A 72089-nucleotide genomic window follows, 5' to 3' on the forward strand; every position below is an offset into this window, starting at 1 on the left:
TTTCTTTCAGTAAACGTGTTCTGAAAATATGGACGCGTCGTTCTTTAAACAAAATTTTTAGGTTCCGACGTCTGGTGGAGGAATGCTTACGTTTGCAAGACAAACTGTCATTTCGATTTTTATTACAGTTAACGACTCGCTCACGGGAGGAGTAGAGTTCGAACCAACGTGGCTACCACAGCGTACGAATGCGCTCAGCCGAAAAATTCCATTCCTGTTTCAATATGTCTGCAGCCTCCATAACATCAGGTAAAAGTACGCACGGCAGATGTGGGACAGTAGAACAGCACAACACGACGGCAACCAGAACTGCCCCGCAGCCGGGTGTCGCTAATGGAAAAGCTGCAGGAGCGTATAATTTACTGCGGCCAGTGCTGGTTTTCCAGCTGGAAGCGAGTCGAGCAATTACGCAGGCCTCGGCGCCCCACAGTACGATTGCCCGTAATTACAGGTGTGGTGTTGTCTGCCGTGCGCTGCGTCATTCCCTCCCAATCGTCACACCGGCAACGTAAGTTGCTTCCACCGCATTGATTATGAACCTGGGGGACTGATGACCACGGCAGTTGAGTCCCATTGTGCTCAGAGCCATTATGAACCTGCATCATATTACACGTCAGATATTCTTGAGACTGAGATGTCTGTGATGGTCCTGGGGTACTACAAACTTTTTATTGCCGTTATTAAAATGTTTAGGGCAGTTAGCTCGCGATAGCTTAATAGATCTTCTGGCGTGAAATTTCGCGTTTTCCAACGTGTTTATCTCAAGCTACATATGCTGTCCCTGACCGTATTACAACACGCACACGATTTTATTTGGCGGTTCATTTATTTGGGGAGTCTGATTTTGTAAACTGCCTCACCTATCAATGTTCAATAGGTTGAATATTGTTAAAGAGCTATTGCAGAATGACATGAGTTCCTTTGCTGTGCTGCGTCGATCTTTTGAGAGCTGACAGTTCACAAAAAAATTAATTGTCAGTTACAGTTTTGAAAACATCAGGGGATGACACGTTTTAAATGTGAGTGCTCATTAATATTTAATAGTACTGGTTCTTGGTGTACTTACTTCATATGGCTCCTAACGACAAAATATGCTGATTTTTGAGTAATTTTAGAGTTTTAGATACAATAAGGTTCGAAATTAATGGGTAACATAAATGATCTGGCGCCTCGAGGGATTGCGGAGGTAAAAGCACTGATTGGCACCAACATACAGGGTAGTCCTTTGATAGTGACCGGGCCAAATATCTCACGAAATACCCATCAAACGGAAAAACTACAAAGAACAAAACTAGTCTAGCTTGAAGGGGGAAACCAGATGGCGCTATGGTTGGCCCGCTAGATGGCGCTGCCATAGGTCAAACGGATATCAATTGCGTTTTTTTCCAATAGGAACCCCCCCTCTTTATTACATTTTCGTGTAGTACGTAAAGAAATATGAATGTTTTAGTTGGACTACTTTTTTCGCTTTGTGATAGATGGCTCTGTAATAGTCACAAACATATGGCTCACAACTGGTTTTGGTGAGTAATTAGTACCTCAAAGGACGAACAGGTGTGGCAGAACACCAATATTTTCACCAAGGTCTGAGTAATCGTTGAAGAAATTATGCCGTGATAACCGTTTGGCCTGCACAAAAGAAATCAGATTATGCTGGAACAGAGTGGCGTTATTTCATCTGATATCTCTGTAACACACACACTTTCACGAATGAACTTCAAGCCTCGTACGTGTGCTCGAAACCAAAATTAAATGATGCTATGATGTCCAAACATCTTGCAGGAGCAAAGAAGTACAGGTGCCGCGATCTTAACTTCTTCAAATAGGCGAGTATCGTTAAATTAGACAGTATTTGCGTTCATACAGTGGTAATAAATAAATCTTCTGAGTTCAAGGCCGAACCTGAAACTATTCGTATGGCATTTTCATTTAGTTTCAGACTGCTTTTGTGATGAGTCTATATTTGATGTTACGGTGAATAAGTGTCAGTTTCTACGGAGCCACCCTGGTGAAAAATACCATCCTGATGGTATTGTACAGGCTGTAAACCATACCATCAAAGCTATGATATTTTCTGTCATCTGTGGCAAAGGCACTGGGCATGTGTATCTGGTCGACCAGTACAAAGAGGTATTAAAGGAGGAGGTTACTACCTCTCGTAAAAGAACCGTTCTTGGATGGAGAATCATTTGTGTTTATGCAGCACGGAGGTCCATGCAACACAACACGATCAGTAAAATCCTTTTTGCAGCACTAAAACGTTCCTTTGTTACTATGGCAAGGAAATTCGCCAGACGTGTACCGAACTGAAATGTCTTTGCGCTGGTGAACAGGGAAGTGGCGAAGGAAGCAATCACCACAAAATTTCGTCTCACTGAAAAGATTATTAAATTGATGCAGGTCATTGTAGAATCCTGTATTAACAGTATGCCAAGGTGAACTGAAGCATTAGTAACTACTAAGGTCGGCGTGACAAAAAGTATTAAGAAGTTAGACCTAGTTCCACTTATTGGAGATTTTTAGAAAGAAAACAATTAATATTAAAACTGTGTGTTTCATAGCTTATTAGTAGTCTGTAATGACTGAAGAAATTAAATCACTTTGTTTAGTCGTCAAAATAGTCGTTGCAGCTTTCTGTAAGCCCTAAATCCGTATTACGTAAAAAACTCAAGGTGCGTCTAATAATGTAGCCACGGACTGTACATCTATATGCTCTTCATAAATTTGAATACTCTACAAGTCATCATTCCACTCCTGAATAGCACGGGGAAAACTGAACGTCTATCTTTTTGTGCAAGTTCAGATATCTCTTACTTTATCGTGATGATCGTTTCACCAACATATTTTGCAATCTGGGAGAGGATGTTGGAGACTGAAATTTCTAGATCTCCCCGCGAGGAAATACGTCATTGTTTCAGTTACTGCCAAACAAACTCTCTGTCATATCAGTGGCACTTTTTCCACCGTTTCGGGAACGTTTCAAAACGATCTGCCCTTGTTTGAACTTCGCTCCCTCCGCTAACCCTGCACAGGAGGACCACACACCCGCAACGATGATGTAGAAGAGGACCGACCAGCAGACAATTTACTGGGAATCTTGAACCTTTTATGTGTTCCGTCAGTCTTCTCCTTGATTGGGTTTTTGTAAAACAGTTTCTATGTGATAGTTCCAATGTAAATAGTTCGTAATTGTAAACCCAAGGCATTTCATTGGACTGATAGCCTTGAAATTTGTTTGATTTTTCACGTAATTGAAATTCAACGCAAGTCTTCTAATATAAATACGACTATATGATTTAAATAAGCTGTTATCGGTTCTTATATTCTGATGACTTTGTAGATAGTAAAGACAGGCATGGCCTGAAAGCAATTTAGAAGATCCGATACATGTATAAGGATGGCTGAGTTGCGCATCAACTGTGTGTTATGTAGACATTCAGTGTCGCTCGGCGAATCCCAGTTGTCTGTCATACTGGAAGTTCAACTAGACAAATGATCTCACAGTAAAAGGCTCGCATATTCAAACAGGACTAAATTACCGCAATGATATTATTTTCAGTGTTTGTGGAAATTCTATTAAAACCGTTCAGTGTCTGTGCAAAACATATTTCCATCTAGTCTCCACAATAATAAGCACATACAGGGTGAAAAGTTTTTAAACCGACAAACTCTGGAAGGTTGTAGAGGACATCAAAACAAATATTTTTCCCTGATGTCATTTTTTCCTCTGAGGATTATTTAAGCCGGTGGAGGCCGTATTACGCTCTTCAGTTGTTAGAGGCCGTATTACGATCGTCAATTGTTAGAGGGCGTATTACGCTCTTCAGTTGTAAGCAACTGCTGTTCACAAGTGTAGTAGTGCATTGTCTCTGTTTACTAATCGAGCGATACACCTGGAGTGAGTACACTGATGTGGTTGGTGCGTACTACGTAGCGCACCGCAACGGACGAGCTGCACAGCGGGTCTATCAAAAACAATATCCTAATCGCCGTATCCCGCATCATACGACCTTTGCTGCAGTGTACCAACATCTGCGCGAGACCGGGCCATTTAGCAGATTATCTGGACAGGGACTCCGTCGCACGGTAAGAACGCTGCAGTTCGAGGAAGCTGTCTTGCAGCATGTGGAGCGGGATCCTTCAATCAGCACTCGTGCAATTGCACGTAACATGGGGACGAATGCAAGAAGAGTTCTTCGAGAGCCATTGTTACGTCCATTTCACTTACACCGTGTCCACAACCTGGAACCAGTTGATTATCCACCCAGAGCCCAGTTCTCGCAGTGGCACCTAGAACAGGGTGAAATGCATCCTACAGTTCCATCCTCTGTGTTGTTTACCGATGAAGCAACGTTCGGGCGTGATGGAGTCTTCAACTTGCACAAATCGCATGTTTGGAGTGAGGATAACCCACATGCCACAGTTATTAGCGCTCATGAAGTACTGTTCTTTGTTAATGTGGGGGTCGGTGTTGTTGGGGACTGTTTAATTGGGCCGTATCTGCTACCTAAGCCATTAAATGGCAGGCACTATTACAATTTTCTCGACAGAGCACTGCCAGAATTGCTGGAAAACGTCCTGCTCCCTACAAGACAACGCATGTGGTTCCAACATGACAGGGCTCCGGCATATTTCAGTCGTCGTGTGCGTAGATTCCTGGACCGACGGTTCCCAGAAACGTGGAGTGGCAGAGGTGGTCCTGTACCTTAGCCTGATCTATCCCCAGATATCTCCCCTCTGGACTTTTTTGTGTGGGGAGAGATGCGCAACCTTGTTTACGCAACGGCTATTCCTCTGAATATACGATTGGTACAATGTACTGTGTGAAAGCATCTGAACACTGTGCAATGAGCCGGACTTCGCATTTCTTCTATCACTGATTAGCTGCCGATTCTACATCGATGGTTTTCTTGGACTCAAGTAATATTCCTAATACACTAACGGAAAAAGTCACAACAACAAAATATTAACCTGGAGTAACGAAATTTCGAAAATGCATTTGTCTTGGTAACAAATTTTAACTGATTAACATTGCAAGACCACGGGGTAATGCAAGCGCGAAATAAGCATTGTACAGGTGCCAGATAGCAGTTTGTGGGGTGGAGTTCCACGCCTGTTGCACTAGGTCTGTCAATACAGGGGTGGTTAATGCTGTATGTGGATGATGCTGCATATGTGCTCGGTTGGAAACACTCTCTAGAACATATCAGTTCACAGCAGTGGGCTACCATTATCATGCTCGAAAACAACCTCTGGAATTCTGTTCATGAATGGCAGCACCAGACTGACGTACAAATTTGCAGTCAGGGTGCGTGGGATAACCACGAGTACTCATGCTGTCATACGAAACTGCACCCCAGACCATGACTCCAGCGGTAGATCCAGTGCGTCTAATACGAACAGGTTCGTTGCAGGCCCTCAACTGGCCAACTTGTAACCAACACACGGCCATCACTGGAACGAGTACCACTGAAGTCACAAATGGTGTGGTTTGGGGTTAATGGAATGCACGCTGGAGGGCTTATGGCTCAAGCTGTCTTTGAAGCAACAGATTTGTAACAGTTCGTTGTATCGCCATGGTACGTACTTACTGCTGAAAAAATTGCTGCTGTGGATGCAGTACGATGCGCCGAACACGATGGTCTTCCGTTTCGGATGGCCTTCCCTCTCGGTATGGCCGTCCGGAGTCCGCTCGTCTTGGGACCATACATACTCCCGGCCAACGCTGACACCAATCATGCACGGTGGCTACATTCCTGAGAAATTCTTCTGCATCATCATAGAAGGAACATACAGATTCCCGTAGCCCTATTACCCGACCATGTTGAAATTCACTGAGGTGTTGGTAATGACGTCTTTGTCGTCTTAAAGGTGGTCTTTATTAACAACAGGTTGTGGCAGAGCGGTTCTAGGCGTTACAGTCGGGAACCGCGAGTCCGCTACGGTCGCAGGTTCGAATCCTGCCTCGGGCATGGATGTGTGTGATGTCCTTAGGTTAGTTAGGTTTAAGTAGTTCTAAGTTCTAGGGGACTGATGACCTCAGAAGTTAAGACCCATCGCGCCATTTGAACCATTTCAATTTGAACACCAGCTCATCACGTCCAATCTCAAAATAACTAACGCCCACAACCGTTAGAGCCTGCATTCAAAACAAGCCTCATTAGGATCCACAGAGCGGCGCTGCTAGAGACACTCCTATGCCGCTGGCGCGAAATCTGAATAGACATCATTTTTCAAATGTAGTAACACGCCTAATAAGTTTCGTTTATGAGGCACAACTCCTTCGTGGCGTTACGATCTTTTTTCCGTCGATGTACATCGGGTAAGTGGACGTTCTGCGTGCCACCCACATGCAGAAGACAACTGGGAAAGTAGGCGCCAGCACCTGTGCAGCCTGGAGCCAGAGCTCAAAGGACGCAAAAAAGAGAAACTCAAATCGCTCTGTTTCTCCGTGAGTCCCAGTGCGATGTACACAAAGGGGCACAGGGATATATCTTGTCCCTTGATTTCAGGAAGGCATTTGACATCGTCCCACACTGCCGTCTACTGAGTGATATACGAGCTTATCGAGTATAAGAGCAGGCTTGTGACTGGATTCAGGACTTCCATGCTGATACAACTAAAGATGTCCCTCTAAACGGAACAAAATCATCATTTGTAATGTTAATTTCAGTAGTTTTTTAAGGAAGTGAGACAGGACCGTTACCATTTACAGTGTATATAAATGATCTAGTGGAAAGCCTCGAAATCTCTTTTAGCAGATGATAGGTTATTTATAACCAAGTAGCAAGGCCAGAAGTCACAATATATTTCCAGAATGATCTGCTGAGGATTGATGATTGGTACAGGCTCTAACAGTTCAACCGTAACGTACACTGATGCTCATAAATTAAGGATAATGCTGATACACGGTGAAACAACGCTCTGGTGGGTGGTTTGCGCGTTTAAATCACCTCGGCGTATGACCTGCCGTCGACGCACGGTGGCGCTGGCAGCAGTCCACGTACGCAAAGGTGTGTTGGTGCATGTCAGAGTACGTTGCAGCGAGTAAGTGTGCAGACGTTTTCAGACGTGCTAATGGTGACTGTGTGTTGAAAATGGCTCAAAGAACACATATTTATGACATTACTACGGATAGAATACAGGGGCGAATTGAGGCTGGTCAAAAGCATGGGCCCTCCATGTGCCACAATGTGTGATCTCAAGATTATGGCAACGATTCCAGCGACAGGAAACGTGTCCAGGCGCTACAGTACGGGACGTCCACAGTGTACAACACCACAAGATGACCAGTATCTCACCATCAATGTCCGCAAACGGCCACGAAGTACTGCAGGTAGCCTTGCTCGGGACCTTAATGCAGCCACAGGAACAGTTGTCTCTAGACACACAGACATGAATTATTCGCCCGGAGACCTGCAAGATGCATTCCACTGACACCTGGTCACAGAAGAGCCCGTATAGCCTGGTGTCAAGAACATACTACATGGTCCTTGGAACAGTGATCCCAGATTATGTTCACGGACGACTCTATGTATAGCCTGACCAGTGATTCTGGCCTGGTTTTCATTTGGCGTGAACCAGGAATCAGATACCAACCCCTTACTGTCCTTGAAAGGAACCTGTGTGGAGGTTATGGTTTGATGGTGTGGGGTGGGATTATGATTGGTGCACGCACATACCTGCATGTCTGTGACAGAGGAACTGTAACAGGTCAGTGTACCTGGACGTCATTTTTGACCAGTATGTCCACCTTTTCAGGGGTGCAGTGGGTCTCATCTTCCTCCTGATGGATGATAACGCACGGTTCCACCAAGCTGCCATCGTGGTGGAGTACCTTGAAACAGATCAGGCGAATGAAGTGGCCTGCCTGTTCTCCAGACCTAAACCCCATCGAGAACGTCTGGGATGCTCCCGGTCGACGTACCGCTGCAAGTCTTCAAACCCCTACGACACTTCAGGAGCTCCGACAGGTACTGGTGCAAGAATTTGAAGCCATACCCCAGCATCTACTCGACCACCTGATTCAGAGTATGCCACCTTGTGCGGCCTGTGTACGTGTGCGTGGTGATCATATCCCATATTGATGTCGGGACGGTTTTCTCAACTTATCACCAATACCGTGGACTTACATATCTGTGTCGTGTGTGTTCCCTAAGTGTCTATGCTATTAGCGCCAGTTTTGTGTAGTGCCACATTGTGTGGCACCACATTCCGTAATTAACCTTAATTTATGAGCATGGGTGTAGATAAATGTAGTGTATTGTGCATTCATAGGAAAAGAAATCTGCTACTCTACAACTACACTAATCATACATTTTCTGGAAACAGTATACGCCGTAAAATATCTAGAAGTAGCTATCCAGAGCGACCTTTAAGTGCTATGACCCCACAAAAGAAATAGTAGGAAAAGGAGATGCCGTACTGAGATTAATAGTTGGAATCTGCAGGATATGTAACTCATTCATGAAAGAAGTGCCTTATAGGCGTCTTGTTCAACAATCGGGAACCCTTACCAGGTAGGACTGACAGAAGGGGTCGAGAAAGTCTAACGAAGTGCTGCACGTTTCGTCATGGGATCGTTATTTCGGTTTGGGAGCGTTACAGAAATGGTCAACACACTCCAGTGTTAAACATTACAAGAGAGGCTTTGTGCCTCATAGAGAGGTTTACTATCGCAATTTCGAGAGATTACTTTCAGGAAGGAGAAGGACCGTATATTAGTTTCTCCCACATATATATATCTCGAAAAATTCGAAAATTTTGAGTTATTACAGAGGCTTACTGACGTTCTTTCCACGCATCATTCTTGAGTGGAACAGGGAAGGGGTGATTAGTTGATCTGTTAGTGGTACAAGAAGTACCTTTCGCCATATACAGTTACGTGGCTTTCAGATTATTGATGTACATCTGTTGATAGTGTGCTCTCCTAACCGCTATTCTATGTCCGAACTGTGACCGACTGTTACATAAATCCTAAAAGGATATTGTTCGACTTGAGTGAAAACCTACATCACCAGCAGTAAAAGCGCTTTTTGACAAGTAGTTCGATCGACAGGGAAGTCAATGGTAATATATGAGAGACAAGATGTAACTTTCCATATGAAGGAACGGTTTCTAGGAATAGCTTTCTTGTTAATAGTGAATATTTCTTATGCAAATGGAATTGCGGGCCGTACGCTACTAGTTAGGAACCAAGATGGTGATCCTGAAGCAATGACTGAATTTCTACTACAGCCTTCAATATTATTGAGCTTGCTGTTAACTAAAGTTTCCATAAGAGATATTCAACTCACCATCGTCTGTTATAAAACCTGCTCTCCACTTCCTACGACTTAAATCTCAATTCACTGGCACCCTATTATATTCTTTCACTAGCAGTAATGAAAAGCCATCAAGCATTTTGTAATGGCGACTTGTACAGTACGAGAATCATTCTAAAACGAAAGAACATTTTGATCTGACGAACAGCGCAGTTCTCCACCGGTACCCCGCCCCTTTCACCATCATTGTATGATTCTAATAATGAGTGTTCTGTTTTTTAAAGTGTACGAACTGGATGTGGCAAAATTGTTACCTGGTGGAGGTGGAGAGAAGGTGCAGAGGATGCAGGCAGCCAATAGCGACTAATAATTTACTGGCTTCTAAGATGGACAGATGTCGATACAGCGCCCACGCGAGACAGGCGTTAGGGGCATCTGGCGAACCTCAGGCCCGAAAGGGCTGGCGATGTCGCGGTCGCGTAAATGTCAGCGGTCCTTACCAATACTGCTTGGTAGCAACCTTGCTAGCTGCGCATTCTAGCAGCCTTGTCGCGAAGCGTAAGGCTGCAGTGGATTTGCTTTCGTGACTTCGGTTATTAATCCAGTGTCCTGATCGAAGTTGCATAGCCGCTGGTAGAGTGTAAACGCAGAGCTAAGAAGTGTCGGCAACTGACTGTTGGTGGTGACTTGGGATGTAAGGAATAGGGCTGGTATGATCCGCGAATTTTGCAGTTGAATATACAAAACGATAAATGGGAACTGCGGTGACTTCTCCCACTTTATACAACACGGATGGTGAGGAGATTTGCATCACGTTACTGGTGATGAAGCTTGGGAGTCGATTAAAAGTCCAGCTACAAGACGACTTTCAATTGAATTGCATCACCCACTATCGCCCCCCCCCCAAAAAAAACAGTCTTTTAAGATCGAAAAGGCGTTCTACTCATCGTTTTGATTCCAACAGGACAGAATATAAATACAGCGACCTACCAGACCCTGACACCATTCAAAACAAACAATATCGATTGTTGTCCAGCGACATTCTTTTTCTTCACGGTAAACTCGGCCACATTTTGTGGCGTTGAAGGATTTTCTTCGACAGTTTCTGTGAGAAGTTTTTAAAACCTGATTATAGCCCGAACTAGACGCAGAATGGTTACTATCTTTCCATCCTAAATAGGAGCTTTTGGGCGAGAGCACAATGAAAATAACATACCCAGTACGTAAATAACTGACGAATTCGTTGGTTAGGATTCATACATAATAGATGGAAAGTCCGAGAAAGATATCCAACACGTAATTTCAATGGAGTCGAGAGCTACAAGGTTTCCGCTTGACGGTTTCCCGCCATCAAGAAAGTAAATACACGGACATGATGAGGGAGAAAAAACATAAACAATCGAAAAACAGAAACAGTTACCAAGGAGCCACTCTAGCAGCGAGATAATGTAGTATTTCGATAAACATTCTTTCTGTCTTATTACGTCTGTATCGCTACCAATTCAATGATGATGGGTAACAATAGGCGAAAAAATTTCACCTACTAGGCGTCCTTTATTAGAATGTGAGTGGGAAAAGTTCCTTTCATAAGTGGACGTGACACTGTTCTTGCACACTGTTCAGATAAGCGAAATACCAGACGGTCCTGAATAAGATCACAGCCGAGGGGTCGAAATGTCAACCGTGTACGAAGGAACTAAAGAGGAACATGACGCGGCTAGTACATGATACCTCCATTCTTCCACCTGCGTCTCAGTGCAGTTTTTTGCAGTACGTTGTTGGTCGCACGGCAATTGAAAGTAAGCATTCTACAGAAGAAGTAGCGGACACTTAGGACTCTGGAATTTCTGAACATAGTTATCATCAATCCAAAGTGAAATAAATTAAAGACGAATAAGGCAGTCAGTAATAATGTGAAGAAAAATCATCCTTATTTGCAGTTTCTGTACACTGTTCCATATTGAAAATTTGTTAAGGGGCCTTTTTATGGGTATTGTATATCACTTTGCACATCACCCTTTATGACCTTCCACAATGGGAATGTGATCTCAGCCAAGCCTAAAACAGTTTCATGAGCATTAAGAATGGGGTTGAATTAATGCGTATAGCTCGAGATGCTGATGATTGGAATTTTGTACTAGACAATTTTGTGCCATACCCAAATCTAAAACATCGTTTTCCCTTGGTGCTTTCGTGCTACATCAAATTCACGCAAGCTTGTTTAATTATTAATTAATTCACACATCATAAGACACCTCTATGGTGGCTAGTTGTTGTACGTTTTTCCTGGATATGACTATACTAAATGCATGACAGCTACTATCGGAACACGAATCACTGGCCACCGACGGCCAACGGCATCCCTAACACTCGCGTCAGAGTGCTGCGCCCACAGCTCTTCGGCTGAAAGCGCGGTTATCTGCGTGAAAGCACTTATCGCGGCGGCGCTGTTCTCAATTACCATAACCGATAATTAAACCATTTATGGAACCGCGCACCCGCTATCACCATACGTTACCAATTAATCTGTCGGCCTTCCAGCAAGGCACACAAAGTGGCGCTACTTGCATGGCAGATTATCACATTAATCGACAAATGAATGCTCCAAATTTGACGCTGAGTGTCGACAATGTCCTACTAAAAGTACTACACAGTTTCAAAATGATGATCCCGAAAACTGCTATGAAAAACGTTTCAGAACAAACAACGTTGCTCCTTTGTTCTACAAAGAGAATATGACCAAATTAATAAGCAGAATCTCGACAAGTCATTGAATTTTGAAAAAAAAATTCCCCTATGCATCAGCTTAATACGTAAAGACTCAAATAGAAGAAATGACTAGAATTATTCGTTAGCAAACGGAACCTTGTGAGACATGGAAAACGTTAAATAGTAGTACGGACATTCTTTGATTACTGGCATGATGGAAGAAGGTGTAAGATTTTGGTGTCAATAACATTCTAGTATAAGATTCGTAAGACCAGAAGTATGTGATGCGAATTATTTGCGATATGTATGAATTCAAGTAAGTTCGCAGGAGCCTGTTCAAAAATGTTCTCTTACTGTATTTATTTTTTTATGGAAGCTGTAGCAAATGGTGGAGCTCTGGAATCAACAGCTCAAATCACGGAGTCAATATAATGAACCCGAAGAATATCTAAGGATATTTTTTTACAGTCTTTGTCTTTTTGTGGCCCAGATGCACACATTCACTTTCCCACTTTCCTCTTTCACTCATTTCTGAACTGAAGTAAGTTTAAAAATTTTGTCCTACTCCTTAGCCTTAAGGATGGAAGGAAAGTGAATTTATTTATCTGGTATTTTCCTAATATAGTCCGCTACTTGTGATCTCGCGGTTGCGTTCTCGCTTCCGAGCACGGGGTCTCGGGTTCGATTCCCGGCGGGGTCAGGGAATTTTCCATGCCTCGAGATGTCTGGGTGTTGTTGTGTCGTCTTCATCATTATCATTCATCCCCATTACGGTCGGAGGAAGGCAATGGCGAACCATCTCCACAAGGACCTTGCCAACTACGGCGGTACGGGTCTCCCGCATCGTTCCCTTGCGATCTGTCACGGACTATGGGACTCCATAATCATCATCATTCTTAAGATACGTTTTTCTAATAAAGCTTTACACCGATATAGGCAATATACATAAAAATTATACTAAAACAAATTGGAGAACGTTAACATTTACACTGAACCAGTCCTATACAATTTTGAGTCCCCTAAGATAGATTTATTATCCAATCGCGGTTAAAATTTGTCTTCTCAGGTTGCAGCAGATTCTTCAGAGGGATCATATACCCATGTCAGATGTTAAATAATTATCCTTGGCTCAATGATAATGTATAGTTAGCCGAAAGACTAAGTGTAGATCAAAGGTCGTCGGTTCAGTCGTATTTGCAGGGTTAGACAACAATACTGTGACTGCGCATCGATTTCAGAGTTGCAAGATGGATGGAGGTAGCAACACACAGTCTATTACTTTGGCTGGTTGTGCAAAAGAAATTTATGATTACTGGAATCCCATTATAAAACTGCATATATTCATAATGTATGATATTTCAACGCACAAGTTATAGTGTAAAAACGCATAGAAACCGGATGGGAGCTGGGGTAAACAGAGGAACTATTTCGAAACGATTTTGTTATGCGCGGTGGCTTCAGTTTCCTATTTTAACTTGGGCTGCTGTGGCGACAATGACCTACAGTGGCACGGACGCAGCGCCACATCAGACGATCATTTGTCATGGTGGAAGTTGCATGACCCGTCTCCTCCCTAGCGCTGTCTAAGAATGGGCAGTTAATTGCTATTAATCGATTAATAGTAGTTAAACTGATAATGGAATACGGGTATACCGATATTTTTTTTCACTTTGATTAATTTTACGTAATAAATTATGTTTGCAATTGATTCTTTCAATTATTTTCTATTTATTTTTAAAATATGGTGAGTATTGTCTTGCTTTCAACAACTTGATTACGGAAAGAAGCCAAGGCCGTCCCGTAGTATTCATCGTGTAAATTCGGCACAAGTGGGCGTATTTCATGTTCGACTGTGTTCTTTTTACGTTTTCTGCCAATATCAGCGATCTAAAAACGGCGGCTCATAAGTATAGTGGTGCAGTTTTGTGTTGTGCCCGTCAATTCGAAAATAAATAGAGTAACATATATGTCTGAACATGAACGTCTCTATAACGGGCTTTGGCCGAACCTTCCTACATCTGTCATAATTCCTATCACCGCTGCTGTTCGGTACGAGGCGCGCGAACCCAACCCGTAATCGTCCGAAAATCATATGCTCTGTAGTTACGGGAAGACAATGAGGCAGTACATTTTATTCTACACAGGGTGGTGTTAATTATCTTTGAATGGTGGTTTCCTCTGTTCCTTCTGAAAGATTGCTTTCTACAGAAGGGGCACTGAAATAGCTTACAAAAATGGTTCAAATGGCTCTGAGCTCTATGGGACTTAATATCTGAGGTCATCAGTCCACTAGAACTTAGAACTACTTAAACCTGACTAACCTAAGGACAACACACATCTGTGTCCGAGGCACGATTCGAACCTGCGACCATAGCGGTCGCGCAGTTCCAGACTGAAGCGGCTAGAACCGCTTGGCCACACCGGACGGCGAAATAGCTTACAGTTTGAGAATCGGTAGAAGAAGATTACATAAATTTGTGTTCCCCAGTCAGGCCCTTTATTGAAAAAAAGTTGTGCTTGTAAGCATACTCACTTCATTATCTGTGTTAGAATAGGATCAGTAACTGGATTAATTACTACATGTCAAACAGGTAAACAGGCTATAACGTTTAAAAACCTCCGAAGCGACGTACATGACGCTAAGTAATTTTGTATGAGACACATGGGGCCACAAATGTTTGGAAATATCCCAAAAATATATGAGAAATGTTGAACATGGGACGTCACCATGTGACGTACTTCGCCGTACATGAGGCAGTGGAGCCTAGCGGGTTGTCGTAACTGATCATAGCAACACAAATGACGTAAGTATCCACGTCGGTGGGGTTCTGTGCTTACGTGCGCGACTTTAACGTAAGTCTTGGGGTTCGAGCCTTGCGTCTGGCAGGAACAATTATTTTGCATTACTTTAGACAGCTAGGTGTTTACACTAGGATAAGTTTTATTATTTCATTTCGCGATCTCGAAGACTCCCCTGATTAATTGCAAAGTGCAGTACAACAAACCTTTTGTATCGTGTCTCAAGTGAAGAGGTGTAAGCTTCCAAAATATATGGCTAGCAGTAAATGACCTACGTTTTATTTGTTAAATAAAGTGTGTAAACAAAAAAGAAAGAACAAAAAAGGAGAAGAAAGAAACATAAAATTAGACCAGTGTGGACAATACCGGAAATATTGTATCTTCTACGTTTACAACAGATCAGAGTTACAGAATGTGTTCAAAAATAGAGTAGCAGAGTAGCGTAGCAGATAGGTGTATAGCATTGCCCCCTACAAGCGAGGGTGGGATCGCCAAGGCCAATAGCAGCGGCAATCTAAGTCGTGTGGCGACGTCACATGTTCAACTTCTGTCATCCACTTTTGGGCTATTTGCCAACGTTTACGGCCCCTTGCGTCTCATAATAAATAACTTGTCTCTGTGTCATCTACGTCGCTTCGAGGGTTTTAGATGTTAATAAGAATCACATTGTATATTTCTGTTTAAAAAAACAACAGTAAATACGTTTTTCATACAGCTGATAAACCGTTGTTATTTAAAGAAGAGAAATACAAGTGTGGTTGCATCACATTAGTTTTTGTAAGACAAAATTTCTGCAAAAAAATTAAAAAAAAATATTCATTATGATTTTCATAAAACTGATCAACCGTGGTTAGTTACAAAAAGGATAATACACGTGTGGTTCCATCGTTTTATTTTTTGTTGATCGAAGTTCAAAATGGTTCAAATGGCTCTGACCACTATGGGACTTAACATCTGAGGTCATCAGTCCCCTAGAACTTAGAACTACTTAAACCTAACCAACCTAAGGACATCGCACACATCCATGCCCGAGGCAGGATTCGAACCTGCGACCGTAGCGGTCGCACAGTTCCAGACTGAAGCCCCTATAGCCGCTCGGCGACAACGGACAGCTGTTGAACGAAGTGAAAAAATAATTTCCTATTGATGCATTACAGACCAAAAATAAAGACTACACAACGATTAATCGAGTAATCGGTCATTGTGATAAAATTTATATACATGATTAATCGATTTGTTTAAACAATCGACAAGCATAATTATTCGCCCATCCCTGACAATGTCCATCTGCAAATGGTTTTGTACCACCTCGAAATCTATTCCCCTTTCTTCGGTTTTTGGCTTCAGAGAATAAGGTGCACTTGCCCATCCCAGGTTGCATATCCAATTGGTTTCTTACGTACGCTCCTCCCATAGGAAGGACATAAGAATTTTCGTCTTGAGAAGATCAGTTGTTCACAAGATCTGAGACCGGCGCTGTGTTGGTTTGTTTCGTCAAGTTTGAACCCCACGACTTCTCTCTCATTTTTTGTCCCAAGAAGAGGCAACTGTACGAAATTCCAAATCGCAACCATGAGTAAAGCGTCGCTAACTTGGGGCCATACTGTTCCTCTATCAGATCCCTCGCTCACGTCACTGCAATATTGAAAAAGATACTCCGTACATCACACGTCCGTATTTTTGGCTGAAACATTAATATCCATCGCTGCTATCTGAGAATGGATAGCTGTCTCTCTAAAGAGCACGGTTATGATTATTAAGCAGTCGTGTGTGGGTTTTCGTTGAAGACGCCACGAGTTTTTCTGGTCGCAAACTTTGCATTGCGAAAAACCGTTAAAACCTTCAGCATAATGTCTTGTTTTGTGTCAGTGTTCTTAGGTGAAGTGTTTGTAACCATATTGTTCCGGCGTAACGGAAGCACCGGCACGAAGATGAAGAACGCAAGAGCAGAGAAGGCTGTGAGACGACGTCAGCTAATATTTCGGTGACTAGGATCGCACCACGACAGGAGCGTCCACTAGCCGAAGAGAATATAAGAGCTACTCTTGCCAGCCTCGGCCGGACAGTAAAAGACAGACATTGTAGACGCGGACTAGAAGAGAGCAGTAGAGGAGCTGCTGCTTGTGATCCATATCCATTACTTGCATAGACATTCTATACAGCGAAAGACGATTAATCGCATGTCGCGAATGGGTTGTGACACGACATTGTAAAACAAAGCTTAGCATTATCAACCTTACTTATTGTAATAAAAAACGATTATGTGATTTCCTTGTGTCTATGAGAAAGCAGGATCCTTTAGGCACTCTATAAGACACGCGTCGGCAGGACTTCACACGTATGAAATGTGTACTTTCCTCACTCGAAAGTGTCGTGTCGTGGGAGTAACAATTAGCCGCGTAGTGACGATTATGGTATCAACAAACGAGGTTTTGATCATAACTCAGTGAACATTGAGATTCTGACTGAAGGAGACTTATAAAGAGCGATAGTTAAAATTCGCGACTGGAGGCATTTTCGTTCGTATATCTCATCACGAAATGAAATGCTGCAAAACGGTTATGGATACATTCGTGAAAGTGATCAGTGGCATCTTTAGGATGAACTAATGTTAATTACAAGAAGCCGTTCGGAAGCAGACTAAAATATCCAAACAGTTGCTTTCAAATAATCGAGGTGCTACCAAACTCACAACGTGACTGAACAGCTGAATGAGATAAATTGCACCGCAAAGATCCCACTGGTGAGAAGTTCTAATCACAACTTACGTCTACAGAATGAGTGAAAGGTATTTCAATAGACATTAATATGTCTTACTGGTAAAATAAGTGTGACCTCTACCAGATATCTGTGGTCCTCCTTATGAGTATGCTCCTCTAAGCTTCTAGCTAATTAATCAATTCCATGTTTCAATTGTAGACGGAAGCTGCAGCACTGAAAAAAATAAGCGCAGAGAGGAAACAGCAACTCTGATCTAAGCACACGGTTTAAGGAATACCGCTTTTGTATGATGAAGCTTTGTGTGAATTACTCTCTGATAAGAAGGTTACACCATATTTTAATACCCTGGACCGCTTGCATGGCGACGAATTAAAATATTCTTATCACTTTGAAGTCCGTTTGAGAACTCTCTTTGTTTTATTACTGGCCATTTATATCCATAGAATGTGATACGTTTTTGGCATAGCAGTTTATACACAGGTGGTTCTCATTTCTCTAGCGTTAGTTATATAACACGAAGTGCAAGGGGGATTGAATATCGTGGAGATGAAATAACAATGTCATGTGTCTGCTATACTCACAATAATACGGACGTTACGGCAACTTACGTAACAGATATTCACGATAATGTTATCGTTATAGTTACTGTCTTCCTCATTAGCATGAGCATGAGAAAAACTCTTTACATTCTCTGATTTATAAATAAGATTCGGCTAATTAGTATTACTTCATAAAACATTCAACAGAAATCACATATAAGGAATAAAATAATAAAGCTCAAGGTAAAATGAAGACTTCAGGTTTGTGCACAGTCTGATCTGACCGGTAGCATAATTACGGCAACAGACCACTTCACAAGACACAGTACTCACGAATAAAGTGCATTATAGAACTTAATAGAGTAGGGGGCAGTGATTGTGGCTTATTCAACTTTCTATTACTACTATCTGTAGCATGGGATTCACTGACTTTCAGAGTAAAATCATGGAGTACAAGAGGTAGAAAATTTATTTCACAAGCTATATATCAAACTTTGGAACAATTTCAACACAAATAGCACATTGATGGTTACATTAATGACTGTAACTAGTTGTTGATAAGATTCAGAAGTAGACGGCAATGGCGATGACGATTCTGGGTCATGATTATTGAATCACCATGTCGTATGGTAAATATGCAGTGATTGTAAGGCATGAGGATTACAGCAAATGTAGACCAATATCTTAATGGGGCAGAGCGATGATCTGAGAGCTCACTGCTTCCATCCTAGTTAATATATTATTGTGGCTACCTGCTCCTATTGTCCTGGTCTTGCAATGGAATCTAACCACAAGTTTTAATGGTCAGCGTCAGACCACACGGACTACAGTGTCATAGCACGAGGGGAACCTCCATCTCTGCTGGTCGGGCATGTGTTCCTCTGACTCCGTCCGACGCCGGGTTTCCAGGTCCGAGCTCCGGTCCCAAATATCTCTGACTGACTCTATCAGACTATTCTACTGAAAAAACCAAGATCTGAACGTGTAAAAAGCACGCTTCTCTGCACCCAGTGACTGTTTTGTATGCGTATAAACTTTCGTAGCCAGTTACTAGATTTGCAGCCTACATTGGCCAATGGTCTAATTATGAGATGTCTCTTGTCCTTCGTCTACCAGTTCTGTAAAAAGTACTCTACCAGTTAACTTCTTTATCGCCTTTATCTGCCCGGGGAGTGGAACTCCAGATTAACCTCAAAGGCCGTTTACCAATGACAGTGCCTACTTTTCCGGCTTGCGCGATTTTGTCACCATGGAAAAAAAGGGAAAAAAGAAGTTCACTGTCGTATTGAGGAAACGATTTTAGCGTGTTCGCCGTCACCAAAACTCCATGACACAGCAAGGCCTCTCACAAATCTGAGCAAATGAAGGAAGCCCACAAAACTTTGCTGGACTGCTCTTCCTCATTCAGCCTACAGCGCGGATCTCGAAACCTGTGAGTTGCATGTGTTTGGCGCAATGAAGAATGCACACCGCAGGGAGCAATACTTGAATGACGGAGAAGACATTGATGCAGAAAGACGGTCGCTCGGACGTCTACCTATTGAGTGGTTCTATGAAGGCATACAGGTCCTCCCAGTGAGGTGGGGTAAGGCTGTCGCACTGAAAGAATGTTATGTTGGGAAAAAGAGTTTTGTAGCCAAAATAGTTGAGAATTGTACCATGTACTGGAATCCTAAGTAAAAAAAGTAATCTGCTTTCAGAAAATAAATATGTTTACATTACTTGTTGAGATTGCCGATACGGTATTTGTGTACGAGTGTTGTGTCGGAAGAGCTGCTTCTGCGTGTAGAAGATACGGTGGACGATTTCTTGATAGCAGAACACCAGATACATTAATGTTTATTTGTTTTACCAAACTGCCTGGGAATGCTGCAGCGCACAGCAGCCGTATTCAAGAAATTGTTCAAATGGCTCTGAGCACTATGGGACTTAACTTCTGAGGTCATCAGTCCCCTAGAACTTAGAACTACTTAAACCTAACCAACCTAGAGACATCACACACATCCATGCCCGAGGTAGGATTCGAACCTGCGACCGCAGTGGTCGCGCGGCTCCGGACTGTAGCGCCTAGAACCGCTCGGCTACTCCGTCCGGCGCAGTCGTATTCATTGACCTGGAGATGAAGGTAAGCTATTGCAATATTGACGTTGGCTAATTACAAATTTCCGGGTAATCTTATTAATTCTGTTTTCTGATACGGCCTCCTTGACTTGTGGTAGTATCAATAGCTCAGGCAACTCACATCACTGGTCCGACGAAAACCCGTCTTCTTTTGTGGTGATACTTTTTCAAGAATTTTTCTCTCTAAATGTATCAATACAGGTGTCGTACCGTGTGACAATGAGTTGACTGAGCCAATTAATATATCCCATCCTCTTACAAGGCACCTCTATTTACACAGAAGAACCAAAGAAAGTGGTAAACCTCCGTAATATTATTAAGGGCCCCGCGAGCACGCAGAAGTGCCACAACACGACGTGGCATGGACTCGGGTAATGACTGAAATATTGCTGGAGGGAACTCACACCATGAAACCTGCAGGGCTGTCCATAAATCCGTAAGAATAAAGAATACGAGGACAGCACGTTGCAAGGCATCGCAGATTGCAGAATAATGTTCATTTGTGGGGGGTCTGGTGGCCAGCGTAAGTGTTTAAACTCAGAAGAGTGTTCCTGGAGCCACTCTGTAGTGATTCTAGACGTGCGGTGTGTCGCTTTATCCTCCTGCAATTGCCCAATGGATGGAGGTGATCAGACAGGATATTCACGTACGCATCACCTGCCAGTGTCCTATTTAGACATATTAGTGGTCCGTTATCACTCCAACTGCACGCGCCTCACACCATTACAGAGCCTCCACCAGCTTGAACAGTCCCCTGCTGGCATGTAGGGTCCGCCGCGAGGAGTGGCCGTGGAGTTAGGGGCGCCATGTCACGGATCACCCGGCCCCTCCCGCCGGAGGTACGAGACCTCACTCGGGCATGGGTGTGTGTATTGTTCTTAGCATAAGTCAGTTTAAGTTAGTTTAAGTAGTGTGTAAGCCTAGGGACCGATGACCTCAGGAGTTTGGTCCCCTAGGAATTCACACACATTAGAACATGCAGGTTCCATGGATTCACGAGGTTTTCTTCGTACCTGTTCACGTCCATCCGCTCGATACAATTTGAAACGAGACTCGTCCGGGCAGTCATCAACAGTCCAGTATCGGTGCTGACGGGCCCAGGCGAGGTGAAAAGCTCTGTGTCGTGCAGTCGTCAAAGGTGCACGAGTGGGCCTTCAGCTCCGAAAGCCCATATCGATGTTGTTTCGTCGAATGGTTCCCACGCTGACATTTGCTGATGGTGCAGCGATGAAATCTGTCGCAACTTGGGGAAGGATTGCACTTCTGTCACGTTGAACGATTCTATTCCCTTAAGTAGTCGTTGATCCCGTTCTCCCAGGATCTGTTTCCGGCCTCAGTGATGTCGGAGATTTGAAGTTTTACCGAATTCCTGATACTCACGGTACATTCGTGAAATGGTCGTACGAGAAAATCCGCACTTCATCGCTACCCCGCAAATGCTGTGTCCCATCGCTCGTGGCCCGACTAGAACACCTCGTTCAAACTCACTTACATCTTGATAACTTGTTGTTGTAGCAGTAATAACCGATGTAACAACTGCGCCAGATACTTTTGTCTTATATCGGCGTTTCCGACTGCAGCGCCGTATTCTGCCTGGGTACATACCTCTGTATCTGAATACGCATGCCCATATCCGCTTCTTTGGGGCCTCTGTGTAGAATCTTTTGCTCAAATTATTTTGTAGTAACACCCCATAAAGCATTGACTATTTTTGCTAAACTCTCTGCAAACTGTACATGGTGTTATTTTCATTGCTCCACTTCTTTTATTGCAATAATTTACGATCATAAAAATTTCACTGCAAATATGAGTTCTTCATTTATTCATCAGAATCTAGTCAGTAAACCTTAGAATTAGTGAGCGGAACTGATGTCGCCTAAAGTAAAAGTAGAGGAACAGAAGGAATAGTTGAAAGAAAATAATTTTGAGGAAGTTGAAGACGGCTAAGGAGAAGGTAGACAGGGAGAGGGGTGAGGAGGAGGTCAACAGATAGAGAGAGGTAGAAGTCTGACAAAGGGGGGAGATGGGGGGAGATGATGAACTTCGAGGGGTGAGGAGGAAATGGATTTAGAATGGAAGGATCGGATGGATAGAGGAAGGGGATGAGATGAACAGACAAAGGGGAGGAAGAGGTGGACAGAGAAATGAGAGAGTAGGAGATAGTCAAAGGGAGGAAACATACAGAGAAAGGGAAGAGGAGGAGGAGGAGGAGGAGGAGAGGGAGAGCGAGAGAGAGAGAGAAGGTAGGAGGAAATAGCATTAGGAGGAAGGAGGAGATGGACAGAGTGATGGAGGAAGAGATGGCCACAGAGAGGGTGAGTAGGAGATGAAAAAAGACACATGTCTGCTAGAGAAAGGAGGAAATGGAGGGATGGGAGAGGAGCAAGCAGACATAAGTGGGATGAACAGATAAGACCAGGAGCAGACGGACAGAGGGAGAAGGAGATGATGAACAGAGACAGGAGCAAGGGGAAATAAACAGAGGGTGCGGGAGAAAGAGATGAACAAGTTTTTCATCCATTATTTTTTAAATCCTCCTGAAAGTGGTGATTTCCCTTTCCGTGAAATACTAATGAAGTCATCCGATAAGTAATATTGCTGTTTCCTTTTCTATCGCTTCATCTCTAGCTGAAAGACTGTTCTCTCCAAACAACTTCACTTTCTTCATACGTTATATGACTGCATGCACATTATTTGAAAGTATTTGCAGAATGTCCTTATTTTTCATTATTAAACGTGTTTCTGATTCATTTCTTGAACTACAAAGACATCTTCAGATTTACGATGTATCTTCCACTCCACAAACTGGCCGTTTAAGGCTTTATACCCCACAGAGAATCGAACACCATACCTTAGCTTGTAAGCATTAGACTCAATGTCTCAGCTCCGTAGCATGACTCACGACTCGGTGTCACACCTTTGTTCTGCATACTGAAGATTTCGTTTGTTTCTAGCTATATTTATGAGTGTATAATAATTTTCAGTTCTACATTAGCTTAAAATTTTCCCATCCTAGTGACGAAGATATTTCTAAAGAACCATCTAGGCATTTGCGTGGGGGAAACGTAAATAAGAGTTGCTAATATACAGGAACAATACGACCGCCATATTGTTCACACTCTCTGCCCAATCAAAAACTGTGTGACGAACGGGGACTCTAAACTATGATCTTGGCGTAATAGGGACAATAACGTGACCGAGTGAGCAAATCAAAAAGGATTAACGACCCATCCCGGTACACAGTTTTAATCTGCTGCGCTGTTTCATATCAGCGTACTCTCTGTTGCAGATTGAAAATTTATTCTAGACAATTTTTTTTCTGCACATTCTACTAACGGACGGACTCCATCGCTTCCGATACAGCTGAATTTCATCCTTGTTTTGTTTCTATGTAGTGATATCAGTGACTTGATTTTAATATTTTTCGCACCATCTGCGATAAGGGAATGACTACAGATACGAATCAAGCCAGAGGCGCACTGCTACATTACGTGAAATGTACTGTATTCACACTTGCAAATGTGGACAATAGCATCGTACTTCCGAACACAGGGACTGCATTACCGTATATCTTCTACAAGATTTGTTACCGGTAGGTTCGCGTGAGTTTTGGGCAAATCCTACGCAAACTCAAAAGTGATGCCCTGGAGACAAAAAGACACTCTTTCCTTTAAACAATACTCAGTTTAATAACAGACATTTTAACTGATTGCAGAGCGATTTGAGTGCAGCCATCATTCACCTCGAAAAGAAGAAAGTCCCGTCGACATCAAAGTCATTAGAGATGGAGCACCAGCTCGGATAGTTTCAGGGAGGGGGAAGGAGATCGGGCGTCCCCTTTCGAAGGAGTCATTCTGGGATGTGGTGGGAGCGATATAGAGAAATCAAAGAAGATGCTAAATCAGGATGACCGGTATCGGGTTTGAATAGTCGCTCTCCTGAATGTGAGGTCAGTGTGTTAGCTGCTTTGCCACCTACACCTCACGTAATGACCACGAAAATAAGAGAACTCAGGGCTCGTGCGGAACCACATAATCAGTCGTTTTTCCCTTACTAATATGTGAGAGTGAAACTGGAGATGGGATAATTAGCAATAGTAAAAGGTACCATATCCCATTCAGAGTATAATGGCTTTCGGAATGTTTGTATGTATCCAATGTTTTCCAACAGACAAAAATCAGGACTGCAGATTTCGTTCTACTGTCGTATTAAAAATTCCAGTTTGATTTTCAGAGGAAATTCTTCTAATTACGAATCTTCTCAAACTGTAAGTAAATGTCTCCTACCTTATCACGGGAACAAGCTAGAGCACATTTTGGAATGATTTCCGTAGGAAAAATTTTCTTCACTTTCTCAAAGTTGCCACTACTGCGACTGAAATTCGTTCAATACGTCTAAAATTGATTTCGTTGTCTGCAATAAAGACTACAAAAGAATTTTCTTCCTCCGTCTTTCTCTAGACGGTACTCGATGATTTGATTTCAATTGTATTTACTCTTTCTATCACAGTAACTGGGGGATAAAGTATGTTTCTATTTAATTATATTTTAATTTTATCGCAACAATTTGATAAGTTTAGTACATATCATTTGACGTTATATCATTATTATTCCATTTCCAATAACTACTGCCTCATCTTAAGAGTTCTGCAATTATTTCTGAATAATTGGCGAACAGTATTAGCATTACAATTTCCAGTACTACAGAGAAGACATCGAGTGCCAACAACTGATTGCTTATCAACTAGTACTTGCATAACACGTTGCCTAATGCAGGATACATCATCTTATTCATTTAGAATACAGTTAGAAGGAACGGGTGCTATACTGCTGTACTGCGAATTGAAATCCACACCGCTAATATTTCATTTTTCAGTAGGCGTTCGCAATCATGAAGAGAACATCACGTAACGCTTTAAGCTGGTATAGACTAAACATCATACAGCAACACTGAAACCTCACGAAGTCCAGACACCATCTACACTTAGATAAGGCTACAAATTCCACATATTCAGCCAAAGTGCGGTTAAGGTAAAGAGCAGCCGATGTAGAGGGTTTTCGTCAGCTGCTAAAGAGGAAATACAATGCTAAAGGGACGCTGGGAAAGAGAGCGGAGACAGCTAGCTGACACTTCTTGTGCAAAGCGTTCTCAAGGAACTCGATCCGCACAGAGCGCCAGAGTGGCTCACAAGGGTCGCATCTTCTTTCTCTCGGAAGTGCTAGGCATCCGGAGGTCGGCTGATACACGCATCTGGGCGCTCCACTCACATTCTTCGAAAGTCAAGGCGTAATTTCAATTTCTCAGTGTGCAACTGTGACGTTAAAATTGTATTGCGGTGATACAAACGAAAAATATTACTTGCTAGCTTGCCATAGATTAGAGATATGTAGGAAAAATCGTCCAATTAAATTATGATTTTAATTTGTAAGGAAATTAGTGCGATATGAATCTGACTGGGAGTCGAACCTAGAGCATTGGGTTTCGACGCCTTAGTGTAACGACTTGTCGTTAATGCATGTCGCAACTGTCAAACGCAGAGACCTAAAGGAAACAAGGTCTACACAAATGTCCTTAATCACTAATTCAGACACTGCTCTCTGAATGACAGCCAACTATATTTCACTTCACTTATAATTAAAATTATAATTAAAATCTTTTTAATTATTTTCCAAAAATTATCCCATTTCACATCAATGGTTTATGCAAATGCTGAGCATCCACTTTGTATTTTTTTACTGCATAGCTAAAGTGGACAAAGCAATGAAAATACTCTGATGGAAAAAAATCGCTACACCAAGGAGGAACTGCGCGACGTAAACGAATGTTGTTAGGCGTTATGAGGATACAAATGAAATTTCCATTAAATATCTGCTGTAAGGATCGCAAGCGTTAGTTACCTTTGAGATTGGATATGGTGAGTTAATGTTAGTCAAAAATACCTTTAAGGCGAGAAAGATATCAACACCTTACTGAGTTTGAACAAGGTAGTGTAAAACAGCTAAGAGAAGCTACATTTCATTTGTGATATTGCTGAAACACTTGGTAAAATTGTAGCCACTGCACATGATTGCTGGCAGCGGTTGTCTCGAGAATGTGCAGTCGTAAGAAGACCGGGCTCCGGACGGCTACGTGGCGCTACGGAGGAAAAGACCATAGAGTTCGGCGTAAGGCTCTTGCGAATCGTGCTGCATCTAGCACCATAGTGACACAATGAACATTTACAAATCAGTTACAGCTCCAAGCCACATGCCCTGTAGCATCCATTCCACTGGTCTAAAGCCACCGCCATTTGTGACTTCTGTGAAGTCAAGCAACAGCTCATTGGAGGGCGGTTTGTGAGACTGTTGTGTTATATGATGAAAGCTCTTTCTACTTTCGTGGCAGTGATGCCTATGTGTTGGTTAGTAGGAGGGAAGTTTAAGGTCTGCAGTCAACCTATCAGCTTTATAAACACACTAGACCTACACGTGAAGTGAGGGTGCGATTTCTTGTGATTATCCCAAGCACCTTAACTACAGCTTTTAGTCAGTCTGGTGAATAGAACTGTTTTGCTGCCATTCGTGAACACCATTCCAGGAGGTGTTTTCCAACGTACATACCGCTGTTGTAGCCCAACTTCTACAGAGTATCGGCATGTTGCCTTGGCCTGCTCGATCATCAGATTTATCTACGATCGAGCACATATTGAACTTCATTTGACGACAACTCCAGCGTCATCCAAAAACAGCATGAACCACCTCTGTATTGACCGAAAAAGTGCAACAGGCATGGAACTCCATCACCAAAACTGACATTCGGCCCCTGTACCACACAATACGCACGTTTGCATGCTGAATTCACCATTCTGGCGGCTTCACCGGTTTTTAATGCACCAGCATTTCACAGTTACAATGGCTATCACACCTTTTCATTAGCCTGTGATCTAGCAATGTTAATCATTCTGATATGAAACCTTGACAAATGTATTCCCGAAATTTGATTGCCCTACAACAATTATTTTTTGATGTTGCGGTTCCATTTCAGCCAGTGTATTTTCAGAATTCCATCAATAAAATATAAAACTCACATCTTGTTGGAATTCAAAAGGAATTTCTCTTAAATAGCATGCTCTGTTTATGGTAACAGTTATATATAAGTTTAATAAATAATATATTCTTCCAATACCAGCCATCGCTTGTTGCTGTTGCAGGTTTTGTAAGTAGCCTGTTTGTATGTCGGTAGTGCTATAGGTTGTGTTAACATCGTTGACAGAGCTCTGCTCCCTCGGCAAGAGATTCAGTGGTTTGATGGACTAGCAGTTAGTTAGTGGATAGGGAAGTGTGTGGATATGATATTCTTAGTGGAGATGCAGTGTCGGTAGGACATGCATTGTGAAGTGAGATGAAATGATGGGTTCATAAGAAAATGCGCAAGGAAATGTATAACGATGGAGGTATGGTTGATAATGTTTGGGCAGTGGAATTACTGGGAACTATATGACTTTTGGAACTGTATGTCACATGAATAAGGTAAAATTTTCTAAATACATCGTTTGCTCTTCAACAAAATCTTTCTTTTTCCTAATCATGTGCCTCCTAGTAGTTGGAATCTTTTTATTTAGCTAGACGTTTTTGCTACTTGCTGTAATTGGTGTAGCTCGTGTTATAAAGATTTTCTGTGAGGTAAGTGACTTACAAAAAGGAATGGGGTTGCACTATCGGGATTCGTGATTGAAATGAGTTTAGGCAATTGACAGTAATTAAGAGTAATTAAACAGGTAGTTTAGTATTACCTTGCCCTCTCTGCGCTCTTATTGGAAGAAGAAGAGTATTGACAAGTATTCTGCTACTTTATATTTACTAAATTCCAGTTCCAAGTGTCTACGAGGTGAGTATTTTGGTTAGTTGTTGGTGAGCATGTTTCCATAGCAGTGTTTCCGTGAGTTTGTGATGGTTGACTTCAGAACATGGTGTATCCGTATAGATTTTTGTTTTAAACTTGGGAAAACGGCTGCAAAAACTCACTAAATGTTGAAGTAAACCTTCAGACACTGAGCTTTCGGCCAGACAGATTTGCGACTGTTACAAGGAGGCAGTCCGTTACCAACGTAACCAACATTCCTTGAGCAATTTTAGAATGTTTTATTGACCAATACGATGGCGTTTGCAGGAAAAGGCGCTGCGAGAGGCACGTTTTTGTGTACTTTGAACGTCACCTGTGATTATATTACAAGTTCCTGGGCTGTACGTTTAGGCTAACAGATCTAAATTTTTTTACCTTTGTTTGTGTTGAGAGCCAGTTGTCAGTCTTAGTAGGAGCTATCGATTATGTAGAAATCTTCTTGCATTCCTCAACAATAATCAGGTGTCATGACGTTACTTACATACAGTAATGACTTACGTGGACAGCCTCCCAGAGCCTCCAGTGTTATAAAGAGTTCATTTACTTTTGTCATAAACATTCACGAGAAACACGAAAGAACGTAGACCGATAATGACGACGGTTCCTGTCGGTGGTAAGGTGGCATCTCACTGGGAAAGAAAGAGGTCGCCTACAGATCACACAGTACCTTTGAAATGCCTCGGGCATACTTTATGGCGCATGAGAACGTATTGTCAGAATAACTGAACGTGAGACGAAATGTGGCGATGTTTGGGACAAGACTGGTTAAAAACGAGCTAAAGCAGCATCTCGCGGAAGTCTGCAGGGAACTTAAGGTGCTTCTGATGCTCTGTATAAGGTCATATCGTCTGCCATTCCAAGCCATGTATCATTTGCCAGCGAACAGGCCAAGCATGTACAGATTTTGCATTCCTCTCGAGGACAATCACTCCTTCAGTCAGTATGAGATCATCACGTATAGCCGCAATCATATTCTTTCTTTAGGGAATAAATCTAGCGGTGGCTTTGTACGTTGTGGAAGTTCAAGAACAGGAAACGAATATGATTAAATGACGATGAGTGATGTTCCACGCTTCTGTTCACCTAGAACCCAATCATAACACAAGAAAAATGAAATAATCCTCAGGAGGCAGTCCGTTACCGACATAACCAATGTCCCTTGTGCAATTTCAAAATATTTTATTGACCAAGACGATGGGGTTTGCAGGAAAATGCGCTGCTTGATGTACGTTTATGTGTACTTCAAACGTCACCGGTGGTCATATTACAAGCTCCTGGGCTGTACGTTTAGGTTAACAGATGCAAGAGCCTTTGCTTTCGTTTATGTTGCGAGCCAGCTGTCAATCTTAATAGCAGTTATCGACTATCTCGAGGTTTTCCCAATTCCTCAGCATTATTCAAGCGCCATTACGTTACCTACATACAGCAATGACCTATGTGGACAGCCTCCCAGAGCTTCCGATGTTATCACGAGATAATTTACTTTTGTCATAAACACTGATGAGACCAACGTCGTGTTGAGTTCTGTCTGATAGAAAGTACTTAAACAGTTCATATCGTCATGAGATGGTATTTTGTTGACTGAGTGTGTATATCGTACGCTGCTTTACTTTGTAATTAATGTCAACACATTCAAATATTACATGGACCTTAATATAATTTTTCAATTGAACTTCATTTATTTTTGCTATAAGAGAGCCTGTTTCGTCTATCGAAACTGAAAAGTGGTGAGGTAAGGACTGTTGATTTGATGGCTTCGCTAGTTAGGTGTTTTTCCTACTCAAGTTTGGAATGAAGTATTAAAATTAATATGTGCAGTTTGTTGTTGTTGTTGTGGTCTTCAGTCCTGAGACTGATTTGATGTAGCTCTCCATGCTACTCTATCCTGTGCAAGCTTCTTCATGTCCCAGTACCTACTGCAGCCTACATCCTCCTAGCCTACAAAGATAAAGTCAATGAAAATAGACAACTTGGTGGTTACAGATTGTAGAGAAACAGCAAACATGTTGTTGTTGTTGTGGTCTTCAGTCCTGAGACTGGTTTGATGCAGCTCTCCATGCTACTCTATCCTGTGCAAGCTTCTTCATCTCCCAGTACCTACTGCAACCTACATCCTTCTGAATCTGCTTAGTGTATTCATCTCTTGGTCTCCCTCTACGATTTTTACCCTCCACGCTGCCCTCCAATACTAAATTGGTGATCCCTTGATGCCTCAGAACATGTCCTACCAATCGATCCCTTCTTCTGGTCAAGTTGTGCCACAAACTTCTCTTCTCCCCAATCCTATTCAATACTTCCTCATTAGTTATGTGATCTACCCATCTAATCTTCAGCATTCTTCTGTAGCACCACATTTCGAAAGCTTCTATTCTCTTCTTGTCCAAACTATTTATCGTCCATGTTTCACTTCCATACATGGCTACACTCCATACGAATACTTTCAGAAATGACTTCCTGACACTTAAATCAATACTGGATGTTAACAAATTTCTCTTCTTCAGAAACGCTTTCCTTGCCATTGCCAGCCTACATTTTATATCCTCTCTACTTCGACCATTATCAGTTAATTTGCTCCCCAAATAGCAAAACTCCTTTACTACTTTAAGTGCCTCATTTCCTAATCTAATTCCCTCAGCATCACCTGACTTAATTAGACTACATTCCATTATCCTCGTTTTGCTTTTGTTGATGTTCATCTTATATCCTCCTTTCAAGACACTGTCTATTCCATTCACCTGCTCTTCCAAGTCCTTTGCTGTCTCTGACAGAATTACAATGTCATCGGCGAACCTCAAAGTTTTTATTTCTTCTCCATGAATTTTAATACCTACTCCGAATTTTTCTTTTGTTTCCTTTACTGCTTGCTCAATATACAGATTGAACAACATTGGGGAGAGGCTACAACCCTGTCTTACTCCCTTCCCAACCACTGCTTCCCTTTCATGTCCCTCGACTCTTATAACTGCCATCTGGTTTCTGTACAAATTGTAAATAGCCTTTCGCTCCCTGTATTTTACCCCTGCCACCTTTAGAATTTGAAAGAGAGTATTCCAGTCAACATTGTCAAAAGCTTTCTCTAAGTCTACAAATGCTAGAAACGTAGGTTTGCCTTTCCTTAATCTTTCTTCTAAGATAAGTCGTAAGGTCAGTATTGCCTCACGTGTTCCAGTGTTTCTACGGAATCCAAACTGATCTTCCCCGAGGTTGGCTTCTACTAGTTTTTCCATTCGTCTGTAAAGAATTCGTGTTAGTATTTTGCAGCTGTGACTTATTAAGCTGATAGTTCGGTAATTTTCACATCTGTCAACACCTGCTTTCTTTGGGATTGGAATTATTATATTCTTCTTGAAGTCTGAGGGTATTTCTCCTGTTTCATACATCTTGCTCACAAGATGGTAGAGTTTTGTCAGGACTGGCTCTCCCACAGCCGTCAGTAGTTCCAATGGAATATTGTCTACTCCGGTGGCCTTGTTTCGACTCAGGTCTTTCAGTGCTCTGTCAAACTCTTCACGCAGTATCGTATCTCCCATTTCATCTTCATCTACATCCTCTTCCATTTCCATAATATTGTCCTCAAGTACATCGCCCTTGTATAGACCCTCTATATACCCCTTCCACCTTTCTGCTTTCCCTTCTTTGCTTAGAACTGGGTTTCCATCTGAGCTCTTGATATTCATACAAGTCGTTCTCTTATCTCCAAAGGTCTCTTTAATTTTCCTGTAGGCGGTATCTATCTTACCCCTAGTGAGATAGGCCTCTACATCCTTACATTTGTCCTCTAGCCATCCCTGCTTAGCCATTTTGCACTTCCTGTCGATCTCATTTTTGGGACGTTTGTATTCCTTTTTGCCTGTTTCACTTACTGCATTTTTATATTTTCTCCTTTCATCAATTAAATTCAATATTTCTTCTGTTACCCAAGGATTTCTACTAGCCCTCGTCTTTTTACCTACTTGATCCTCTGCTGCCTTCACTACTTCATCCCTCAAAGCTACCCATTCTTCTTCTACTGTATTTATTTCCCCCATTCCTGTCAATTGCTCCCTTACGCTCTCCCTGAATCTCTGTACAACCTCTGGTTCTTTTAGTTTATCCATGTCCCATCTCCAATAGATTGTGGTCAGAGTCCACATCTGCCCCTGGAAATGTCTTACAATTTAAAACCTGGTTCCTAAATCTCTGTCTTACCATTATATAATCTATCTGATACCTTTTAGTATCTCCAGGGTTCTTCCAGGTATACAACCTTCTTTCATGATTCTTAAACCAAGTGTTAGTTATGATTATGTTGTGCTCTGTGCAAAATTCTACCAGGCGGCTTCCTCTTTCATTTCTGTCCCCCAATCCATATTCACCTACTATGTTTCCTTCTGTCCCTTTTCCTACACTCGAATTCCAGTCACCCATGACTATTAAATTTTCGTCTCCCTTCACAATCTGGATAATTTCTTTTATTTCATCATACATTTCTTCAATTTCTTCGTCATCTGCAGAGCTTGTTGGCATATAAACTTGTAGTACTGTAGTAGGTGTGGGCTTCGTATCTATCTTGGCCACAATAATGCGTTCACTATGCTGTTTGTAGTAGCTTACCCGCATTTCTATTTTCCTATTCATTATTAAACCTACTCCTGCATTACCCCTATTTGATTTTGTGTTTATAACCCTGTAGTCACCTGACCAGAAGTCTTGTTCCTCCTGCCACCGAACTTCACTAATTCCCACTATATATAACTTCAACCTATCCATTTCCCTTTTTAAATTTTCTAACCTACCTGCCCGATTAAGGGATCTGACATTCCACGCTCCGATCCGTAGAACACCAGTTTTCTTTCTCCTGATAACGACATCCTCTTGAGTAGTCCCCGCCCGGAGATCCGAATGGGGGGCTATTTTACCTCCGAAATATTTTACCCAAGAGGACGCCATCATCATGTAATCATACAGTAAAGCTGCATGCCCTCGGGAAAAATTACGGCTGTAGTTTCCCCTTGCTTTCAGCCGTTCGCAGTACCAGCACAGCAAGGCCGTTTTGGTTATTGTTACAAGGCCAGATCAGTCAATCATCCAGACTGTTGCCCTTGCAACTACTGAAAAGGCTGCTGCCCCTCTTCAGGAACCACACGTTTGTCTGGCCTCTCAACAGATACCCCTCCGTTGTGGTTGCACCTACGGTACGGCTATCTGTATCGCTGAGGCACGCAAGCCTCCCCACCAACGGCAAGGTCCATGGTTCATGGGGGGGATGTGCAGTTTATCAGCATGAATTATAGAAAGATACTCGTTGAAACTGAGTGACCTGTGAACTACGCGTTGCGCGTTTTTCATGGACTAACTAAGACACGCAAATTAATTGTTCAGTGGTGAAATAATGTACGTGCACAATATCAGATCTCAATATTTCGACGACTATCATGCTTTGACATGAATCATTCCTTATCTGTGTCGTATTACTCACTGAAATGAAACTGTTTCAGTGATGACACTAAGACATTGTATGGATAAAAATATTTCATAAATGCTTCAGAGCCGCCTATTTCAAATTGTGCACTTTCTAGAACTGAAATTCTACATGGACGTCATGACGACAGCAGCAACTTTGCAGGGGTCGCATCATAGTTACCACACTATTTCAGAATCTTGCAAAGAAGCGAGATGCAGCCAGAGCTGCGATTTTTGAAACAGGTTGCTAAAACAGGATCAGGCTCACAATTACAAGCGTTGTCAATTGCATTCCTTTTAAAATAAATTACTCCAGTTGTTGTCTTAGAACCAGCCAACGGCCTTGTCACAGTGGTAACACCGGTTCCCGCCAGATCACTTACGTTAAGGGCTGTCGCGCTGGGCTAGCACTTGGATGGGTGACCATCCGGTCTGTCAAGCGCTGTTGGCTAGCAGGGTACATTCAGCCCTTATGAGGCAAACTGAGGAGCTACTTGATTGAGAAGTAGCGGCTCCGGTCTCGTAAACTGACATACGGCCGGGAGAGCGGTATACGGACCACATGCCCCTCCATATCCGTATCCCGTGTCGCCAGTTGGCTGAGGATGGCACATCGAGGGGTCGGTACCGTTGATCCTTCCGAGTTCTGTTCGGACGGAGTTTAGTTTCAGTTGTCTTTGAATTACAGCATTGTCGGTGCTGTAGTCCCACCTTATAATTGACATGTTCCTCCATACAATCTTTCTGCGAATTCTTTGAACATAGTTGCTAAGGTTCAATGACCGTGTCAGAATTAAATTAGAACAAATAAGCCCTCGGTCACAAATATTAAGTCAAAATTGACCAGGTTTCGACTCTACTATGAACGTCGTCTTCAGAATTAGACTAACTGTTCTAAAACATATTAAGTATATAATACATTAATAAAATTTAAGTTTGTATTGACTCGAAAAAGATGCAGTACTTACAAGTCTGGCTTAGATTTTTTTAATATGTGACTTATAAGTACTGCATCTTCTAGTCAGTACAAACTTTAATTTTATTAATGTATTATATACTTAATATGTTTTAGAACACTTAGTCTAATTCTGAAGACGACTCTCATAGTAGCGTCGAAACCTGGTCAATTTTGACAATATTTGTGACCGAGGGCTTATTTGTTCTAATATAATTCTGACACGGTCACTGAACCTTAGCAGCTATGTTCAAAGTTTTACGTTTCTTACCTGCCCAGGTATCTAAGGCTGCTTCTAGATACAAAGAATTAAAAAAGAGAAATTTTAAATACTAGTATGGATGTCTATTTTAACAAGCAGTGTGGTAAAAAGGGACTTGTCCCGACTTATACAAAAGCCTTCATCAATTTTTCTGTACGTAAGATACACTCCTGGAAATGGAAAAAAGAACACATTGACACCGGTGTGTCAGACCCACCATACTTGCTCCGGACACTGCGAGAGGGCTGTACAAGCAATGATCACACGCACGGCACAGCGGACACACCAGGAACCGCGGTGTTGGCCGTCGAATGGCGCTAGCTGCGCAGCATTTGTGCACCGCCGCCGTCAGTGTCAGCCAGTTTGCCGTGGCATACGGAGCTCCATCGCAGTCTTTAACACTGGTAGCATCCCGCGACAGCGTGGACATGAACCGTATGTGCAGTTGACGGACTTTGAGCGAGGGCGTATAGTGGGCATGCGGGAGGCTGGGTGGACGTACCGCCGAATTGCTCAACACGTGGGGCGTGAGGTCTCCACAGTACATCGATGTTGTCGCCAGTGGTCGGCGGAAGGTGCACGTGCCCGTCGACCTGGGACCGGACCGCAGCGACGCACGGATGCACGCCAAGACCGTAGGATCCTACGCAGTGCCGTAGGGGACCGCACCGCCACTTCCCAGCAAATTAGGGACACTGTTGCTCCTGGGGTATCGGCGAGGACCATTCGCAACCGTCTCCATGAAGCTGGGCTACGGTCCCGCACACCGTTAGGCCGTCTTCCGCTCACGCCCCAACATCGTGCAGCCCGCCTCCAGTGGTGTCGCGACAGGCGTGAATGGAGGGACGAATGGAGACGTGTCGTCTTCAGCGATGAGAGTCGCTTCTGCCTTGGTGCCAATGATGGTCGTATGCGTGTTTGGCGCCGTGCAGGTGAGCGCCACAATCAGGACTGCATACGACCTAGGCACACAGGGCCAACACCCGGCATCATGGTGTGGGGAGCGATCTCCTACACTGGCCGTACACCACTGGTGATCGTCGAGGGGACACTGAATAGTGCACGGTACATCCAAACCGTCATCGAACCCATCGTTCTACCATTCCTAGACCGGCAAGGGAACTTGCTGTTCCAACAGGACAATGCACGTCCGCATGTATCCCGTGCCACCCAACGTGCTCTAGAAGGTGTAAGTCAACTACCCTGGCCAGCAAGATCTCCGGATCTGTCCCCCATTGAGCATGTTAGGGACTGGATGAAGCGTCGTCTCACGCAGTCTGCACGTCCAGCACGAACGCTGGTCCAACTGAGGCGCCAGGTGGAAATGGCATGGCAAGCCGTTCCACAGGACTACATCCAGCATCTCTACGATCGTCTCCATGGGAGAATAGCAGCCTGCATTGCTGCGAAAGGTGGATATACACTGTACTAGTGCCGACATTGTGCATGCTCTGTTGCCTGTGTCTATGTGCCTGTGGTTCTGTCAGTGTGATCATGTGATGTATCTGACCCCAGGAATGTGTCAATAAAGTTTCCCCTTCCTGGGACAATGATTTCACGGTGTTCTTATTTCAATTTCCAGGAGTGTATATCCAAAATCCTTTAGACCTATCATTAAGAATATTATTTGTAATAGGATAAAAGAGCTGTACGCTAAAAAAGACCGTCTTAACGAAGATGCATTCCATTTGTACTTAAGTATCACAAACACTTATCGTGTTAACTGTAATTTTAATATTGACGACATGTGGACGCAAATTAACGAGCATCTGGAGATTTGTAAAATAGGTATAATGCAGAAACACGAGAAGAAGCTCGGCAATCTTTTATGGCTGCTTTATAATGAAAAATGCCCTCAAAATACATTTCAAAAAAGCCGTCACGTCTTTCATGAAAGAATTTTAAATAAAACCAACATCGTTTTTACTGTTAGGAAAGGGACTAAAATACACTGTCAGGTCTAACCTGTCAGACAGAAATGTAAGAGAAAATATGCTTGTTGATTTAAAAATTGGTCTCGATTATAACAAGATAGATAATGCTTCTCAAGCCAGAATGGCGTATCATGTAACCCGCATGCTAGAGAAAAATACAGCTACTTTGTCTAATGCTACGCATAACGACAGGATTTTAGTAACTTCCATCAATAATAAATTTAAAATAGCAAATGCTTTAATAACTAAATCCGATAAAGGTTGTTGACTAGTCATTGCTTATATTTCTGAGTATATTTCTAAAACTGAAAATTTCTGCAGTGAAAACATGTCGGAGCTCCATGATGATTCGACTCCTAAATTACAGAAAGAAGTGAGTCAGCCATTAAAAATGCAAAATTTCGTATAAAATCTTTCCAATAGAAACTACTCATCAATATGAACCTTCAGCCCCCAAACTTCGGTCCAAGTTCTAAATTCATAAACCTAATCATCCAATTCGTCCAATCTCCAATAGCATGAATAGCGCATATCACGATTTGGCCTGATTTCTATACGAAACTTTGAAAAAAATCTTTCGTTTTCCTAAATAATTATTCCATTCCTAACAGCCACGTTTGGGTCCAAAATATTAAAAACTTAGTATACAGTTCAGACACCAAGTTCTTTTCCATAGATATTAAAAATCTTTACACCAATGTACATGAGACGCTCATCATTGTGGAAGAAAATTTACGTCAATTTAAAAAAGATATATCAGGTGACCAGATTACCGATTTTATGAATCTCATTATTGTACAACTACTTTGAATTCAACGGACAACTGTACCAGCGGTCTGACGGGCTCGCTATGGGCAAACCTTTAGCCGGCATCCTTGCCGACATCTTTATTAATTCCTTGGAAAAAAAAGCTGTTTAACCGTGTCTCAGCCGATTCACGAGGTATCCTTTCTTACACAAGATACGTTGATGATATTCTAGTCATCTATAACGGACACACCGATAGAATTGATCATATATTTAAACTTTTTATTGACCTCCATGAAAACATTTCTTTCACTATTGAACTCGTAAACGAAAACCGCCAATTACATTATTTAGACTTGACGCTTACAATAGAAGACAATAACATCACTTTCAATATTTTTCGAAAAGAAACGTATACTGACCAAATAGTGCCTGCTTCCTCTTTTCATCCACAGTCTCAAAAAATGGCCTTTTTTCACTCTGCCGTCCACCGAGCCACCTCTATACCACTTTCAACAGAAAAGTTTAATGAGGAGATTAATTTACTTAAAACCATACCAGTCAATAATGAATATACGCCTAACATAGTGGACGATATTCAAAAAAAGAAAACTGCAAGAATTACCACGCTCAACACCTCATGCACTAAAATTAACCCAAAAAAACGTTTTCCAATTCCTTTCATAGGACCCATTTCCTATCAGATTCAGCGCATTCCTCGCAACAAATACAACTGCAATGTTGCTTCGCTACTAATAATAATCTAAAGAGAAACTTCATTAATAATTTGAAGTCCATTCGCTCCCCTACAGAAAGTTCTGGCGTTTATAAGATCATCTGCGATACCTGCTCCTCCTACTATATAAGGCAAACTGGACGTGCTTTCACCATCAGATATAAAGAACATCTTTTGAGAAAGAACGGCGCCAGTCCCCTAAATTCATCCTTTGCCGATCATCTCTTAATTACTGGACACGTGCCTAAAGCCATAAGCGATAACAATATTCTGCATACCGAAAATAAGGGGCGTAGGTTAGATGTTCTAGAGGAATTGGAGATTTTCAAGCATCTCTCTCGTCATGATGGCCTCATTGTCAACGAACAGCTGCAGCTGCGAAATAAAAACTTTTTCGACTGTATAAAGCCATTGCTGAACCTTTGATTTAGATTTCCTCATGCAATTTACCGAAATGTAGTTTTCCTGTTACATCTTTGCTGTTTTCTTGTATGTCATAATTAACTTTTTTTTTACCTTATAAAATGTATCTCTGTTTAAAGCAGATAAATATGTAACTTCATCCTATTATTATTAGTGCTTACGTTATGCTTGAATCAGCTGCATCACAATTTCATGTGTCTAATTTTGAATGTACAGTAGCCTAGTTGTTTAGAAGGCGCTCGTAGCAACACCATGTTTACTTACATTTTATAACGATGGCACCTCAGTCTTGTTGCAACCCTTGTTCACTAAAGTACGAGCAGCCCTTAGCGGCTCGCCATCTTACAACTGTTGATGACATCGCCTTTCCGGCTTAGATCTTTTTCAATATGTGACTTGTAGGTACTGCATCTTTTTCCAGTCAGTACAAACTTTAATTTTATTAATGTATTATATGCTTAATGTTTTAGAACAGTTAGTCTAATCTGAAGACGACGCTCATAGTAGCGTCGAAACCTGGTCAATTTTGACTTAATATTTGTGACCGATGGCTTATTTGTTCTAATATATTTCTGCGAATTTGTGAAATAATAGTCTTATATTCTCCCATTCATTCAGTGAACTTACCGTTTTTTACAGATTACTGTCTCAGGTAAGAGATACAAAACTTTCTAAAGAGGGCAAATTCGAAAACTACATTATGCAACGTGCGTTCTTCAGATGATCGAAAATTACAGTTGCACCTATATTCTAACTTGGCAACTGGCGCACACGTATTTGACGTATACTTGCTTACAACATCACGCGAGTTGCAGGAAAAGCAACCAACCAGTTTCATGCGAGTGCTACAATGTCCAGGTGCTCATCTAAGGCCACAGACACAACGAACATTACCACTCTGCCTCCACTGATGCTGCTCGACATCAGTTCCGAAAACGAATACCTGTGTTATCATTTAACACTTCCTATGTCATGGAAGAGCACTGCGTGAAGAGTTTGACAGAGCACTGAAAGACCTGAGTCGAAACAAGGCCCCCGGAGTAGACAACATTCCATTGGAACTACCGACGGCCTTGGGAGAGCCAGCCCTGACAAAAATCTACCATTTGAAACAGGCGAAATACCCTCAGACTTCAAGATGAATATAATAATTCCAATCCCAAAGAAATCAGATGTTGACAGATGTGAAAATTACCGAACAATCAGTTTAATAAGCCACATCTACAAAATACTAACACGAATTCTTTACAGACGAATGAAAAAACTAGTAGAATCCGACCTCGGGGAAGATCAGTTTGGATTCCGTAGAAGTAGTGGAACACGTGAGGCAATACTGACCTTAGAAGAAAGATTAAGGAACGGCAAACCTACGTTTCTAGCATTTGTAGACTTAGAGAAATCTTTTGACAATGTTGACTGGAATACTCTCGTTCAAATTCTAAAGGTGGCAGGGGTAAAACACAGGGAGAGAAAGGCTATTAACAATTTGCACAGAAACCAGACGGCAGTTATAAGAGTCGAGCGACACGAAAGGGAAGCAGTGATTGGGATTAGAGTAAGACAGGGCTGTAACCTCTCCCCGATGTTATTCAATATTTATATTTAGCAAGCAGTAAAAGAAACAAAAGAAAAATTCGGAGTAGGTATTAAAATGCACGGAGAAGAAATAAAAACTTTGGGGTTCGCCGATGACATTGTAATTCTGTCAGAGACAGCAAAGGACTTGGAAGAGCAGTTGAATGAAATGGACAGTGTCTTGAAAGGAGGATATAGGATGAATGAACATCAACAAAAGCAAAACGAGGATAATGGAATGTAGTCGAATTAAGTCGGGTGATGCTGAGGGAATTAGATTAGGAAATGAGACACTTAAAGTGTTAAAGGAGTTTTGCTATTTGGGGAGCAAAATAACTGACGATGGTCGAAGTAGAGAGGATATAAAATGTAGACTGGCAAGGGCAAGGAAAGTGTTTCTGAAGAAGAGAAATTTGTTAACATCGAGTATACATTTAACTGTCAGGAAGTCATTTCTGAAAGTATTTGTATGGAGTGTAGCCGTGTATGGAAGTGAAACATGGACGATAAATAGTTTGGACGAGAAGAGAATAGAAGCTTTCGAAATGTGTTGCTACAGAGGAATGCTGAAGATTAGATGGGTAGATCACATAACTAATGAGGAAGTATTGAATAGGATTGGGGAGAAGAGAAGTTTGTGGCACAACTTGACCAGAAGAAGGGATCGGTTGGTAGGACATGTTCTGAGGCATCAAGGGATCACCAATTTAGTATTGGAGGGCAGCGTGGAGGGTAAAAATCATAGAGGGAGACCAAGAAATGAATACGCTAACAGATTCAGAAGGATGTAGGTTGCAGTAGGTACTGGGAGATGAAGAAACTTGCTCAGGATAGAGTAGCATGGAGAGCTGCATCAAACCAGTCTCAGGACTGAAGACCACAACAACAACAATGTCATGAACATACTTACTCAGTTTGATAAATATCGGACAGCTGCTTCACGGTGCATCATTTTCCAGTTATCTCTGTGTAGTCAGCATCCAAGCAATTAGAGACTGGACCCATGAGGGGTGTGCAAAACAACGGTGCGGGTATAATTGAAATCATTATTCAAAAGTTATCACCACAAGCCTGAGCACAACTGTCCCGCTGTCTTAAGAGCTGAGGGATTGCCTAACGGTGTGACGGGAGCCAGTTCTCCATTGTTTTCCTCAGTTTGAGTTGAAGTCCTTCCCTTTCACATGTTCTTCTAGCGGACTAAACATTTGGAAATAGCAGGGCGACATGTGCGGACCGTAGGGCGGATGCGTAAGCTGCTGCCAATCTGCGTGGCATTGGAGGCGTGTGGGCGCGCTTTATAGCGGAGCACAATTACAGTTTCCATGAGCAGCCCAGATCATTCACTCTTGCGGGACTTGCATATCTTACAGTACCACGTCGTTGTTAATGGTTTTCCTGTGATCTTAGATTTTGGTATGTATCGTGTCCCGGACGTCGAAAAAGACACTGTTCAAATGGTTCAAATCGCTCTGAGCTGTATGGGACTTAACATCTGAGGTCATCAGTCCCCTAGAACTTAGAACTACTTAAACCTAACTAACCTAAGGACGTCACACACATCCGTGTCCGAGGCAGGATTCGAACCTGTGACCGTAGCGGTCCCGCGGTTCCAGACTAAAGCGCCTAGAACCGCTCGGCCACAAAAAGACAGTGTCCATCTCCTTACCTGATGAGGGCACAGCATTGAATTTTGTTTCGGGACAAGTGACGAGGCATTCTTCCACTGTCGGACACTACAGTCATTCCCTAGATGTCTCACTATGTTATCCAAAAGCAGCATACGCAAATTTCAACTGGACTGGTTGTTACCTTTCGTACATTTTCATATGAACATTCCTTGCACATTGCAACAAATTTACAGCTCAGTCATATTAACAGTTTTTCTATGGGCTGCCAGTTTTCGCAGAAGAGTCGTCATGCACATGTATCTGAAAATTGAGAAGAATGAGAAGTTGGTGTGAACGACTTTCCACATTGCTCCACGTTACGCAGCACATCTGTAGTAGACTTGCACCACGACAGTGCATAATTAATTTCACTGATTCTCTCTTTCAAATTAAATACAGGCCTCCTTTTCAACTTTCGGAGGCTGTAAGAGACACAAGCAATTTATTTTCTGTGTTGTATAATTTCCGTTTCTGGACAACGTCTGCCCAAAAATTCCTGAACTGATCTCATTTCTGGCATTTAAACGACGTTAGCGCATTAACTACGGTGGCAGCTGGAACTAACAACCGTAAACAACAAATTGCGTTCAACCAGTCGTTATGAGCAGATCGTGTTAATTAGTATGTCAACGCTGTTGTGTTACAAATAGCAATGGAACAACGAGCTAAATATCTCTAAATCAAGAGTTCAAGACACTTCCAGAATATTCTGAACCGCAGAAAAATGAGTGCAGAGTCTGTTCCGCACAACTTGATTCCGGAACAAAATCAACGCCGCGTGGATGCCTGCCGTAATTTGATCTAAATAAAAATCTTTTCTGGAAAAAAGAATCACGGGAGACGAGACTTAGTGTCGTCAGTTCTGAAGCTACTACGAAAGAACGAAGTGGAGAATGAGTCTCTGACGGTTCGCAAAGACCAAAAGAAGATGAGAACGTTTGAGTTGAGTAACATCCGACAGAAGGACTTTTCTGACGGTTTCGCGTGGTTGTATGAACGTCCTGTGTATGTGTGCCTTTTTACAGATTGAAAAACCATGGAATCAGGATCGTACATTGATTCTGATTTCGGCAAACAATCTAGACATCTTCAGTTCATAAAACATTCTTGATTAGTGTTGGTAGTACTTCGGTTACACACAGCGTTAAAATATTTGTTAAAATGATAACATCGATGCACAACATAATCAGAAACTGCTTTACGTCGCTAGTGGCCACTGTAGGTGAACGACAAAGGAATTATGCCCTCGAAACTTAGTAACTGACACAGTCAGTATCTACACCATTTCACATCATCACATATATCACTGTTACGAAATTATGTAAATAAGTACTGTTAGCTGTAACGGCATAACGCCATGTTCTCCTGATCTGAATGTGACTAGATTCAATGGAGAAACTAGCAATCAATAAAGGTAAAGAAGATTTCTTGTGTGATTTCGAATTCATGGCTTTACAGTACCTAAAATAAATAAAAAAAATTTACAGCAGATCGTATATCTCCTTGTTGACAATCTCAACTAACTTGATAAACATTCTGTGTAATGTACCAAAGTTGGTGGTGACTGAAACGAAACTCATAAATACAAAATGGTTCTAAGTTTCATTTGACATATGTGTTTGTGAGAAAATGATCATACTACGTGCGAGATATGTCGTAAAAGACAAATGTAATATTACGATTGTATATAGCGAAAACAACCAAATATCATATCGAAATATTACTCTTTTTCTAAAACAAAAATGAGTGTCTTGTTTCCTTAGCGGGCAGATGTATGTTTTGTTTTCTCTCTGTGAGTTGTAATTCCTGATGAATAATAAGTGACTTTCATACAGATTTGTCTACTCTCATTTGCAGTGTCTTTTAGAACCACGTATTTTAATCTGGCTTATCGGATTTAACATTGTAGATCTGTGTATCAGACCTGTACACACATTGTTTCGAAACTAAACGGCCGATAGCTTATTTTGTCGGGTGGTTTCACGATTACGGAATTATCAAGTCCAACCGTCCTATTACTTTTCCGCAACGTCCAGTTTCATATTTTTTGTCCTTTTTGTGCATGAAATTCAGTATAGTTTCAAGGCGAATGCGTTCAAATAATGACGATGTACATTAGCATCCATGGACTGTTACATCGAGAGGATATAAAAACAGCGATGATGAAAGTAAGACACTAGACCTGTTGAATATTAATCAGATAATAATACATTTTTGATGTGTGCTGAATTTGTAGCGGCACTGTGTCATCACATTTGTGATGTGTCATTTCTGAGGCAAGCCTTTCTTGACAGCATTGCATGCATTTTGGTAACAGTTAAATATCTTTTCCTAGTTTTAATCTGCCAGTAACGAAGGATAGGTTTTAATACTATGTGAAATACCTATTTCACGTATGTGTTTGTTTTTGATTGCATAAAATCTTTGTTTACTCACAAATTTTATCTTTTTTGTCAATTTGTTATTAGGAAAACAATTGATAGATTTGGAAAATTCTGTAAAGATCCTCCACATGACACTAGCGTGAAGCATAATTAAAATTTTGGGATAGAGGCATGACTTTCCTCAGAAAGACATCAGTTAGTTCCGATCGAGAAGATGTAACGTGTAGGGCGCATAATGAAGACAACGTGACAAACTATAAGGGAAAAGTGAAGTAGTGATGAAACAAAATAAATTTTCACGTGTTACAAGAGACAATTTCTTTTTCGTTTTATCGTACTGGTTTTATACATATTTTTCAATGGCCTACCAATAGCCTATGGACAGTATGGAATATAATTTATGCAACAATCCGTCAGTACTTGTAAAGTAACATCACATATTAACAGCTGATATACGAGTCCACGGTACTGACTGTGGAAAATCGGTACTGCGTATTTACCCTGGGGTAATTTAATAATGAAACTAATCGTGTTTAGTGGTTGGGATAAAAATGAGTATATAATTCAATGACTGTTATTTTGTCGACATAACATATGCTTCTTCGTAAGAACATTTATTTAAAACGGAAACGTGAAACGTTAGATTAAGATTCAAGAACACCACCAATGCACCGATGCATCAAAAACAAATCTTGCAGTCCAACTTCTTGTGTAAGATGGGAACAGTAACAAAAGGGCGAAGTCTTAGTCTCCTCAATCCATCTAGAATTAGCAATATTCGGCGTTTTCCTCTCACAAAGACATTACTGTCGACACTAGGTTTACACCGTGTGGCATCATACAATATTAGGGTACGCTCGTTGCCTACGAACTAGTGGACTTTTTTCTCGAAATTTATGAGGCCTCCTCTCTCTCTCTCTCTCTCTCACTCTCTCTCTCTCTCAACCGAGCGAGGTGGCGCAGTGGTTAGAACACTAGACTCACATTCGGTAGGATAACGGTTCAATCCCGCGTCCAGCCATGCTGATTTAGGTTTTCCGTGATTTCCCAAAATCGCTTCAGGAAAATGCCGGGATGGTTCCTTTGAAAGGGCACGGCCGACTTCCTTCCCCATCCCTCCCTAATCATATGAGACCGATAACCTCGCTGTTTGGTCTCTTCCCCCAAAACAGTCAACAGCCTGCAGTCTCTCTCTCTGTCTCTCTCACTCACACAGACACACACACACACACACACACACACACACAGAAACACATACAATCCATGTTAAAGCCCTTGTATTCGAGCCTGTTTTGTCATATCATGGTGGCCTGAATGGAGGCAGCTGCATGTCCATTTTAGTGCTGACCTTCACATATTTTCTTTTACTTATTGCTATCGTTATTCTTAGTACTTTGTGGGTATAAAAATTCCTATTGCCGCCACCTTGTGTTAAAATGACAGTATCAGCAGCTACGGGTCTGCTGATTAGCTGTCAAATAAGATGTAAACAAACCGTCTCTGCGCATTAGCTTGACCATTAGCCGCCATAGTAGGCGGCATAAGAGATAACTATATTGAGAGAAAACTAATAGTTGAGTCATTTACATAATGGCGTTCTCTAAGATTTAATAGTTTATGCTACTGGCATATTTTTGTGTTTTGTATGCTGTGTTGTAAACGTTATCCACTCGGTGGATAATGTTTACAGTTTACTTAATATTGATGTTGACTGGAATTTGAAAAAGGGTGCGACAGGTGAGTGGAAAAAGGGGTGAGATTTTACCAAGATGCAGTTACGAGGATCGTGGATGTGAAAAAGACAAAAAAATGTATTTTTCAGAACAATTTCACCCGATGCACCAAAAATATAAGATTTCCTACCGTTTACACTATTCCTTTGGTCACGAAGACACTAACAGTAAAATATTGAGCCGCTTTCAGTTCAGGAACGGTGCTCGCGACAAGAACAGCGTTTATCTTCATTTATGACAGTCAAATTGTCGGAATAAATCCACAGATGACTTCAGATAGTAATGATTAGTAACGATGATGGTTATATAATCTCCGTTTCATTTTCTTTTGCCGTGAACTACGATCGAGCTGTATACGTCTCCTTACGGTTACTTAAGTTCTGCATACTTGTTGTAGCTGGGATTCACAGTCATAAAGAATTTTTTTAAGGACATCATCTTCCTGCCAGTGACTGTTATAAGTAAGTGCTTATAACAGTCACTGGCGAAAAGATGATGTCCTTTAAGTTCTGTAGTTTTGTTTGCTCTATTTCCAATGTTGAGTATCAGCAGAGTGAAGAAAATTTAAATTTTGAAGCTGCAATAGTTATCAGGAACTGCGTAAAAGATTTATCAGCTCCACAAGAGAAATCACATACCTACACTTCTTAACACTAACTTGCTACACTGCTCTCGAAAACTTGAGGACGAGTTAGGTACAGTAGCATAGCATACACTGGCGAATGTCACAACAAAAAGAAAGAGGTGTTCAAATTTCGCGCCAGTCGTCTATGAGGATGCAAATCAGAATTGCTTTAAATATGGGCTGTAACGGTCATGTGGATTAATTATCTTTGAGATTAGATGCAGTGCGTTGATGTCAGGTAAGAATGCCTTTCATACGTCGAAGACGCCGTTATTAATAGCTGAGTTCGAACGAGGTAGTGTAATATGGATATTCCGCTATATTGCTAAAATACTTGGTGGGAATACAGCCACTGTACGTGACTGGTGGCAGCGGTGGTCACTTCAGTGCACTGCCAGAGGAAGACGTGGCGCTACCGAGAAGGAAGACCCTCCTGTTCGGCGTAAGTCTCTGGTGCATCGTACTGCATCAGCAGCAGAAATTAGAGCAGTGGATGGCACCAAAGTGACATAACAAACTGTTACAAACAGCTCCGAGCCACACGCATGTAGCGTTAATTCCACTGACCCCACACAAAAGCAATTTGTGACTTCACTTGTACTAAGCGAGAGCTTATAACACTACCGTCTGCTACTGTTATACCATAACCTTAAGGTTGGAGGCTGGTCGTGAAATAAAACTATTTTTTATAGCAATTATGGTATAAAGCAACAGATCAGTGTTAGCCTCTGAGAGGAATTTTGTTATGTTGAGCGTGTTGTACCTAACGGAAATGGCTTATCGGAAGTGAAAGAATTACGTAAATATTTAAACAGTAACAAACAATATTTTACCTATCTATATTGTTCAAAGAGTAAGGAAAACGGTCGCCAGCCCAATTAGGCAAGAGAATTATTGACATTCTTGTTCAAGAAAATAGCTATGAGTAACTTTAACTGACTAACACAACCTATATTTTGCCACATGCGAGTGCAGTGAACTCTGACATCTGCGTATGTTCACGGTAAGATTGGAAGTTGCCAGAGCAGAACAGTCTATTTGCATAAATATAACAGATAACAATACACAATATTACTTTTAGGGCTTATTCAAACTGAATGGTCTTAATAACATTACTATTAATGTTCACTGTAGAAACATAAGTTGGACATAGGTTCATTATAACTTTTCACACATTTTCCTAGCTGACACAAAATTGTGAATGTAGTTCACTGCAAAATTATAAACTGATCACAGGTTAAGTCTCTCTCAACTAAATACTATTCTATTTAGAATGAAAGTTAAATGGAATTCACTAACAGGTTACTTCTCACTGTCTTCTGAATAAAGAAATTATTGTTTTCATAAATAATGGTCTTTCTATTAATTGTTATTTATCATGAGCATAAAGGATAACCTGTGGATCCTATTACACTATTAATAAGCACTTTCAATATCCAAAAGAAAAAAGTGCTTAGCAAGCATGAGTATATAACTTTCCACTATTGCAGTTTTCCACTTTTACTGCAGTGGGACACAAAATTAACATATTTGTAAGATACTGACTCACCTTTTCGATGTACAACAGGCAGCAATGTGATCATTTACGAAGCAAAACTTTATAAGCCTCAGTCTTAAGAACTTATAATTTTGAAGTACCAACACATATTAATAAGCAGTTTTAATAGGAAAATTATTTCAAGCAAGCATCATTTACTTTGGCTCACTCTCTTGCCACATTAACTTTAACTTTCTTTTCACTATGTTCAAGAGGCATTAATTAGCAAAACACTGGGTTTTAATGTTCTATCAGTAAGGACACTCGGTAATTACTTTAGTTCAAACGGAGAGGAACCTGAGAGGTGTTATGATAAGGGAAAAATATCAAGACAAGTACATAAATGCAGTTATAAATTACCTTATATTTGAGGACACTAACACATCCAATAAGCCGATCCTTCACTGTACATTATTATAGTGTTCCGTTACAGTGATTGCTCAATGTGGTGGCGATTGCAGGTTAGTAGGTGGATTTGCAGGTAGAGTTGCTGGACTCTGTCATTTCTTGGTGGCGATGATAGATACCACTTTCAGAATAGCTCCAGTTCTTTATCCATCCATCCGATGCATTGAAAAGCGCCAGGAAAAGCCTCTCTCAGAACCAACACAATACACAACTTTTACATGAGCAGCTGACAGTTTGGTAGCTCGTCCCCGACTGACTCTTAATTCCACCTTTTGTACCTACGCCAACCACAATTTGCGCGCGCTACACAGTTTCGTTCCTGAGAGGAACCACACTATCTTTTACATACAAAATAACTACGTATCCTAAGTGATGGTCAGCAGTTTACATAACAGCAACCAATCATTTTAAATAAAACAGAACCTTTGCACATATTAACATTTCTATAAAAATTATTTAAACAAAATTACAATTATATACAGTAAGTTTTGTCTCCCTCAGAGTGAGACAAAGAATTTAAATGATAGATACACTACACTGAATAGAATCAAACCATGACATCAAAGTTTTTTACACAGAAAAGAGTATACAATTTTGGGTTATCGATTCAATCAAACACATTTTCAGAAGCTCAACGATGTAACATTAAATGAAACAAAAGCAAAATAAAGCAGTAGAGCATTAGATTTATGGTGTTACAAGCTCGTTGGAGGATAGGGCGGAGGTCTGTTGTGTTTTCTGATGGAACGTGCTTCTGCCTCGCTGCCAGTGATGGGCGTGTGTTGGTTAGGAGGAAGTCAGCTGAGGGCTTGCAACCAACCTGTCTACGGGCTAAACTCACTGGACCAAGCTCTGGAGTTATGGTCTGAGGTAGAGGTCGTATGACCGCAAGCGCGCTCTCGTGGATATTTCAAGCGTCCTTACAGCAAATCTGTACGTCAGTCTGGTGCTTCGACCTGTTGTGCTGCCATTCGTAAACAATATTCCAGAGGGTGTTTTCGAAGAGGATATTTCTCGCCCACTTACCGCTGTTGTATCCCAACATGCTCTACAGTGTGTCGACTGGCCTGCTCGATTACTAGATCTCTCTCCAACTGAGCACATACGAGACCTAACCGGACGACATCACCATCCAAAAACACCATTACCTTTCCCTGTACTGAGTGACCAAGTGCTACATCCCACAAATTGCCATCTGACACCCGTATAACGAAATGCATGCACGTTTCATGCTTGCATTCATTATTCGGGAGGTTACACTGGTTATTAATGTATCAATAGGTCACACCGAAAATTCGTTATCTCGCTCTTCCGTTGACCTGTAATCTTTCAATGCTAATTACTTAAGTATGTCAGCTAGACAAAAGCAGTCCCCAAATTTTACTAATCTACATTAATTATTTTTTGATGTGCGATTTTTTTCCATTAGTGTATTAACTGCTCAGTGGAAATGAATGGAAGTTCGGGAGACAGTTACCGGAGACTCCCAGACGCGCACGCGAAGTTGTACGTCTCATGGCAGGAGGTCACTGTTACTACAGCGCTAAACGGGGCAGGCCTTGCCACACGAGGCACTAAAAGGAAAGCGAAAAGACACTGAGTGTCATTCAACGAGCAGTTGCGGTGCACTGTATTAATCTTCGTTACGTCATGGGCTGGAGACAACAACTGGATGAATCCACATGGGAAATCGAGCGAGGTGGCGCAGTGGTTAGACACTGGACTCGCATTCGGGAGGACGACGGTTCAATCCCGCGTCCGGCCATCCTGATTTAGGTTTTCCTTGATTTCCCTAAATCACTCCAGGCAAATGCCGGGATGGTTCCTCTGAAAGGGCACGACCGACTTCCTTCCCTAATCCGACGAGACCGATGACCACGCTGTCTGGTCTCCTTCCCCAAACCAACCAACCACATGGGAAAGCATGGTCGGGAAACTGGAAGAATTACGAAGTGTGACGATTGCGGAAGTTTGGTATTTCTTACAGTATAGCAATGCTTCCCGTGCATGACGAGCGCTCCAAATCACAATCTCTGCTGCCTGAAGGAGAGCAGGTCACCGACCACGATCTAGTGGAGTAACAGATAACGGGTACATTGTGCAACAGACAAGAACAGACCCACGGTATACAGCTGGTGCACAGAGGAATACAACGCACACAATCTCACGATCCACAGTGGTATGGCGACTTCAAGTGGTGGTCTGTCTGCCCAACGACCAATACGTTGTGTTCTGTTGATAACGGCAGCGTCTGAGATGGTACCAGAAGCATAGGGACTGGGCCAACGAAGGGTGTGGTCGCATTCTCTACTCGGATGACAGCAGATTGTCTGTATGACTCTGGACGTGCCCTCATATGGCTAGAGGTGGGAATACATGATGCACTCAGTATCATTGGCGAACATGATCGTTTTGGTTGTCGACCAGTTAAGGTGATCGACTGCATAAAGTTACGTGGGTGTACGGACCTTCAGATCTTTGAACACTGGACCTCCACTGGTCGACGTTTTGTGACAGTGTACCACTTCCCCATGTGTATCATACTTCAGGGGTGCGTTTGACCCTAACTTTATTTTTATGGGTGATAATGCGCGACCGCATAAAACAGCACAGTACTCTTGGAATGAGAGGATATTCTGCCAACGGACTGGCCTGTCCGTTCTCTCAACTTAGATCCCAACGAGTTTGTGTGGGATGCGTTGTGGGGACGTATTACATCGAGTTAACGTGAACCAATCACCATCCAGCAGCTCTCAGCCAAGTTGGTGGAAAAATGGAATGTCTACGAGAAGAACTCCTTACCCACCTAACCACCTTGTGGCCGGGAAGGATGTACGTTATTATGCAGACATTGCCGTCCGTGGTTCAAAAATGGTTCAAATGGTTCTGAGCACTATGGGACTTAACATCTGAGGTCATCAGTCCCCTAGAACTTGGAACTACTTAAACCTAACTAATCTAAGGACATCACACACATCCATGCCCGAGGCAGGATTCTAACCTGCGATCGTAGACTGAAGCACCTAGAGCCGCTCGGCCACACCGACCGGCGCCGTCCGTAGTCATCACACACCCTATTAAGAGCCATGTTTCACCGTTTCTAACGTTCAGGAGACCATCATAAAGCCGGTGAGTTCCGTGTAGTTACTGTCTTTGATAGATGCGTTCATTCTGTTCATCTCACTTTATATTTCTCCATGTTACCTTCTGCACTACATTGTAACAGTTCCTTCTATGGATGGTCTACATTTCCTCGAGCGATACCGCTTAACAGTAGCATATCGTGCGAAACTCACTTATGTGTTTACGTTTCACGTACAAGTGTAGTTAGACAAAATTACAGCCGACGAGAACGCACATCAGTGGCTGTGAGCAGAATAACGGTCTCTGTGGGAGTGAAACCAGTGAAAAATTTGGTGCTGCTGTTGTCAAAGCAATAAAGACAGTATACAGCTATCTTCCAGATTTCAGAGAGCTTGGACGGGTATCTACTCGGCTGCAAATAACCTGCAACGGAAGGTTCAGCAGCGTGTGGCAATGGGAGCCACAATTGCACTTTGTTGGGTTGACGCTTTTAAAAACAATTCCGATGAATGCAAGGTGTTTGTATGAAGGTGCATAGCTGAAACGAAGGGCATCGGAAGTCACTATTGAGTCCAGTGTAAGGTAGAGACGGATGAAAAAGTGTGCAAGTGACGGAAAGGACAAGTAGATGGAACGTTGGAGGCGTATGACGAGTTACAATTACAATAAACATTCTTACTTTCTGGGAACAAAATTTTCAATACTTCCGGCACTCACACTAATTAGCCAAACATGGCCAACACGACACCGAAAGTCACCTGGTGGCTACTATGGTAAAAGACTGACAGTTAGAGCTCGGCGCATGGGAAACAGCTTCTCAGAAAATACGAAACTGGTCGACTGGTCGCGAGCTACTATTGTGAGATCTACTGAAAGTGACTGAAGGACGGTAAGACCACGAACAGGTGGCAAGCTATTGGACGTCCACGTATCATCACACAACAAGGAGGTCGGAGGCTGGATCGCTCTGTAACACGTCAGAACGTCCTCTCCGTATCGTCGCATCGAATTAGTTCGCACCTGGAGGTGGGAAACTGAATGAAAGAGTTCGAAAGAGGACTGCTGTAGTTGTGCTTTTTTTTGGATGGTTGCAAGTACGACCGTCCTCTGACTGTATTGACATTTTCCAAATCGCAGTCTATTACCATATTGTGCACCTGTATTGTGTGATGTACTTGAAGCGATGCTCTGCACACTAATATGTGTCTATTTTCTGTATGTTCTTCGGTCTTCGCGCTGTCGTTTCTCAAACCTGAGAGGTACTTACAAATAACCCTGTACTTGCGAACCTACACCGTCGATTCTGTATGATTCGCCATTTAACTTTTCCTTGATATAAACAGGACAGTATTGCAGAAACTAAGACTGTGGTCTGTCTACAGATTTTGTTAGAACTCCAATTATTCAAACATCACTATCCAGCTTACCAATTATCTAGATCGCCTTGAAGAAAAAATTATTTGCACCGTAGGCTTTTCTCGAGACTTATTACTTTATACTGTACGTTTCCTTATAGTTGTAACATCAGTTTTCAGAGAATGTATTGGAAGGCAAAAACTTGCAACGAACATTGAATACGGGACCACATTGGTGTACGCACAATACTTGTATTGTTGTGTGTGTGGTACCCGTCATTCACTACGGCCTGCATCAGTCTCTGTCATGACCCCCATACAGTCCATACACGGCCCAATTACAGATTCGTCTGTTTCCAACACTTGAAAACACCTCCAAGGGCTTTACTTTAAAAGAGATGAAACTTTGCAGGCAGGGGTGAGGTTGTGGCTCCGTCCAAAAATAATCTACGTTGACGGTATTAACAAGATAGTCTCTCGTTTGGAGAACTCTCTGTTCGTCGCCCAGGTGACAAGGCTACAAAATAAATGAGTGGACATGGAGAACAAAGATGTTCATTTTTAATAACGTTGGTTTTATTTAAAATTCTGTAAGAGTTTTGACATAAAATATTCGGAGGTATTACTTTGCAGCACACCCTCGAGGATGACGAGGGCTAACCGACTTGCACGCCAAACCCCACAACTGTGTGCCAGTCAAGTGTATTTTATTTTTACCGCCAAATTAAAAATTTTATTTCGCGGCTTCAGAATTACAGTCTGCTTCTGGAAACCCAGTGGGAATTGCACAACCGAATGGATGCAATAACGACTGATAGCATAATTCATGATCAACTTTGAGCACCGATTTTTCAGAAAATGTTATCGCATGGGTACTACGCATCAAAATTAATTGCCGAAAAAGGGAATGTTGTAAATCATGTTTGCCTCCTAATCTTCTGAAGGAACGCTGTAATTGTGCGAAGATATCATCGAAAGAGGTTCTCGGTGCCGCAAGTATATTTGCCTCGAATGTTTGTATCGCAATCTTGTTCGAAGAAAATAGAGGACGCATAACAGAGTGGGTGAAAGAGACACTGCTATCGATGACAATTAAATTTTTAGTTATTTACTAAGCCAAACCGTTTGAGAAACTTATTTCCCTACCTTGTTACCATTCCCCAATTTATTTAATTTTTTTATTACATCTCACATACCTACGAATTTCAAATCGGGAAAATTACAAATGAATACAGATACCTTGCTCGCTATACCATCGGCGCTTTCTTTTAATTAAGCATAGATTATGGGAACATAAACAGCAGTCAAAAAGTTTCTTTTCTCGATTATTAGGAAGATATGTGTTTGCAGATCCCATATATGTTGATGATTAATGCTGAAATTCCAATTATTTATCGATCCAATCAGTCCCGTCAGTTCTGGGTTGACAGCACGTCTTGAACTTTAGGGGTGGTTTTCTCTAAAACGGAGGAGGGCGGGGTGTGTGGTGGTGTAGAGCCAAAATATCTTAGCGTTTCATTTTATGTTATACTTAAGGGACGTGCCAAATCTGAGCCGAATCGGCTGGCTGTGTCATGGTCTTCACCTTCTGACCATAGGAGCTACCGGTGACCTGCAACGCTTCACCGCCAGGGCTTTGGGTTCACGCCTACCTTCTACGTCTACATACATACTTCTCAAGCCACCGTACCGTACGATGCGTGCGGTATATAGTACCACAACCTGTGTTATGGTCATTAAATTAATATTACAGTTGTATGTATACACAAATTTATCTTTTGTTTTGAAGAAACGACCTGTTTTCGTCATTTACTAAATTACATGGATATTTGAGTATCTGGATAGTTGGAGTTCTACCGTACATATTTTATATCGGATATACCCGTATAAAATATTTTTTGAATACACGAGATTTTCAACAGTACATGTTCACTGTTTTTCATTTTTTTTCGAAGCCACAGTTGCGTTCCTGTGAGTTGGTTTTTGGCCAAAAAAGGATAACAGTCTTATGAAAACCAGCTGTGTGTGCCTTATTCGGCCCTACCAGACTGCACACTCATCTTAAAATAAATGTTACATCGAATGAGGGCATTCTGGGGATACTGAATGATACGGTGCTATGTGACGGCGACTTCGAAAACCATTGCCGCAGAGGCTTTTACCAAGGTGTTCCAGGACCTTGTACCAATGCCCTGGGCTTAGCTCCTAACCTCTTTATAGTTCTTTACACAGTGAGGCAATGTTGATGATAATCTGTCAATCGGTTATGGACGTTAAGCTTGGCGGTCCGTTTGATGCCATTGGATAGTAGCAGACTATATTACGGCAACTAATTTAGCCGCCTCCCTTATCCACAGCACATATACATCACTAGATTGCACAGATACTGATAGCAGTCATTCACCAAAACAGATACACATTTGACTCATCATAACAGAACAAGGAAACCTAGCGGAAAACTACGTCAATCCGGCCATTCCATGGCTGTTGGACTGACGTTAGCTATTCATTAACACTTCGGTTTTTCTATTGAAATACCAGTGAGCTAGGAGACGGATATCGGAATCCCGCAAGAGGTAAGTGTCTGACCTGGTTTCTTGTTCCGGCATTTTCTTTACAAGGTAATCGATCGAAAATACTGGTATTAGTGATAGATTTGGAAATGTTTCACTCTCGTTGAAGGTGCAGCATTGTCCCCCACAATTGCGCACGTATTTTGTGAGTTTGTATGCTCCATGCATCAAGCAATAAACAGTCCTGATTGTCAATAAGTTTCTTTGAAATTCAAATTACTACCAAGGGAGTGGAGGGTACATAATAGAGAGTGCTTGCAGTAAATGAATCTGTAGCAAAATAAACTACACATCCTATTAATTACAAACTGTTTTGGAAGGTTTGAAAAGGAAGCAAATTGACGACTCACCCTCAGTAACAGTTGTTAAACGTGTTGCTGTAGTTTTCAAGTATAGCTTTTAGTAAAATTACATTGACCCTGCAGTCGCATGTTTCCGCTTAGCAGAGAAATCCACGACCAACAACAATAAAAATTGGCTCCGAGCACTATGGGACTTAACATCTTAGGTCATTACAGCGTGGTTCCGGACTGAAGCGCCCAGAACCGCTCGGCTACAACGTCCGGTGCAACAATAATTAATTAATTGGCTTCAATATGGACAGTCATATGCGATTTCGTAGAACATATTAACCATGCATAAGTTGCCAAAACTTTTGAGCAAAAATAAAGATAACACAACAGCCTGAAATGGATAAACAAATTAAAAAAATTATCAGAAAGGATCATAGCATTCTTACAAACATAAGCAGCTTGTACCATATAACATTTATCTACAACCATAACAGCCAGTTTCAATGAGTGAATTAAAATTAGTCATGTCAGTGACTACCTGTCAGATGCTGAATAGCCATCTGTTCGAGGGCGGACGTGCAGGATGAGAGTAAATGAAATTCTGGAAGGCACCGACAGTTATGTGGAGCCATGCCGGCTCCAGTGCCGTAACAGCTGCGCTAGGTTTCTCGGTTGAGGTTTCATGGCGCGAACAGGCTGTTCGAGGTGAACCCACGTATTCTCGACTAGGCTTAAATCCTGTGCACCTGTTAGCCATGTGAGTGCGGTAAACTCACTCTGATGTTATTCGGTTTCACGCTGCGATCTGTGTGACACTTTGAATTGTCCTGCTGGTAGATGCCGTCGTGCCAAAGAAAATAAAGTGCAAGTAGGGTGCGCATAGTTCCCATACGTATACTTATGTTGATCCAGTGTACCTTCCAGAATAACGAGATCACCCAGGGGACGGCACGAAAACATTTCCCAGATCATAACGGCCCCTCCTGTGGCCTGGCCCCATCCAGCGATTGTGGCACGTCCGTACACGCCAAAGGCCATCCGTCCGAAGGGACATGTGATGCATCTTAAAAGGCCACTTTTCGCCACTGGGCAGACGTCCACTTGCCGTACTGGCGTGCTAATTTCAGCCTTAATTGGCGGTGAACAGCAGTCAGCGTGGGTGCGTGAACCGGACGCCTGCTACGATGGCCCATACGGAGCAAAATTTGCTGAAGAGTCTTTTAGGAGATACTATTGGTAGCCCCTTGGTTGATCTGGGTGGTCAGTTCCTCAACAGTTGAACGTCTCTTTTCCCGCACCTACTTCCACAGCCGTCGTTCACCCTTCTCATCTGCTGCCTGTAGTGCACCACAGTTGCGTCGGCGCCAGTTTAGGACAGTGCCACTTTGCTATGGACTCTATACTTTAACCTCGGCGGCATGTTAACCGTGTGCAAATAGTCGAGCCACAAAGCCTCCAACGTTGACTTTAAAGCCAATTATTATGCCGTTCTGGAAGTCAGAACGCGCTGTTTTCGCGTTACGACAACGATTGCATTGCCGTTCACGTCTCCCGATACGCGTTATATATCCTCCACTGTTAGTACTCTCACCGGTCGTCAGTGATTGCTCTATAGGTCGAATGTAGGCCGTGGTCATATTAATGTAATTGGACCGCGGCTATGACAAGCCATTACAAATGAAACATTTTTGGGCAGAATGCACGAAAATATTGATTTTTGGGAACGAGTAAGTTATGTATTTCAGTTTCCGCCACTGTGTGTAGTTCGGAGGGTGTGTTCATGAGCAAGCTGACAGGTGCATACTGATGATTCTTCTCTCCTCATAGCTCCACAGCTTCTTCTCAAACTGTGACTTCATTCTTTACTCAAGAAAGTTTGACTGCTCTCTGTAGCTTGTATCGCACTGTTTCTAGTTTAACGGCGCTGGCCTAGAGAAGAGGGCTCGATGTCATAATGAGGAATACTCCCAGTAATACGCTACCCCACAAATGCGCCATGGCACCACTGCGCCCTCCAGCTCGCTTGTCGGCCAATGCCCATCTAGTCACTGAAGCCCAGGCCACTTCAACATTTGTAGCACCAACGATACACATGACAGTCTGGCGTGTATAAATGGTCTCTGTTCAGACAGGCAGGTCATCGAATTAATATGGCTGTGAGTCGGCAAAAGTCACAGGCAAATTCTGCCGAGAGTCCATCAACACCCCAACGTAGCCTTCACAGGACTGTGCCACGGTGCCTAGCTGTCACCTGATAGGCCGAGAGTCGATCTGAGACCCTCCAACCACACCATCAAAGTGGCGCCTGCCAGCGCCAACGCAAGTCGCCCATCTCCTCCTCGGCGAGATGGTTAGGCCTGCTGTAATAGCTGCCGTCCGTTAAGGCTGACTCTGGAATGCCGCTCCACGTGTGGGCTGTAGTGGCAATGAGAAGGACTGCCAATCGCTTAAGCTCATATTTGGAAAGACGCCTGTGTACATCTTAAAATGAATAACTCTCAGATATTTGGTTCAATAGCCCCCGTTTTTGAGAAAACTAGTCCTGAAACTCATGACGCGCAAACGATTCAGAATTCAAGAGATCGATACGTAATCGGAAACTCAACGTTTGTTATCATGATACAAGGTGTTGCAAAGTGCATATTTTTCTAGAAATCGTTGAAACTTTTTCAATTTTCTATTATGTACCCACAAGGTACGCTCTGTTAAACAGAAACGCCGCTGTCGTATGGACCAAGGGAACTGGGTAGGAAGCGTTGGAACCTTTGTTCTATATCAATATGCTTTCTGCAGATTTTTACTTGCATTGTTTTCTGCATCGAAACTGGTAGGAATAACAAGGTTAATGAGGCAAATAAATCAATAAGAAATAATGAAAAAAGTAGGTGAACGTATTTCTGGGACAAGTTAGATGTTGAAGAATTAAAATTTTAAGCCTCGTTCTACGTAAACAATTCTGCTGCCAAGACAGGCATTTGGGGGACGTTATCTCATAATGGATAAGAAATAACCGTTGTTACATTTGGTTACATAAATAGCGCATGGGTGCATTGCGTATTATTTCATTACTGTGTCTAGAAAATTATTGACTGAAGTTTTCCCGTGTATTTTTGGTCCTCGGGGTACAGAAGAGATCAAGCGTTCAACTGACTCGTTAAAAGATCTTCGCTACACTTGCTCAAAATCGGTAAACGTAAGAGTTCAATGAAGCAAATGTACATTGAGAATATTTGAAAACCACACGTTGTTCATAAAAAGTTTTGTCTGATGCTGGATTCCTGCTGTGGACAAGCGATCAGCGTCATGTGTGATAGCATGTTTACACTGAAAAGTAATTCCTCCGAATTTTTACGTTAAATCTGTTAAAGCTTTTTGAATAGAAAAACGTCATTAACGTTCTATATCCTTCCTTTTCGTGTCTACAAACCTGCGTCCCTCTGCCACTAGAAGGCTCCGAGTTGTAGCGTGTAAGATGATGGTGTGCAACATAACCATGTCGGTGCGTGAGAACCAGACCACACACAAGCTTTGGGATATCTGCAACAGTCTCACATCTTGGGTCCACTGTTGTCGATCATCCACCGTTCCATCCCGACTTGTCCCAGTCGGATGTGCACAGTCAAGGACTTCTCTTTGACAGTAATGAAGCGGTGGAAGCAGAGGTCAGGTTGTGGCTCCGTAAACAGAGTTAAACATACAGTGACGGTATCAATAAACTGGTGCCTAGTTGGCAGAAATCTGATCATCTCAAGGATGCCTACGTTGAGAAACAAATATGTATACATGCAAAAAAAATGATTTACCACATTAATAATGTAAGTTTCATTTAAATTTTTGTACGAGTTATCGCTGAGAAAATCAGGAGGCATTATAACATACGTTGTCACGGAGAAGTTCGTTTTCATTTTTGTGGCGAAAAACACACTGAAATCGCTTCTTCGATTTCCCGAGGGTAGCACACTACACTATTATTATTTATTATGTATTGAATGCCTCTCGTACATGTACAAATACCATCCTTCTATGTCTTCGAAATAAACAGACGGTATGTTACAGACTGAGTGAAAGAGACGTTGTAAACCTACGAGGATTAAATTTCGAAGTCTTTATTAATCCAAATCGTTTGAGAAATTTATTTGCCTACCTTGTTATTATTCCCAATTTATTTACTCAATCTATTAAAATATGCTATACTTCCGAATTTCGAAACGGAAAAATTACAAGTAAATAAATGCTATAGAATGCTACTGGGAATCGACCAAAGGTTCACAGGCCATACTAGTGTACTACATGCGGTCTCCTTGAAACTGCTTAGTTTGAGTCTACTAAAACAACTGAGTATGTGAAACTTGGGAGAAACCCTAAAAATAACCTATACTTTTCATAAGACACTTGGCACACAGAAAATCTTCAGAACACGAACTATAGCAATTACAGCAAGCAGCAACTACAGCCAGCTAAATAAAAGGATTATATCTACTATAGACTCTTACTACTAGAATGCATATGGTTAACCAATGAAAGATTTTTGTTCAAGAGCAAACACTCTATTTAGCAGATTTTATCTTATTCATGTGACATCCATTTCCAGAAATTATATAGTCGTCAAAAAATCCACTACCCAAACATAACCGACTACATACATCCTCAATTTACAGTGCATGTCCTATCAACACCGAGTCTCCATGAAGGACAAATTTCCAAGTCCTCCGCTCGCTAACTGCTAACCGCTTGTACATCCAACCACAGAGTCTCTTACCGAGGGTGCAGAGCGCTGTCAGCGATATTAACACAGTCTATAGCACTGCCAACATGGCAACATATAAACAGGCTACTTACGTGCCTAACTTGTTATTATTCACTATTTATTTACTTATTTATTAAAACCTACTATACTTGAATTTAGAAACGTAAAAATTACGAGTAAATAAAGGCTATAGACTGCTGCTGAGAATCGACCAAACGTTCACAGACCACACTAGTGCTATACATACGGTCTCCTTTATAGGTGAACTACTCTTTCCAAAACTATTTCTAAAAGCTTTATTACAATATAATCACTTCCTCGACTAGGGAGGTGATTTAATTTGACAAAAGAAATTTTCAAGTTTACTTAACTCAGTAGATTAATCAAAATATTGTTAAAATCATTACTACTAGAACATGACCATATGACAATAGCCCCTAAAATGAGGCCGCTTCAATAGTCCGTGTGAATTAGTGATAGACGCGAGCACACCAAAGGATTTTAATCAATACAAGAGATCAACGAGACAGTAAATGAAATAGAAATGTACCCAACTTTGCACTGCAATTGAACTTCAGACACCATAACTCTTCAAGGGAAGGATGGAATCACCCGAGAGTAACAACATAACCCGAGATGTAAAAAAAGCGGAGGGGGGGCACGGCCTTAAATATCACGCTGCCACCGTGGTACTCTGCTCCCATTTTGCTCACGTCGACCGCTGCCAGTTATCTGCAACAGAAAACACATCAGAAGCGGACAATATTCTGAGGCATCAGATACACAATCTTGCCTAGTGAACAGGCGATCAATACTTTCAATGAAAATAGCCTCCGTGTGTTACTTGGCCAGTCAAATGTGATTAAAATGCGATTAACCAATTCGCAAAAGGACCACTACAACAATGCCCTAAAGTTAAAATGATAAGAATTATCTCGGCACACATATAAACGGTAAACTACAATGATGAACTACAAGGTAGAAAGGAAGAAATATCTCGGCATGGCTCGGAACGCCAGACACCGACTTACGCACTACTCGTTGCACTTCTAGCTACGTATTTAGCTATGCTTCATGTCCGTTTGCTGGACGAAGCCACACTTTCTTAACTGCCGTCAAGTATCAAGTCACGACACCGAGTTGCGAGATAACTAGAACAATTCCAGATAGTTTTTAGTACACTGGCATGTTCAGTTAAGATGCTCGCAACCCACCGAAGAAACTCGATGACTACAACTCATTCGGCTTGTGTAGCTTGTAACAGACTCAAAGGAACTTGTCCTTCCAACCTCTAGGAAAACCAAATCACCATGGGCAACGATTCAAAACGCCGTAGCGGCTGGCCACGCTCCTTCGTCGTGCCGACTCGGCCTCTCTGCGTGCTGCCTACGTACACAATTCCACGTCACTCCACCTCACACCGCCGATGCCCACACAAGAGACCCAGCAGATTGCACGCGGTGCAGTTAAATGCCCGTCGCCAAAGATATGCAGAAGAGTAATCAACATCGAAGTCGACTCAAAGATGAAAATGAGAATCGATGGAAACTGACGCCAGAACCGCACCAGCTCAATTCTTACACGATCATTCCACTTCATTTCGTTTTGCGTCCTTCTTCTTAGATACTGAATCGACTTGACTGGGTCAAGCTGCACACTATAATTGGTGTACTAAAACATTATTGATTGTTTTTCCTACTCGTCTGCATTAAACTAAGTTTTTCTGCAGTTAGACTCAGCTACTACTCATTACACCAGTCAGAATTTTCGCATGCTCCTGCAGTCACTCAACAACAACAGCTACTCATAAACCATAGCATCGTCAGCAAATAGCCTTAGACTGTTGCTCACCCTGCCCGTCAGGTCATTTTTGTATATAGAGAGTAACCGCGGTCCTGTCACACTGTCCTGGGGCACTCCTGTCAGTTCCCTTGTATCTGATAAACATCTGACGTATTTGTCCTATTACTTAAGAAGTGCTCGAGCACTATTCCTTACACTCGTACTTTCGTTGACAGTGTGCATTGGGGCACCGTGTCAACCGTTTCCTGGAAATCTAGGAACATGTGTGCTGCCTTTCCATAGTTCGCTGGATACCATATCAGGAAAGGACAACCGATGCTTTCTAAAATTTGTAGACAGGGTCTTTTCTATCTGATATTGCCATATCAGATTGGTCAGAGACTGACTAAATGGAAGACTTCGTTCCGTTTAGCGATTTTACGTAGCACCACAGCTCTCTCGGGTTCTCTGGTGTATCCTTTGCCAAGGTATGACGGTGGTAGTTGGTGTATGCTATGCACTTCGATTTTTTACAGGCGCACGAATCTCTACTAACTTTAGTCTGTCGTCATTTGAGCCTTATCTTATGAAACGAAAGCGCAACAGCCATCGCTTTCTCAGCATTTTCCGAACTTCGTTGTTAAGCCACGGTTGGTTTTCTCCGTCCTTAGTCCACTTTCTCTGTACATACTTATCCAGAGCACAGTTTACAGCCGTTTAAACTTTGTTCATAATTTCTCTGTGTTCATCATAGTGAAACTAAATGATCTCCATTCATTGTCCAAGTGGGATGCTAGTAACTGCTTATCTGCTCTTTCTAGCAAAACTACTTTCCTAGCCTTCTTGCTCGATTTCTTAAGTACTTTGGTAAGACTTGCCTCCCAGACGACATAATGATCGCTAATATCTGTCCGTCTCTGTCGTGACACCATCGATAAGGTCAGTCATGTTCGTAGCTAAGGGGACTAAATATTTTTCTTGCCTGTGGGCTGTCGAACTATTTGCCAAAGACAATTTTCGGAAAACTTATTCAAAATTACCTCGCAAGATTGCCTCTCCGTACACACTCCAGTGAATCCATAGCGTCTCGGTCTACACTCGATAGGTTAAAGTCGTCTCCAACTATTGCATGATCTAGGTATTTACGCGCTAAGGAACTTAGACTTTCTTTGAATGGCCATGAATCTTTCGCAGGGAATCGGGTGGCTGGTGAAAACATCCAACAGTTAACTTTATTTTACCAAGACCTGTTATACTGGACCAGATATCTTCATTATTGAATTAATATTCGATGTCATCGGAGACAATATTTTTTCAACTGCAACGAGCCCCCCTCCTTCTGTGGCGTCTAATAATTCTTTCCGATACGCGTTTCATGACTCGGTAAATATTTCGGAGCTGTCTACTTCGGGTTTCAGGCACTTCTCTGTCCCCGAAAATAATCTGAGTGCGACACATTTCCTTGGTCGCAGTAATTTAGAGAACTTTGTTAAGAATAATTCCAGAATTTATGGATAAAATTTGGATAGCTGAAGAATCTTTACTTTAAACCTGATCTGATTTCGCTGTCTGCGCGTGGACTGGCGAGTAATCAGATAACTTCAAGCCATTAGGCTTAAAACAACCATGTGCACTCCACAAGTACTCTGCTACTTGAGTACCTGGGTCCTTTGTGTTGTGCTCACGTTCAAAATGGTTCAAATGGCTCTGAGCACTATGGGACTTAACATCAATGGTCATCAGTGCCCTAGAACTTAGAACTACTTAAACCTAACTAACCTAAGGACATCACACAACACCCAGTCATCACGAGGCAGAAAAAATTCATAACCCCGCAGGGAATCGAACCCGGGCGTGGGAAGCGAGAACTCTACCGCACGACCACGGTGTAGTGCTCACCTGACCTATCTAATCGATAACGTAGGTCCGGGGCTCTGGAAGCAATTCCGTCACAGATTCGACGAAAACTTTCGTTGAGACCATCCATTTGGTTCCACACCGAAGGATCTCGATCAGCGCTGTGTGCAACGCTGCAAATTGCACGGCTAGATATAGGTTTGAGTTTGTCACATAAACTGTTGGAGTCATAAAGGGACTGTACTTGTGAACGGCTTCTGACTCACCCTGAATTACCATCGTCCACCAGATCACACCCAAACGATCTAAACTAGTAAGTTTATAGACGCAGCCATTGATTTATTGTTATTAAATGACTACTGTTGTGAAAGTTTTACTCGTACATTTGCTCGGCCATCTGGACACTACATCTTGAGGCACATTCCACAGAGGATGTTTCACAGACAAATAAGTTTTGCCTTTCGAGGTACCGTCCTTAATTTCGGTGTGATAGGTAGTTGTTTCTTACTAGATATTCGTATTTTACAAGTACGGGCCTCACCTGGCAGATTCCTTTCCACTCCTTGGTTGCTGATAATTAAGTAGTTTAGGAGTCATTATCTGTATAATTATGACGTTAAACGTCATAAATGTCTCGTGTGTGAGTTTTCTTTACGGCAATGCAAAAACAACGTGTGTTCTTCCCTGACAAAGTGAGGTCGTGCGTCAAGATTCAGATATGCAATGTACTCCAATGCGACAGCGAGATCTGAGTTATTATTACCGTTTCAGATGCGGCAACTCAGCGATAACGCCCAACGTTCTCTGGGAAAACAGGATAACTCTCTCCGTACGGGGCCTTGGCAGATATGCGCTCCCACAGGGATCCAGATATTTGCTGTGGGCCCCCTGAGCCACAGTATAACACCAGCCACTCGCCTGAAACAACACAGGGCAGAGTACAGCCTGAGACCCGAATGTTTGCTTGTCCCGGGATCACACCTTCGCAAGCAGTACGGCTGTGTACGCCACACGTTAAGATAACGCGCAAGACACCATCTCAGAAAGGTATTCCTCTCATGACAACAAGTGAAAAGGGTTTGTAACATATAGTTTACAACGCAAAACGAGAAATGCAGATTTTTTTCAGTATCTACGCTTAGAAAAATACTATGTTTACAGTGCCTGCTGCTTTCACAGATGTTCACGCAGAATTTAAGACGTCTACCATAACATAAGTAACTCAAATTCAGAGCATAATCTATATTTATAACTCCAGAACAGTGGTTTAGTTTCCTTTCCGAGACACTAATCGTTCTATCTCTCTCACACGTTTGACTATCAAAATGGTTCAAAAGTCTCTGAGCACTATGGGACTTAACTTCTGAGGTCATCAGCCCTCTAGAACTTAGAACTACTTAAACCTAACTAACCTGAGGACATCACACACATCCATGCCCGAGGCAGGATTCGAACCTGCGACCGTAGCGGTCGGCGGTTCCAGACTGAAGCTTCTAGAACCGCTCGGCCACATCGGTCGGCGTTTGACTAACACAACAAAATTTAATGTACATACATTACCTTCGACATAGGAAATTCACACGAAGCCTGTGATTTTATGAAAGGTTTTAAAAGACTTAAATGTATCTAGGCTCTATCAATGTGTTTCTCCTGCGTTAGATCAATATTCTGTTCATAAATACTGCTCCTAAATTTATATAAACTGCCACCTTCTGAGCCAATCGATATTGAAATTAAATCAACTATAGTTAGTGCATGTGAGATCTGGGGTTACATTTAGCTGCTCAATCTTAACGTAAAATTTCCACACATAAGATTTCTAAAACCTGTTACGGTGAGTGACGTATCAAGGTAATCAGCTGAGACTAAATTATTTCGTCGTATAATAATCTGCAAATATTTGTCTCAAGTTTTGGCGGAGAAGCTACCATTGAGACAATTCGCTTGATAACACATGACAAGGGATTCATTCCCTGTTGAAAAAACGGATAAAATTTTTTGTATTATCCTGTTGATATAATGAAAACTGCAACATTGCTCTTTCAATGCTCACGTTCAAAGGGAACTTTTATTTCGATTACCTTAATCCACATAATTTGCGCCTTTACTGTTATATACAACAGTTTGGAACCACTCAAACAACAACTCACTTTAAACAAGGAAGTGTAATGTTAAACATACGTTAAGTGACAAACTTATTTCCAGCGATTCGACGACCGGAAATTAGTAGCGAATAAGGTCGAAAACATTGCCAAAGATTTTTACCCTGAATTGATTGTTAACAAAAGTCAAGGCCGTGGGCTTCCAAATAACGACTGGGGACTGAAACAGAATCTAAATGACAAAAATGTAGAAGTAGTGAGCAATTTACATTACAGTATATGAGACGTGATTATCTGACTAATAGAGAATAGAGATAAAGAATACAACGAAAAAGTATAAAGGATTTTGCTGTATTATAATCGTGATATTTCAAGGGAAAGGCAAAATCTCGATAAATCAAGTTCTGTGGTACAACACACCAGTGGTAAGTCGACGTTAAATGAACCACATAAAAGAAAATCAGAAGCTGCAAAATAAATGTATAGTGGAGCGTACACAAAATTCGAAAAAAATAATTTATTACTGATATCAGTCCAACTTTTTCAGTCTAAATGATGGAATACAGAACAAGAAACTAAAGAGAAAGCAGCATACTCAACGGGAAGATAGCTATAGAATTCTGAATCTTGTAACGGAGCATAACCAACAGGAGAACGGAATATATGAAATTCCTTGAAGGAATCATACAAGAAGACAGTAATTGTTATTATTATTATGGCTGCGATGACTATTACACACTTTGTTTTTTCTCATTTTGTCGTGCTTAAACCTTCGTAGCTTCTTCAGTTACATTTGTATTTTCCGGTAGTTAATATTAATGTACACATCTAAAAAAATTTTGACGAAATGTTCTGCATAAGGAGTTCACGAACGCTCAGCAGTGACGTTATCAACCGGAGATGTTCAGGTAAATATCGTAAACCATAGTGTGGAAAAAAATATTAAGTTTTTCCATAAAATCTGAAGACACACGCCCATTCCACTGATCTGCTACGTCACGTTCCTGTGATCCGAAGATTTTCTTGTGGCTGTTCTTTGCACATATAGTACCACTGCAACTCTCTGTCGTTCACTATGTGGACATTTAATATCTTTTGTCCGTAAATGCACCATCTTCCCGTCAGACAAAGTCCTTCATAACAGGCTGTTCAGTTCATGTCAATCTTATACTGCGGTTGAATTCACTAATAAAGGATTGTTGCACTACTGGTCTAGGGGTAGTTCGAACCCATCCTCAGATAAAATTTTCGTTAAAAATCATCAGCAACTGCGGCATAAGACTTCCAGCATAAGTAGTCGCCCTCATTCTGTCAACAGATTGAATTGTGGGAGGGGACCAAATAGCGAGGTCATCGGTCCCATTGGATTAGGGAAGGATGGGGAAGGAAGTCGGTCTTGCCCTTTCAAAAGAACCATTCCAGCATTTGCCTGAAGCGATTTAGGGAAATCAAGGAAAGCGTAAATCAGCATGGCCGGATGCGGGTTTGAACCGTCCTCCTCCCGAATGCGAGTCGTATGTGCTAATCGGTCTCGCTCGGTTGTCAAAGAAGGCGGAGGAGCGCCCCGGTTAAGTGCACTCTCTCGCCCTTGGGGTGGGAGAGTGCCACAAAATTCGGAACATTCAGAAGTGATCCAAGACGTGAGAATGCAAAATAATGAAATAAACACAGACTTGTGGCCTAGAACTGAGCAAGCGACTCGATGATCTCTCCACTGCGGAAGATTCCGGCTTAGGCCCCAACGGATCCCCGGGAACGGACTGCTAAACGGGAGGGTGACCATGAGATAAGGGTAGTATACCCAAAGACGGGAGAGCACTCTATGAGTCGTAAAATCGAATGCCACAATTTTGACTATAGTGGAAAGTCTCAAAAGCGAAATGCAACGGCGCAATGCAGATATAGTGAGTGTTAGTGAAGTGAAATGGATAGAAGATACGATTTCTGGTCAGAAGAATGTATGGTAATATCAGATGCAGCAGAAAACGGTATACCTGAGTCCTTATAAATAGGAAGGTAGGGCAGAGTGTGAGCTACTGTGAACATTTCACTAAAGGACTGTTCCCGTCAGATACGACAGCAAACGAGGCTAACAGCGATGGTTAAAGGTGCAATTCCATACTCAGCGACATCAACTGACCACAACTGCAGGAGACAGAGGAAAATGCTGCCACCTGCAGTCGGTGTGTCGTGCAGCACAGTAACCCGTGCTCTCACTTGTAAGAACAACGCGATTCGAGATGTCTGATAACTTCACCTCAGTTATTGCCCTGTTACTGGCGGAGGAAGCTGTTAACGCCAAAGAGGTGGGATGTGAAATAGAAATGTCGCCCACAACGTGCATATATCGACACTTCTTCATCCAGTATTTGAGATGACTGTACTTAGTCACTTCCAACAAACTTAACATACAAGTTCAAATCTTTACGAAATTTTTTCTGTCTGTATGCCCACAAAAACTGATGGAAGGAAAAAATATTAATCACTTACCACATTTTTTCGCTCTTCGTGCAGTAAAACTGCCGCATCGGGTGTGACGTTACGATTCATTACTTCTTTACTACCTTTACTACTAACATCTACTCCCGACACATTTTACAGACGGCATCCACAATACAACTGAATGTACCTGCAAAATTATGTAATCGCACCACACATGGTTCAGAAGGTAACTGTCATAAACATTGAGCTGGCGAAAACGTAACAGTAAGTGGTCTGCTTCTGTGTTGGAAGCGCTGTGTAGCGCTTTGCATTGGATCTCTGACTGCTTTTTGTAAGAGACTCTGTGGCTGGTCGGACTTGTTGTTGGAAGTTAATTGCCAGTACTGTAGGGCAGTTGGAAGTTAGTCGCCAGCAGTGATGGAAGTAGTGTTGGGCAGTCAGAGGCAAATAGCCAGCAGTGATGGATCTTAGATGTAAGAAGTAAGCATTGATGGTGAGTAGAGGTCTGAAGTGTTAGCGTAGGCTAACCATCTGTACATGTTCAATTTGGAGATTGAATATTATCCATGATTATGTACCTTTGTATTAGATGTCAATACATTATTTGGTTCGAAACAAAATCTTTCCTTTGCTAATCACATGCCTATTAGTAGTTAGTGGCTTTAGTAGTTAGAATCTTTTATTTAGCTGGCAGTATTGAAGCTCGCTGTATTGCAGTAGTTCGCGTAATGAAGATTTTTGTGAGGTAAGTGCTTAATGAAATGTATAGGTTATTGTTAGGATGTTTTTCTAGTCAGGGCCATTCTTTTGAATTAATTATTTGAACTCAGGTTGTAATTTTTTTTGAGCAGTCAAATTGCGTTACGCTATGATATTGTGGGTCTCAGTCATTCAGCAGTTTAAGTACAAACTCACACATTTCAATAACGAAGTTTCAAAATTACAGGGCGAAATACCGATAGAGATGCAGGTGAAATATGTGTACAAATATCTGTGACGTAGTTTAATATTTTTGGGAAATTAAGAGAGACGAGCTTCATTGTGTAAAGCTGCTGGTTAAAACCTTTGCATATCGTATATCACCATCTTACATATCAAGAGTTGTATAACTGTTTTGAAGATTTTAAGAATACGACTTCTGCCTTTATTGATGCCACCTCCTTCTAAACCAGACTACAGACGCACTGAACTAAAATTTCGAGATTAATGGACTATAAAAGCTGTATTGGTGGAACAATGGAGAACATGTTTGCGTAAGAGCAACAGAAAAGACTGAATCTCTCTTTCTTCTACTAAAAGATTTCTTTTCAATGTTTTTGTTGGTTGTAGAGGACGCAAACTGTAAATTCGTTGGGGTTGATGTCGGCGCTGAGGAGAAACAGTGTATCTCAAAAATTGGCACTGGTGAAGAAAATAGTAGCAAAGAAGTTAAATAACGCTCCAGCAAAGCGTTTGTCGGGCGCCATTGTGATGTTATCCCACATCACGAATGGAGACAAAGCACTTGTCGTTACGTATTATATGATGAGAGCTTACCCGAGAAGCGTTGCTACATCATATCGAGATAAACAGACATATGACAATGGATTACATCTATGCTCGTCTAATGACAGACAGCTCCTCCGGTCTGTGAAGCCAGGTGGAGTGTTTCATAGTCCCACCGCTGTGGATCTGGCGTGGCTGACGACCTGATATTATCGGCGTGTTGTTCGCAGATTTTGCTATGTGACGGTTACCTTGAAGAGAGAGGTACTTCTCCTAATAGTTACAGTGTTAATGAACCAACGAGCCAGAATAACAGCTTTTCCCATTTTGGAGGATTTCTAAACTGCAATGGATTTGAAATTGGAGACATACTGGACTTATTTTGCAGTGAGTGTATTCTGTGGCGTGGGAAGAGACAGTTACCAATGGATTACCAATAATGTTTTAGATAAGACAAAACGTGTTTTTCAACTCATGTTACCGGTTGTACAGGAGACATAGTAGATCCAGTTTTACATAGGAATCAACGTCCTGATACGATTCGTTTCCATGTGTCAAGGGAAACAGGATGTACAAATTTCACTCCTACTTGCTGTGGTACTACAACAGTTCTTCGATATGACTCCCACTAAGTTCGATGCACACAGTGTAACTACGCAGTTTAGTTCGCATAAACTCTGTCCAACATGCATAGAGCCTGCCTAGTCACTTCAACTACAGCAATGATCCGTGGAACCAATATTCCTGAGTTTGGACTGGGGTCTCGTAACAAGAATCTTCCTGCGGCCCCTCAAGAAAAAGTGGGGTTAAATTTGGGGATCTTGGTGGTCAAGCATGTAGTCCACCTTGGCCGATCCACCTGTCCCTTACCCTACGTTCAGATGGTTTCGGACGCGAAGAGTGAAAAGTAGTGCGGTGCCATACTGCTGAATCAAAAATTTGTGTTGAATCTCCAATGGCGCATCTTCCAAAAACTCCACTGCGGTAAATTTACAAAATTATGGCTTGCACAGTTCTTCTACAGCATGATGGAAACTGGAAGAATACCAAATACCCTTAAGAAAACAAAAATCATAGCGATACTGAAACCAGGTAAACCGAATGACCAACCAAACAGCTACCGCCCAGTTGCCCTTCTTAGCATGATCTACAAACTACTGGAGAGACTTATATGTAATAGAATAAGTCCAGATATCCTAAAGTGTATCCCTGTGGAACAAGCAGGCTTCCGGCCAGACAGGAGCTGCACAGATCAAGTCCTCTCACTAACTTCCTACATCGAGGCAGGCTTCCAAAGACAAGAAAATACATGCGTGGTATTTATAGACCTGACAGCGGCTTATAATACTGTATGGAGGCAAGGCCTGATTTACAAACTACTCCACGTCGTGCCATGTTTGAAAATGGCTAACCTTACCAACGAGATGCTCTGCAGTAGACCATTCCAGGTGATTCTTGGAAATTATAGGAGTAAAACAGTGAAGCTCAATAATGGTTTGCCCCAGGGATCAGTCCTGGCACCGCAACTTTTCAGCATGTATATAGCCGATATGCCTAATACTAAATCTGAAAAGTTTGGATATGCAGATGACTGGGCCATAGCTACACAACATCGAGATATGGACCATACTGAGACTGTCCTGACAAGCGACTTGTCCTTGCTGGGAACGTACTTTCGTGAATGGAGACTACAACCTAGTGCAACTAAAACTGAGGCTACGTGTTTCCACCTGATTAATAAATTGGCTAACAGACGCCTTAAGATATATTTTGATAACAATATTCTGCCTTATAATAAAAATCCAAAATACCGCGAGTGACATTAGATAGAACCCTGAGCTACAAACAACACCTCATCAACACTGCTGCAAAAATCCGTACTAGGAACAATATCATTCAGAAACTATG

Source organism: Schistocerca piceifrons, chromosome 4 (genome assembly GCF_021461385.2).
Source record: "Schistocerca piceifrons isolate TAMUIC-IGC-003096 chromosome 4, iqSchPice1.1, whole genome shotgun sequence".
In the NCBI taxonomy this organism is placed as follows: Eukaryota; Metazoa; Arthropoda; class Insecta; order Orthoptera; family Acrididae; genus Schistocerca; species Schistocerca piceifrons.